Raw genomic sequence first — 72,089 nt, forward strand, 5'->3', positions numbered from 1 at the left:
CACATCATAACCATTTCAATAGCATGTTGGCACGCAAGGTACTTGACTGCATGGATGATACAAATGAAAAAGTATGAGCACCGACATCTAGCAATGAGTGTGTGAACATAAATGTAATGTCGGTGGGAAATACGTACTCCCCCAAGCTTAGGCTTTTGGCCTAAATTGGTCTATGGCCACGGCTGGCCTAGCGGATATCCATAATAGTAGCTGGGGTCGTACTGCGATGCAGCGGCTACCGCCTGCTGAGCTGCAACGTGGTGACGAGCGGCCTCCGCTCTCCTCTCGTACTCATCTGCCTCCTCTCTGGTGATAGTATATCTTCCTTTTGCCTGATGATCAAAGAAGGCAGGAGCAGGGAGACTAATATGGATAGCACGGCGTCTGTCAAAGATTAGTCGATACTGAAGAGGTGATTCATTCCTCTCGACAAACTGGTGGTGAACCATAGCATTAAAGTCTAGGTAAGTAGGAGGTAATTCAATATCATCTTCGCGTATGGCTATACCTAGAAAATTAGCTATGCGGGCTGCATAAATTCCTCCAAATAAATCTCCATTAAATCTATTCAGATGCAACCTACGTGCAACAATGACTCCCAAATTATAAGATATATCTCCTAACACAACACTCCTAAGAATACTGAGGTCAGGAACACACATATGACATGCTTCATCTTTACCATTTATGCATCTACCTATGAAGAGAGCAAAAAAATGTATAGCAAGAAAGTGAATGCTCCCTATGGAGGCTTGTGTTATATCTCTAGATTCCCCCACAGTTATACTAGCAAGAAAGTCTCTAAATTCAGATTTGCGAGGATCCCTGATACTACCCCATTGTGGAAGTTTGCAAGTAGTGGTAAAATCCTCTAAGTCCATAGTATAAGAATTTTCATAGAGATCAAACAGGACAGTTGGAGAATTACGTGAAGATGAAAATTCAAACCTCCTCACAAAGGTACTAGTGAGATTGTGATACTGGCTGCACTTCTCTTCCTCGAAGCTCACAAGATCGGTGTTACGCAAATATGCGTTGAATTCTTTCTTAATTCCTGCTCGATCCATAAAGTTTTCAGAAGGCCACTCGCAAGGACGCACTGGAGCGTCTCTTGGTGGCTCTTCATCAGCATCGTGCATTGCAAGCCTGGGTCCTTGCTTCCTTGAGGAACCACCTTGGAACATTTTCCTAAGCATTTTTCTTCCTCTAAAAAATTCTGAAGTTTTTAGTAACTTCAAAATAAAAGTAAACCAAACTCAATAATATTGGTAGCAACTACTCCTACAAGTGCCTAGGGCCTATATCATGCATCAAAACTACTTTTGACCATATAAATTTGACATGCAAGCTCAAGAACAGGGTCACCTAAGTAGCAAAAATTTGCAATGAATAAAGCACTAGAACAAAAACTAATTGGGCCAATGGAGGAGTCACATACCAAGGAACAATCTCCCCAAGCAGTTTTGTGAGAGGTGCTTTAAGCAAGGAGATCGAAAATGGCAGCAAAATGAGCTTGGACTCGGGTTTGAGCTGAATATTTGTGTTTGGGGGAGGAAGAAGGAGTGTGTGGGTGAAAGAATAAGTGGAGGAGGGCCACCGTGGGTCCACGAGGCAGGGGGCGCGCCCAGGGGGTAGGGTGCACCCTCCACCCTCGTGGGCAGGTGGTTGACCCCCTGCTATGTTCTCAGTGCCAAATATTCTCAAGTATTCTAGAAAAAATCATATTTAAATTTCAGGGCATTTGGAGAACTTTTATTTTCAAGGTATTTTTATATTGCATGGATAATCAGATAACAGATAGAAAAATATTTATTTTTATTTTATCTAATATAAATAACAGAAAGTAAAAGTGGGGTACAGAAAGTTGTGCCTTCTAGTTTCATCCATCTCATGGTCATCAAAAGGAATCAACTAACAAGGTTGATCAAGTCTTGTTAACGAACTCATTCCGAATAACTTGGAACTGGAGAAATTTCGAATAACACTATGTTACCTCAATGGGGATATGCACATCCCCAATAATAAGAATATCATATTTCTTCTTGACAGTAGGAAGAGGAAATTCAAAACCTCCAAATATAATCGATGGAATTTTTCCAATAGAATTGATACTGTGGACTTGAGGTTGTTTCCTCGGAAAGTGTACCATATGCTCATTACCATTAACATGAAAAGTGACATTGCCTTTAGTGCAATCAATAACAGCCCCTGCAGTATTCAAAAAGGGTCTTCCAAGAATAATAGACATACTATCGTCCTCGGGAATATCAAGAATAACAAAGTCCGTTAAAATAGTGACGTTTACAACTACAACAGGCACATCCTCACAAATACCGACAGGTATAGCAGTTGATTTATCGGCCATTTGCAAAGATATTCCAGTAGGCGTCAACTTATTCAAATCAAGTCTATGATATAAAGAGAGAGGCATAACACTAACACCGGCTCCAAGATCACATAAAGCAGTTTTAACATAGTTTCTTTTAATAGAGCATGGTATAGTGGGTACACCAGGATCTCCTAGTTTCTTTGGTATTCCACCCTTAAAAGTATAATTAGCAAGCATGGTGGAAATTTCAGCTTCCGGTATCTTTCTCTTATTTGTAACAATATCTTTCATATACTTAGCATAAGGATTCATTTTGAGCATATCAGTTAATTGCATACGCAAAAAGATAGGTCTAATCATTTCAGCAAAGCGCTCAATATCCTCATCATCAATTTTCTTGGATGGTTTGGGAGGAAAAGGCATGGGTTTCTGAACCCATGGTTCTCTTTCTTTACCATGTTTCCTAGCAACAAAATCTTTCTTATCATAACGTTGATTCTTTGATTGTGGGTTATCAAGATCAACAGCAGGTTCAATTTCTATATCATTCTCATTGCTAGGTTGAGCATCATCATGAACATTATTATTAACATTATCACTAATTTCAGGTTCATTACCAGATTGAGTTTCAGCATCAGAAATAGAAATATCATTTGGATTCTCAGGTGTTTCAGCAGTAGGTTCACTAGAAGCATGCAAAGTCCTATCATTTTTCTTTTTCTTCCTTTTAGAAGGACTAGGTGCATCTATATTATTTCTCTGAGAATCTTGCTCAATTCTCTTAGGATGGCCTTCATGATACAAATGTTCCTGAGTCATTCCACCACCTCTAGTCATAACTCTAACAGCATTATCATTATCTTTACTATTCAATTCATTGAGCAAATCATTTTGAGCTTTAAGTACTTGTTCTACTTGAGTGGTAACCATAGAAGCATGTTTACTAATAAGTTTAAGTTCACTTTTAACATTAGCCATATAATCACCCAAGTGTTCAAGCATATTTGAATTGTATTTCAATTGTCTACCAAAATAAGCATTAAAATCTTCTTGCTTAACCATAAATTTATCAAACTCATCTAAGCATGGGCTAGCAAATTTAGTAAATGGGATTTCAGCTTTATCATATCTATAGAGAGAATTTACCTTTACTACCTGTGTCGGGTTATCAAGACCATGAGTTTCTTCAATAGGTAAGGGATTAAGATCATATGTTTCTTCAATAGGCAGTAAATTAAGACCATGGATTTCTTCAATAGGAGGTAGATTCTTAACATCTTCAGCTTTAATACCTTTTTCTTTCATAGATTTCTTTGCCTCTTGCATATCTTCAGGACTGAGAAATAGAATACCCCTATTCTTCGGAGTTGGTTTAAGAATAGGCTCAGGAATTGGCTCCGGAGGTGTCCAATTATTTTCATTTGTCAACATATTATTCAATAGAATTTCAGCTTCATCTGGTGTTCTTTCCCTGAAAACAGAACCAGCACAACTACCCAGGTAATCTCTGGAAGAATCAGTTAGTCCGTTATAAAAGATATCAAGCATTTCATTTTTCTTAAGAGGATGATCAGGCAAAGCATTAAGTAATTGGAGAAGCCTCCCCCAAGCTTGTGGGAGACTCTCTTCTTAAATTTGCACAAAATTATATATATCCCTTAAAGCAGCTTGTTTCTTATGAGCAGGGAAATATTTAGCAGAGAAGTAATAAATCATATCCTGTGGACTACGCACACAACCAGGATCAAGAGAATTAAACCATATCTTAGCATCACCCTTTAATGAGAACGGAAATATTTTAAGGATATAAAAGTAACGAGTTCTCTCATCAGTAGTGAACAGGGTAGCTATATCATTTAATTTCGTAAGATGTGCCATAACAGTTTCAGATTCATAACCATGAAAAGGATCATATTCAACCAAAGTAATTATATCAGGATCAACAGAGAATTCATAATCCTTATCGGTAACACAGATAGGTGAAGTAGCAAAAGCAGGGTCAGGTTTCATCCTAGCATTTAGAGATTGCTTATTCCATTTAGCTAATAACCTCTTGAGTTCATATCTATCTTTGCAAGCTAAAATAGCTAAAGAAGCTTCTTTATCAAAAACATAACCCTCAGGAATAACAGGCAAGTCTTCATCATCAATTTCATTAGTATTATCAGATTCAATATTTTCAATCTCTGTAGCCCTAGCAAGTTGTTCATCAAGAAATTCACCAAGTGGCACAGTAGTATCAAGCATAGAAGTAGTTTCATCATAAGTATCATGTATAGCAGAAGTGGCATCATCAATAACATGCGACATATCAGAACGAATAGCAGAAGTAGGTTTAGGTGTCGCAAGCTTACTCAAAACAGAAGGTGAATCAAGTGCAGAGCTAGATGGCAGTTCCTTACCTCCCCTCGTAGTTGAGGGATAAATATTGGTTCTTGGATCTTTCAAGTTCTTCATAAAGATAAGCAGATATAAATCCCAAGTGACTCAAAGAATAGAGCTATGCTCCCCGGCAACGGCGCCAGAAAATAGTCTTGATAACCCGCAAGTATAGGGGATTGCAACAGTTTTCGAGGGTAAAGTACTCAACCCAAATTTATTGATTCGACACAAGGGGAGCCAAAGAATACTCTCAAGTATTAGCGGCTGAGTTGTCAATTCAACCACACCTGGAAACTTAATATCTGCAGCAAAGTATTTAGTAGCAAAGTAATATGATAGTAGTGGCGATGGTAGCAAAAGGTAACAGTAGTAAAAGTAATGTTTTTGGTATTTTGTAGTGATGATAGCAATAGCAATGGGAAAGTAAATAAGCGAAGAACAATATATGGAAAGCTCGTAGGCAATGGATCAGTGATGGAGAATTATGCTGGATGCGGTTCATCATGTAACAGTCATAACCTAGGGTGACACAGAACTAGCTCCAGTTCATTGATGTAATGTAGGCATGTATTCCGAATATAGTCATGCGTGCTTATGGAAAAGAACTTGCATGACATCTTTTGTCCTACCATCCCGTGGCAGCGGGGTCCTTACGGAAACTAAGGGATATTAAGGCATCCTTTTTAATAGAGTACCGGAACAAAGCATTAACACATAGTGAATACATAAACTCCTCACTACGGTCATCACCGGTAAGTATCCCGATTATTGTCACTTCAGGGTTAACGAATCATAACACATAATAGGTGACTATAGACTTGCAAGATAGGATCAAGAACTCTCATATATTGATGAAAACATAATAGGTTCAGATCTAAAATCATGGCACTCGGGTCCTAGTGACAAGCATTAAGCATAGCAAAGTCATAGCAACATCAATCTCAGAACATAGTGGATACTAGGGATCAAACCCTAACAAAACTAACTCGATTACATTATAGATCTCATCCAACCCATCACCGTCCAGCAAGCCTACGATGGAATTACTCACGCACGGCGGTGAGCATCATGAAATTGGTGATGGAGGATGGTTGATGATGATGATGGCGACGGATTCCCCTCTCCGGAGCCCCGAACGGACTCTAGATCAGCCCTCCCGAGAGGTTTTAGGGCTTGGTGGCGGCTCCGTATCGTAAAACGCGATGAATTCTTTTCTCTGATTTTTTTCTCCCCGAAACACAATATATAGAGTTGGAGTTGGAGTCGGAGGAGCTCCAGGGGGCCCATGAGGTAGGGGCGCGCCCTAGGGGGCAGGCGCGCGCCCCACCCTCATGGACAGATGGTGGGGCCCCTGACCTTCATCTTTTGCACGTATTTTTTATATTTTCCAAAAAGTGCTCCGTGAAGTTTCAGGTCATTCCGAGAACGTTTGTTTCTGCACATAAATAACACCATGGTAATTCTGCTGAAAACAGCGTCAGTCCAGGTTAGTTCCATTCAAATCATGCAAGTTAGAGTCCAAAACAAGGGCAAAAGTGTTTGGAAAAGTAGATACGACGAAGACGTATCAGTCGTAAAGGGTTACGTCGATGCTAGCTTCGACACAGATCTGGATGACTCCAAGTCACAAACCGGATACGTGTATATTTTGAATGGTGGGGCAGTCAGCTGGTGTAGTTGCAAGCAAAGCGCCATGGCGGGATCTACATGTGAAGCGGAGTACATGGCAGCCTCGGAGGCAGCACATGAAGCAATCTGGATGAAGGAGTTCATTACCGACCTAGGAGTTATTCCCAATGCGTCGGGCCCGATGACTCTTCTGTGACAACACTGGAGCCATTGCCCTTGCCAAGGAGCCCAGGTTTCACAAGAAGACCAGGCATATCAAGCCTTGCTTCAACTCCATTCGTGAAAATGTTCAAGATGGCGACATAGATATTTGTAAAGTGCATACGGACTTGAATGTCGCAGATCCGTTGACTAAACCTCTTCCATGAGCAAAACATGATCAACACCAGAACTCTATGGGTGTTCGATTCATCACAATGTAACTAGATTATTGACTCTAGTGCAAGTGGGAGACTGTTGGAAATATGACCTAGAGGCAATAATAAAATGGTTATTATTATATTTCCTTGTTCATGATAATTGTCTATTGTTCATGCTATAATTGTGTTATCCGAAAATCGTAATACATGTGTGAATACATAGACCACAACATGTCCCTAGTGAGCCTCTAGTTGACTAGCTCGTTGATCAATAGATGGTTACGGTTTCCTGACCATGGACATTGGATGTCATTGATAACAGGATCACATCATTAGGAGAATGATGTGATGGACAAGACCCAATCCTAAGCATAGCACAAGATCGTGTAGTTCGTCTGCTAAAGCTTTTCTAATGTCAAGTATCATTTCCTTAGACCATGAGATTGTGCAACTCCCGGATACCGCAGGAATGCTTTGGGTGTGCCAAACGTCACAACGTAACTGGGTGGCTATAAAGGTGCACTACGGGTATATCCGAAAGTGTCTGTTGAGTTGGCACGAATCGAGACTGGGATTTGTCACTCCGTGTGATGGAGGGGTATCTTTGGGCCCACTAGGTAGGGCATCATCATAATGAGCTCAATGTGACCAAGGAGTTGATCACAGGATGATGTGTTACGAATGAGTAAAGAGACTTTCCGGTAACGAGATTGAACAAGGTATAGGGATACCAACGATCGAATCTCGGGCAAGTATCATACCGGTAGACAAAGGGAATTGTGTATGGGATTGATTGAATCCCTGACATCGTGGTTCATCCGATGAGATCATCGTGGAGCATGTGGGATCCAACATGGGTATCCAGATCCCGCTGTTGGTTATTGGCCGGAGAGATGTCTCGGTCATGTCTGCATACCTCCCGAACCCGTAGGGTCTACACGCTTAAGGTTCAATGATGCTAGGGTTAGAAGGAATAGATGTACGTGGTTATCGAATGTTGTTAGGAGTCCCGGATGAGATCCCGGACATCACGAGGAGTTCCGGAATGGTCCGGAGGTAAAGATTTATATATGGGAAGTCCCGTTTTGGACACCGGAAGTGTTTTGGACGTTATCGGTAACGTACCGGGACCACCGGAAGGGTTCGGGGGTCCACCGGGAGGGGCCACCAGCCCCGGAGGCCTGCGTGGGCCAAGTGTGGGAAGGGACTAGCCCCTAGGTGGGCTGGTGCGCCTCCCACAAGAGGCCCAAGGCGCAAGGAAGGGGAAAAGGGGGAACCCCTAGGCTCAGATGGGCCTAAGACCCACCTAGGGTGCGCCCCCCCCCCCTTCTTCCCCTCTGGCCGCCCCCCAGATGCATCTAGGGCTGGCCGCCACCCCTAGGGGGGGAACCCTAGATGGGGGCGCAGCCCCTCCCCTCCCCCTATATGTAGTGGGGGTTTGGGGGCTGCCAGAGACACGAGTCTCCCTCTCTCTTGGCGCAGCCCTACCCCTCTCCCTCCTCATCTCTCGCAGTGCTTCGCAAAGCCCTGCTGGAGTGCCACGCTCCTCCACCACCACCATGCCATCGTGCTACTGCTGGATGGAGTCTTCCCCAACCTCTCCCTCTCTCCTTGCTGGATCAAGGCACGGGAGACGTCACCGGGCTGCACGTGTGTTGAACGCGGAGGCGCCGTTGTTCGGTGCTTAGATCGGATTCGGCCGCGATCTGAATCGCTTCGTGTATGACTCCACCAACCGCGTTCTTGCAACGCTTCCGCATCGCGATCTTCAAGGGTATGAAGATGCACTCCCCTCTCTCTCGTTGCTAGTTTCTCCATAGATTGATCTTGGTGATGCGTAGAATTTTTTTTAATTTCTGCAATGATCCCCAACAACTGGGTGGCTATAAAGATACACTACAGGTATCTCCGAAAGTGTCTGTTGGGTTGGCACGAATCGAGACTGGGATTTGTCACTCCGTATGACGGAGAGGTATCTCTGGGCCCACTCGTTAATGCATCATCATAATGAGCTCAATGTGACTAAGCAGTTAGTCATGGGATCATGCATTACGGAACAAGCAAAGTGACTTGCCGGTAACGAGATTGAACGAGGTATTGGGATACCGATGATCGAATCTCGGGCAAGTAACATACCGATGGACAAAGGGAACTGTATACGGGATTCATTGAATCCTCGACATCGTGGTTCATCCGATGAGATCATCGTGGAACATGTGGGAGACAACATGGGTATCCAGATCCCGTTGTTGGTTATTGGCCGGAGAGATGTCCCGGTCATGTCTACATGGTTCCTGAACCCGTAGGGTCTACACACTTAAGGTTCGATGACGCTAGAGTTGTTATGGGAATTAGTATGCGGTTACTGAATGTTGTTTGGAGTCCCGGATGAGATCCCGGACGTCACGAGGAGTTCTGGAATGGTCCGGAGATAAAGATTTATATATGGGAAGTCCTTATTCGGTCGCCGGAAGTGTTCGGGGGTTTATCGGTATTGTACCGGGACCACCGAAAGGGTTCCGGGGGTCCACCGGGAGGGTCCACCTGCCCCGGAGGGCCCTATGGGCTGAATATGGAGGGGAACCTGCCCCTAGGTGGGCTGGGCACCAAACCCCCTAGGGCCCATGCGCCTAGGGTTTGGGGGAAACCCTAAGGGGGGCGCCACCCTTGGCTTGGGGGGCAAGCCTCCTCCCCTTGGCCGCCGCCCCCCTCTAGATCCATCTGGAGGGGGCCGCCCCCCTCTCCCTTGCCCCTATAAATAGAGGGGAGGTGGGAGGTGGGAGGGCTGCCGCACCCTTCCCCTGGCGCAACCCTCTCCCTCCCCAACACCTCCTCCTTCTCCGTAGTGCTTGGCGAAGCCCTGGCGGAGAACTGCAAGCTCCACCATCACGCCGTCGTGCTGCCGAAGCTCTCCCTCAACTTCTCCTCTCCCCTTGCTGGATAAAAAAGGAGGAGACGTCCCCGGGTTGTACGTGTGTTGAATGCGGAGGCGCCGTTGTTCGGTGCTTAGATCGGAATCGACCGCGATCTGAATCGCTGCATGTACGACTCCACCAACCGCGTTCTTGTAACGCTTCCGCATCGTGATCTTCAAGGGTATGAAGATACACTCCCTTCTCTCTCGTTGCTAGTCTCTCCATAGATTGATCTTGGTGATGCGTAGAAAATTTTAATTTCTGCAACGATCCCCAACACCCACACGGGATGACACCCCAGTTGACGGATCCGGACTAGTCGGAGTCCGATCCGCTGCCCGCCATGACGGAGAAGGCCGAAAACCGCTAGAGGTGAGCTCGAGTGGCGGAGGGGAGTGGAGGGGATGGGAGTTAAGTGTCTAGGGTTTGCTCCAGCGAGCAGATGGGGACGAATATATGTGGGGTCGGGTGGGCCAGCATAGGTTGGGTTCGACATGGCGGGCGTGACCGGGCGCCCTCATATCTGCCCCATGTTTGGGCTAGATATGAGGGGTATCGGTCAGCCCAGGCATTTAAGACCCATTTGAGGCGTCCGTCTGGATCGAATAAACGTGACCGATCAGTGACCGAGCGGTCCATCCAGACGTATAAGGCGGGTTTGAGACGCCCGACTGTAAATATTCTTATGTTGGAGCTTCGGGTATCTCGATCTATAGCGGACATGACCGACCCGGAAGTGCTCGAAGCAATGGTCGGCCAGTGATGAAGCCCCCTCTCTCACTTAGCGGCAGATATTGCTTGTGAACGGGGATGGTGATATGAAACAGATGGGAACGGACTACATTTCAGTCGACTGTTTTCTGAATTTGGGCCAGTCAACTGTTTCTGGCCGTTGGATGCAGATCAAACGATGGGCATGCCTTCTTCTTCCTCCGGCTTCTTCTTCCCCTGGCCGTTGCACGGGCCGACAGTCGAACCGCCTGCGACCACTACCCATGCCTGGCGGCGCTCCCCCGCAGCCTCTCCGCCCCGACCCGCCCTTCCCGGGACCGTTCCCCACTGCCGCCCCCGACCATCCCTCTAGGCTCGCCCGTGTTTGGGCTTTTCTCCGGCGAATTGCACCACCGCCCCCACCCAAAACCCTAAGATAGATAATGGGGTAGCCTCTCCGATGAGCCCCCGCTGCAGCTCCTTCTTCCTTTCCTCCGACGCCTCCTTTCTTCTAGGGAAAATCGAGTGACCCAATTTGGATTTTCAGCTGACTGATGTATAGCTAAACTGGCAACAGATTGTGCAGCGACAATGAATGATTCGCAAGGTTCTTACATGAGTGTTTCTGGAGCTGTTATTCGGGAGATGAAGATGGGGGGCTTTATTGCGGTGGAGATTATAATTCATGAGAACGAGATGAGAATCTTGAAGGAAGCTCATAGCCTAACAAAAGCTGCAGCTACTACGCTATAGCATCTCTAATAGAACATGTATATGAGCAAATAACTATCTTTTGCATCTTCAAGGGCCAAAAACACCTCTCCAACAGATGGTGTAGATGCAAAAATAATTACATCTCCGTCTTCCGGAGATGTAAACTACAACACCTCGCGGTGTAAATTTGCATCTCCACCACATGGAGATGTAAAAACGCAATCGCCCGCCAACTGTCCAACTGTCATTCATTTCACTTCCGCATGACTAGCCGCCACCCGCCCTACTCCGTCGCCAGCCAAATTCGCACCAAATCAACACCGCCACCGCCCGCCCGACGACCGATGGGTCCGCTGCGACTTAGCCCCCACCCCCGGTCCCCCACCACCTGCCTCGCCGGCCTGTCACCCGCAGCCACCAATTCACTTTCGACCGCCGCCGAATGGAAGCATCTCCTGCGGCTGGCATAAATTCCTTCCTCGACGAGGGCTACGATGGGCTAGGCTTCTTCCTAGCCTAGACCCTCCTTCATAGTTAGGGGAGGCACGCCACGCTACCCACCCAACAGTCGCGAGCCTCGGCCGTGTGAAGCCGGCCGCCCGCTGCGCCGAGCTCCCGCCTTCTTCTCTGTCGACCCGTGGCCATCTCCTCTATTGAGCAGTCACTGCCGCCCGCACCCACCACCGCCGAATGACTGCCCAACCCGCAGCCGACCGATGTCATCCACCCCACAAGCAAGGTGTTTGACAAAATTCCCAAAGGTAAAAAGCTGATGAAACTTGACCTTTTTTTGTTGGTGTTGAAGTGTTAGTTTGACAGTGATTTTCCGCATTGTAGATGAGCTCGTGTGACTCCTCTTTCATGGACGATTCCTCGTTGGATGAGGAATTTGATTTGAACGAAGAAGAGGACATTGCTATACTAGTGGCGATGCATAAGGGGAAGAAGCCGAAGCACGACGGTTTCGTGTATGGCCATGCGTTCATTCAGAGAGAATGGGTTGATGCGGACAAGAGGTTGATGCGCAACTATGTTGGTTCACCACCTGTTTTTCCAGAGAGGTACCTCCAACGCCGGTTCAGAATATCCAAAGACTTGTTCATCCACATTTGCAATTCCGTGAAGCAGCATGATCGATCCTTTGAGCAGAGGAGGAATTATACAGGGTTGCTTGGACATAGCACCGAACAGAAGGTCACTGCCGCATTGCGTTGATGACAACTTGGCGATGGTAGAGAGCACTTCCATATATCTTCTATGTCAAACAATTTGCAAAGACTATAGTTGAAGTGTTTGGTGCAGAATACTTGAGAGCTCCCAATGCTCAAGACACTCAAAGGTTGTTGGAGATGAACAAAGCTTGTGGGTTTTCAGGTATGCTAGGGTCTGATGATTGCATGCATTGGAAGTGGAAAATTTGCCCAAGAGCATGGCATGGACAGTTCAAGGGTCGTGGGAAGGATGCCACTATCATTCTTGAGGCTGGTGGCGATCAAGAAACATGGTTTTGTCATTCATATTTTGGGATGTCTGGATCTTGCAATGACATTAACGTGAGTGCATTGTTGGGGGGGGGGGGTTGTGGCCCCCAGGATTAGCACATGCATGCATAAATAATTTAGGAAGAGAGCTTGGATTGTGAAATTTTGTATGTTTGGCCCCCCAACTAGCCTATATATTCTATTTGCCCCCCCCCCCCCCCCGATATTGGTCAAGCTCCGCCACTGGCCACCGGTGACCTTCGAACCAAATGGCCGCACATATAACTACGTGTACTATCTTGCGGATGGGATCTACCTGAGGTGGGGTATTTTTGTCAAGCCAATTGCAAAACCCCAAGGTAAGAAAGAACTCATCTTTCACAATGCACACACGGTGGCTAGGAAAGATGTTGAGAGGGCCTTCTGGATTTTGCAATCCCAATGTGCTATTGTGTGAGGACCATCTTGATTCTGGCATAAAATAACCCTTTGATATATCATGACTGCTTGCATGATCATGCATAACATGATCATTAACAATGAGCGTGGATAGGGTTTAGATTACACCTTCTATCACTTGATGTGCATACACGTTATGCCGATAATAAGAGATGAGTGAATCAAACGCTTCATGAAGGTGTACAATGAAATTAGAGACTCCGATGCCCACGATCAACTTCAGAAGGATTTGTTGGAGGAGTATTGGAAATATTATGGCGAAAGAGGTGCCTAGTTTCATTTGTTTGTTTGTTGTATTGTACAAACATATGTTGTATGTGTTGCATTTGATCTTGTGGATTTGATGAACTATGTAATAATTTAGTATCGTGAAGATGAGCAAATTTTAAGTTGATTACCGGGTGTCTTATTTCAATTTGTGCACAGCGGCCGGTTTTGCATCTCTAGTTTGCATCTCCTATTGGAATTGCTTTTTTACATCTCTGTTTTGCATCATCCGTTGAAGTTAACCATTTTTTAAGATGCAAATGGCACTTTTTTTTGAAGATGTAAGGTTTTACGTCTCGTGTTTTATATCTTCAAATTTGCATCTTTCATTGCAGATGCTCTTAGCTTTTGGTAGACACGTGTGGCCGTATGATAGACCAGATATTATCTGTATCCCTCCCAACATCTTTGGCTTGAACAAAGTGTTTTACCCCCCTCATCAAAAGAAAAAGACTAAAATCCAGATAATCAAGGCTGAAACGGAACCCTGGAGCTTCGACAGCACAACGCAACGGTACACACCCAGGACCACCGGCCGTATCCCTATCCACCGAAACGAGAGTCCTGGCCCTTCCTCGCTTCTTCTTATCTCGTGCAACAACCCTCCCTGCCCCTTCAAAAAAAAAAAAACCTCCCTGCCCACGTGCGCCTGCATGCGCGTGACCCGATCTCCATCCACCTCACTCCACACTCCACGCCACTCAAACCGCCCGCCCGCCTGCCTATATATGACGCACAGGCACAGCTGAGCTCGCACCCGGCCTCCTACCTCATCTCCGTCTCCATGGCCATGGCAGCCTCTCCTCGCATCCTCAGCACCGTCCTCGTCCTCTTCGTGTCGTCCCTTATCTGGTCCGGCCTCCTCCTCCATGCACAATGCGGCAGCTAACCATCTACTCCGCATCTATGTATCTCAAACACCTTTTTCTCATGCATGCATGCGTCTCGTGATTTCAGGGGCTCTTGCGAGGCAGCGGCGGCGGGAGACGGCCGCCGGCGGCTCGCCATGCTGCCGCCGAGAGGGTGGAACTCGTACGACTCCTTCTCCTGGACCATCGACGAGGCCGCCTTCCTCCACAACGCGCAGATCATGGCCGACAAGCTGCTCCCGCACGGATACCAGGTTCGTTGGCTTGGCCTTCCTCCGGTACCAAGTTCATAGTTCATGGTATATATATATGGATCACGCATTTCTCTCTCTCTCTCTCTCTCTCTCTCTCTCTCTCTCTCTCTGCGTGCGTGCAGTACGCGGTGATCGACTTCCTGTGGTACCGGAAGAACGTCAACGGCGCCGGGGAGGACTCGTACGGCTTCGACAGCGTCGACCAGTGGGGCCGCCCGTTCCCCGACCCCGAGAGGTTCCCGTCGTCCGCCGGCGGCGAGGGGTTTAAGCACGTCGCCGATAAGGTCCACGCCATGGGCCTCAAGTTCGGCATCCACCTCATGAACGGGATCAGCACCCAGGCCGTCAACGCCAGCACCCCCATCCTCGACGTCGACACGGTACTCCCTACTCTCCGTGGATCTTGGACTTCTTGTTTCATCTTCAAATTTTCACTTACTTCTACAATTAGACCATAAGAAAGTATATTCCTAGTGAGCGCATATTTGAGGAGAGTTACCGTGACAGTAGATAGCTGCCGTAGGGGAGTTACTTCGTTAGATTAGTAATTTTCTTCTGGTTTCGTTTATTCAGGGAAAAGCCTACGTAGAGGATGGCCGGCAATGGACGGCGAGCGACATAGGCCTCACACACAGGACCTGCGCGTGGATGTCGAACGGGTTCATGAGCGTAAACACCGACGCGGGAGCCGGACGAGCGTTCCTCAGGTCTCTTTACCAGCAGTACGCCGATTGGGGTGTCGATTTCGGTAAGCTGCCAACTCCGGGCCCAAACTTCATACTAGCATTTTTCAGCTGCTACATTATTTTTAATTTCAGAAGCAACTGTTGGTAACATAAAACTGTTGTGTTTGCAGTGAAGGTAGATTGCATCTTCGGCACGGATTATAGCCCGAAGGAGATCATGGCTGTTTCAGAGGTCCGCATGCAGATGTAGCCCTCCATTCTGGGATCACAAATTGGTGGTGACCTGTTGAAATCAGTTCATTTGAATACATACATTGTTGTGTGCAGACCCTGAAAGAGCTTGAGCGGCCGGTCATCCTGTCCATCTCGCCCGGAACCGAAGTCACTCCGGCGTTAGCCGAGAACATCACCCAGCATGTTGACATGTTCAGAATAACAGGGGACGACTGGGACAGCTGGAAAGATGTTCGCCCGCATTTCGATGTCGCCAGGTAACCAGATAGCATCAGATAAATTTTAGGGGTGTATAGTAGCTGCTACTTGTAATCTCTAGTAGAGATCAGTCAGTTTATTCTACCTTCTTTTTCACCTGCATGTATATGATGATATATACAGATCGTTTGCCGATGCGAATAAGATCGGCGCCACCGGATTGCAAGGAAGGTCTTGGCCTGACCTAGACATGCTTCCGTTCGGCAGGCTTACTGATGCAGGTGATCATTCATACCATATAAAACTTTGTGGCACCCCTTTTTTGGCAATGCACATCTGTTCTAATTCCATGCGCATTGGTGACTAATCATTGGAAAACGCTTGATATTTCTCTCATACAGGTGTTAACCAGGGCCCTCACAGAAGCACTAACCTTACATTTGACGAGCAATTAACACAGGTTTGCATTGCACTTGGAGAAACTTCATGTCTGTTTTCCAAGTTGCAACCCAAAGTCTTACCGCATTTTTGCAAACTGGCATGACCTTGCAGATGCTACTTTGGTCCATGGCCAAATCCCCCCTCATGTTTGGAGGTGACCTGAGGCACCTCAATGATGGTACATTCAATCTAATCACCCACCCTACTCTACTGAAGATTAATCACCACACTAAGAACAACATGGAGGTAAACAATATATTAATTGAAGTCTGGAGATTCCTGCTGCAACATATAGTGAACAGGGAGTTAACTTGTGGATTTTTTTTTCAGTTTGGTTATATTCAGAGTGAAAGGACTTCAGAATCCGATGAACAGTCTGGTCGCTCGGACCTGACAAACAATGGTGGACCTGTTCTTGGTCTCGCTACCTGCAACGATAAGAGCACCGGTGGATGGCACAGTTCCTCAAAAGATCACATTTGCAGAGGCTTTGGAATCCAGAATGACAATGCCTCGTTTTGCATGTCCAAAGCAAAACTTCTTCCAACATCGTAAGTGCCTTGCAAGAAAACAATTCGTGAAAGGAAGCAGTACTAGTTTTCTCATTTGTACGTATGATCCATACATATTATGTGCTTCAGGGATGGAGTTACCATCAGCAGTGAGGAAGACCAAGCGAAGTTCCACCTGGTGGGTATTGACAACAATGATGGTTGCTTGGATGCATCTGTCAGTCCCATGTTCTCGGCCTGCGAACAGCATTCAAAGCAGGTAACCTAGTAAGAGAGCGGGATCCATATAGTGAGGCTGAATTCCAATGTTTCTTGGAGCATTTTTTGTCATGAAGTTGCTTGAGTCTCTTAGCTTTGGAAGTGAATGTATGCCGCGATTGATCATATTTTGCCCATAACAACTGCAGGTCTGGGAGCTAACGGAGAATGGACAACTTAAAAGCAGCTACTCAGGATTGTGTGCTACATTGAAGTCAAGCAAGGAAGGAGGTATAAGTTACTCCATAACGAGTCACCACAAATTAATCGCTACTTTTATCTAAGTAGCACTCTTGTTTGATGCAACAGAGAGTGAAACTACTGGAGCACGAGCATGGACAGCAACTGGAGACAAAGGTACTTTTACCTAAGCAGCATGCCGAATAAGCGTCCCTTTTCTTTGCGCTGATTCTTTGTCTTCCATGGAGCAGGAGAGATCTACCTGGCCTTCTTCAACCTTGACATTGCAAGCAGGAAGATTGCTGTAAGGGTGCCGGATCTAGAGAAGGTTGCAGGGAGAAAGTTGGCAAGGAAACACTTGTGCACCTGCACTGAAGTCTGGAGTGGAAAGAGCCGGAGTCTCATGAAAGGGGACATCTCAGCGGTGGTGAGCTCACATGGCTCCATATTGTTTGAAATCCAGTGTTGAGGTCTCCCTAATGTTCGCCAGTTCATCTTGGAACTTGGAAGCATAGGACGATTGGGTGTAAATTCTCTAGTTGCTGTCAGTCCTTGTAGAACATACTTCTAATAAAGTAAGCATTTTTAATCGATACTAGCAATGTGTATGTGCAGTGCATGTGTTGACAAAAGTAGACCAATGAAAGCATTAAATTACCTAAAGCACCAGGAAATATAAATTCCAAAACCTCAGAATGCCAAATTCTGAGATGTGTAGGATGAGGGTTTCTTCCAAATACTGATCTAGACATCTAGTCATAACAAACTGTTAATAACATGTGACACTGTTCCTCTGAAGCACAGCCAAGACACTAGTAACAAAAGGTATAGCAAGGCCACTGTTGAAACAAAGATGCTACTTCCTCTGTTCACTTTTATAAGACCTTGAAGATATTTCAGACAATGTGCAAAACAGCCCATTTTGAGATGTCTGAAACGACTTACAAAAGTGAACGGAGTGAGTACAGTAATTTTATAACATAGCTATGAAATTTAGAAGAAAACCCTTGCCGAAGCACATACAGAAGAAGGGTATCTTGAAGTTGAATGGAATGAGATGGCTCCAGTACCCTGCGGTTCAGTTGTTTTTGGTGAATGTACATGAGAAAAATATTCCTAAAATTTTAACCTGACATCTAGGATGGTTCGAATTCAAGCAACCAATCACATGGATTGCCTTTTCCTAGGATATCACTTTTTTTTGAGGGAAGGCCATTCCTAGGATATCACTTGGTACAAGCAACTGGACACATTCTACTGTGAAGCAGTTCAGAACAGATCACCCTATCAAGAAGCTACTCGCAAAAAGCTTAGCTCTGGCTTGCTTGATGTAGCTATTTCTGAACTGCTTTCAGAACCTGCATCTGGCTTGCTTGCAGAGTTTGAATTGGGTAATATCCTGATTTTTTTCTCGGAAGCGCCAACTGCTTCCAAAGTACTTGACACTGGCTTGCTTGAACTAGCCATTTCCGAATTGTTTGCAGAATCACTACTTGACTCTCTTGCAGAGTTTGAGGTTTGTACCCTCCTGGGTTTATTGGCGGAGGTACCAAATGCTTCCAGAGCATCAAGGAAGAACTTTTTATTCGGAACAATACCCTGCTTATTCATTCGCTGGAGCAGCTTCTGGACAAGCATCTTATCGTTTGCCCTGGTGTAGGCCTTGTAAAGCAGCTTATATGTGGAAGCACTGGGCACTACACCTTTCTCAATCGCACTATCCAACAGCCGATCTGCTTCCATAGGCAAGCGGTTCATGCAGTAGGCATCAAGCATGGCATTCAATGAAGATAGGGGAACAGTACTTTGTGAGCTTACGAGCTCATCAAATATCTGCTGGGCCTTTGAGACGCAATCACAATACGCGTACATATTGATGAGACACTCTTGCGTCACATAATTCGGTTTGAATCCCAATTCTCCCATCTTCTCAAGTACAGACTCAGCTTTCTCTCTAAGCCTTGCTTTCCCATAGTTTGTTATCATGGAATTAAACGTCGGGTGGGTAGGTCTCTCCTTGGACCTCAATAAACTCTTGAACACCTGCTCCATCTTGTCGAATGTCTGCTTTCGCCCATACGAATCTATGAGTATGTTGAATGTGATCACATCTGGGCGGCACTGCTTGCTTTTCATCCGCACCAATACAGACTCCATCTCTGTAATCATGCCATTCTTCCCATATCCGTCGATCACTCCATTGTATGTGTAGATATCTGGAGAGACTATGCTTTCATCCAGATCCTTGAAAAGGATGTCCACCTGCTTCGTGTCACTAGCCCGAGCACACGCCCTCAAGAGGATGTTGTACGTCACGATATTCGGCTGGCATCTCTCCATGCCCTTCATCTTGTCAAAATAGCCGAGAGCTTTCACCAAAGCCTTACTCTTGTCCCGCGAATGCAGATGCGCACCGATAAGGGAATTGTACACCGAAGTGTCCGGCTTGCACCCGCTGTTGCGCATCTGAGAGAAGAGCCACATGGCCATCCGTATCTGCCCCTTCCTTCCCATCACAGATATCAGCTTGGAATAGATGCCGTTGTCTGCGACGTACCACCGCTGCTTCTGCATCCACCTGAAAATCTAGCAGAGCACGAAGCATTAGAGAGGATGGGCAGAATTTTCTACAACAAACATCAGTTTCATAAATCATGAAATGTTTAGCCCACAAGGACATCTGAAATCATATCTAGTAGAATTTTATACCTATCCCAATTCATCATATCTAGAATTTTTCAGACCAACATATTTTCAGGGTACGCTATCCAAGTGAGAGTCATGACAATGGCTCTAACTCGTGAAAAATGGATGGTCTAGTGATCCTGATTGAGTTGGGCACAGGGGTACGGTATGGTGGCTCACCTCGAGGCACTGGACCCAGCCGTCGCGGCGGCCGAGCTCCTCGAAGAGGAGGAAGCAGTGCTCGGTGCGGACCACCTTGACGTGGCGGTCCAGCACGGACACCAGCCGGTCCTTGCCGCCGTCGGTCTTGCGCAGGAAGAACCGCACCAGCTCCGCGGCCTCGGCGGCCGGGTCGGCCTCCGCCTCCCCGGCGCCCGCCCGCCGCCGCTTGCCCCTGGCCGGCGCACCCGCGGGTGCGGCCGCCACCGCGACGCGGCGCGGGGAAGCGGCGGCCGGGTGGCGCTGCGGCCACGGCGGGGCCGACGTGCTTGGGTAGGCGAGCATCTGGGCGGTGCGGGAGTTAATGGCGGATGGGTTTCTGGAGTAGCATTGGAGCGCGGGGAATGGCGAGGGCGAGCTCGGAGAATTCGCAGCGGCCGGGAGGGAGAGGTTCTGGGTTCTGGATAGGGAAGGAGGGGATTAGGGGATTTTGGACGGCTGGGATTGTTTGGTTTGGGGGATGGACGGTGGATTTTGTGTGGGATTAATGGAGGCGTGAATTAATAAAAAAGGAACCGGATTAGGAACGGGGGATATTGAACCCGACGTGAATCGAACACGCAACCTTCTGATCTGGAGTCAGACGCGCTACCATTGCGCCACGGATCCGGTGTGCTGTTATTCACTAATTAAGCTATATCATAGTACGGACCTGCGAATCAGTATTACCCTTGACTCACTGCTTATCTACTAAGTTCTTATTCAAAGAAAATAGAGGTGTTTCCCTCATTACATTTCACTGAAATGCATAAATTATTCACAAAGGCATGACCAAAGTAGCTGATCAGAAAGGATTCTTGCTTATTAGTTATTACCATCCGAATTGAAAAAGGCGACACAAGCACAAAACGCTACAAGCCTAGGTGAGAAGCTAGATCGATTTCCATGTTGGAACCAATTTGTGTGGACCAAGGGCAAATGGTGTCGTTATTCGTCAGTTGCATCTAGCGGGAAGATAAATCCCAAGTGATCATCTGGAGTTCCCTCCCGATGATTATTTAGGAGATGTAAACACCGCAAAATTAATGCTGGTTGAGCATCTTCGCGTTGAGATATTCCATATGGAGTTCCCTCATGACGATTATTTAGAAAGTCTATTTCGTAAGGTCTAAACATCAACAAAACTAAAAAGACTGCAGACATCCATTTTCTTCCTTTGCAACCAATCAGACAAGCATGTTGGCATATCCAAATAGTATAGATTAGAAAGGATTTATGGGACAATCTTGGCAACAAATTCAATTAAGAGGTATTGCACATTCTACATTTCCTTCCAAAATAAGCAAGTCATATCATCTACTGCTTGTCGTTTAGCAAGATTATAACGGGTTAGAATTTTTGTTGGAGGGAATCAATCTATCACTAACATGAGAGATCTGGCAGTCATAGCTTTAGTAAGAAAAGTATGTAAAGCATAATTGCTAAAGCTAATAGGCATGATTTTCTTCATCTCTTTCATATCATTTTTCTTTTGGAACAAGAGAAACAATTGCAAAGTTCAACATAAAGACATTCAAAGTGCCATTTTCAAGTCGTTGACAAGGGCCATAAATTCATTTTTATAAGGTTACAAGAATTTTGATAAAAAGGAAGGAATACCCATAAGTGTATGGGGCCCCATGGGTAAGATCTTACGGTGCCTCATTGATTTCCACTTGAGGGAAAGGTTTCTGGAGAGTGGCATTTTCAGCACCAGTGACCATATCATCAGGGTTCCCAAAGCCAACACCAAGTTGAACATTCAGGTTTGGTTCATAACCAAAAATGTTGTTATAAAAAGAGGTAGCTACCTCAAGCATCGCGACCGTGGAGTAGATATGACCATCACCCCTTATTTATGTTGGGGAACGTAACAGAAATTCAAAATTTTCCTACGTGTCATCAAGATCTATCTATGGAGAGACCAGCAATGAGGTGAAGGAGAGTGCATCTACATACCCTTGTAGATCGCTAAGCGGAAGCGTTCAAGAGAACGGGGTTGATGGAGTCGTACTCGTCGTGATCCAAATCACCGATGACCAAGTGCCGAACGGACGGCACCTCCGCGTTCAACACACGTACAGCCCGGTGACGTCTCCCACGCCTTGATCCAGCAAGGAGAGAGGGAGAGGTTGAGGAAGACTCCATCCAGCAGCAGCACAACGGCATGGTGGTGGTGGAGGAGCGTGGCAATCGTGCAGGGCTTCGCCAAGCACCACGGGAGAGGAGAAGGACTTGGGAGAAGGGGAGGGCTGCACCAGAACATTGGTATGGCTGCCCTCCCACCCCCTACATATATATAGGGGCAAGGGAGAGGGGGGGAGGCGCAGCCTTGGCCCTTCCTCCAAGGAAGGGTGCGGCTAGGAGGAATCCCTCCTCCCCAAGGCACCTCGGAGGTGCCTTCCCCCTTTAGGACTCTTCCTATCCCTCATCTCTTGGCGCATGGGCCTCTTGGGGCTAGTGCCCTTGGCCCATATAGGCCAAGGCGCACCCCCTACAGCCCATGTGGCCCCCCGGGGCAGGTGGCCCCATCTGGTGGACCCCCGGGACCCTTCCGGTGGTCCCGGTACAATATCGATGACCCCGAAACTTGTCCCGATGGCCGAAATAGCACTTCCTATATATAATTCTTTACCTCCGGACCATTCTGGAACTCCTCGTGACGTCCGGGATCTCATCCGGGACTCCGAACAACATTCGGTAACCACATACAAATTTCCTTTATAACCCTAGCGTCATCGAACCTTAAGTGTGTAGACCCTACGGGTTCGGGAGACATGCAGACATGACCGAGACGTTCTCCGGTCAATAACCAACAGCGGGATCTGGATACCCATGTTCGCTCCCACATGTTCCACGATGATCTCATCGGATGAACCACGATGTCAAGGACTTAATCAATCCCGTATACAATTCCCTTTGTCTAGCGGTATTGTACTTGCCCGAGATTCGATCGTCGGTATCCCTATACCTTGTTCAATCTCGTTACCGGCAAGTCTCTTTACTCGTTCCGTAACACATCATCCCGTGATCAACTCCTTGATCACATTGTGCACATTATGATGATATCCTACCGAGTGGGCCCAGAGATACCTCTCCATCACACGGAGTGACAAATCCCAGTCTCTATTCGTGCCAACCCAACAGACACTTTCGGAGATACCCGTAGTGCACCTTTATAGTCACCCAGTTACGTTGTGACGTTTGGTACACCCAAAGCACTCCTACGATATCCGGGAGTTGCACAATCTCATGGTCTAAGGAAATGATACTTGACATTAGAAAAGCTTTAGCATACGAACTACACGATCTATGAGCTATGCTTAGGATTGGGTCTTGTCCATCACATCATTCTCCTAATGATGTGATCCCGTTATCAACGACATCCAATGTCCATGGTCAGGAAACCGTAACCATCTATTGATCAACGAGCTAGTCAACTAGAGGCTTACTAGGGACATGGTGTTGTCTATGTATCCACACATGTATCTGAGTTTCCTATCAATACAATTATAGCATGGATAATAAACGATTATCATGAACAAGGAAATATAATAATAACTAATTTATTATTGCCTCTAGGGCATATTTCCAACAGTCTCCCACTTGCACTAGAGTCAATAATCTAGTTCACATCGATATGTGATTAACACTCAAGGTCACATCCCCATGTGACTAACACCCAAAGAGTTTACTAGAGTCAATAATCTAGTTCACATCACTATGTGATTAACACTCAATGAGTTCTGGGTTTGATCATGTTGCTTGTGAGAGAGGTTTTAGTCAACGGGTCTGCAACATTCAGATCCGTATGTATTTCGCAAATTTCTATGTCATCTTGTAGATGCAACTACTACGCTATATTTGGAGCTATTCCAAATAACCGTTCTACTATATGAATCCAGTTTACTACTCAAAATAATCTGGATTAGTGTCAAAGTTCGCATCGGCGTAACCTTTTACGACGAACTCTTTTACCACCTCCATAATCGAGAAAATTCCTTAGTCCACTAGTTACTAAGGATAACTTTGACCGCTGTCTTGTGATCCATTCTTGGATCACTCTTGTACCCCTTGACTGACTCATGGCAAGGCACATTTCAGGTGCGGTACACAGCATAGCATACTGTAGAGCCTATGTCTTAAGCATAGGGGACGACCTTCGTCCTTTCTCTCTATTCTGCCGTGGTCGAGCTTTAAGTCTTAACTTCATACCTTACAACTCAGGCAAGAACTCCTTCTTTGACTGATCCATCTTGAACACCTTCAAGATCATGTCAAGGAATGTGCTCATTTGAAAGTACCATTAAGCGTTTTGTTCTATCCTTATAGATCTTGATGCTCAATGTTCAAATAGCTTAATCCAGGCTTTCCATTGAAAAACACTTTCCAAATAACCCTATATGATTTCCAGAAATTCTACGTCATTTCTGATCAACAATATGTCAACAACATATATTCATCAGAAATTCTATAGTGCTCCCACTCACTTCTTTGGAAATACAAGTTTCTCATAAACTTTGTATAAACCCAAAATCTTTGGTCATCATCAAAGCATACATTCCAACTCCGAGATGCTTACTCCAGTCCTCAGAAGGATTGCTGGAGCTTTGCATACTTATCAGCATCTTTCAGGATTGACAAAACCTTCCGGTTGTATCACATACAACCTTTCCTCAAGAAAATCGTCGAGGAAACAATGTTTTGACATCCTATCTGCAAGATTTCATAAATAATGCAGTGACTGCTAATATAATTCCAACAGACTCTTAGCATCGCTATGAGTGAGAAAATCTCACCGTAGTCAACTCCTTGAACTTGTCAGAAAACATCTTAATGACAAGTCGAGCTTTCTTAATGGTGATATTTACCATCATTGTCCGTCTTCCCTTTTAAAATCCATCTATACTCAACAGCCTCACGACCATCGAGCTGTTCTGTCAAAGTCTACACTTTGTTTCCATACATGGATCCTCTCTCGGATTTTATGGCCTCGAGCCATTTATCGGAATCCAGGCCCACCATCGCTTCTCCATAGCTCGTAGGTTCATCGTTGTCTAGCAACATGACTTCCAAGACAGGATTACGTACCACTCTGAAGTAGTACGCATCCTTGTCATCCTACGAGGTTTGGGAGTGACTTGATCCGAAGTCTCATGATCAATATCATAAGCTTCCACTTCAATTGGTGTAGGTGCCACAGGAACAACTCTTTGTGCCCTGTTATACACTAGTTGAAGTGACGGTTCAATAACCTCATCAAGTCTCCACCATCCTCCCACTCAATTCCTTCGAGAGAAACTTTTCCTCGAGAAAGGACCCAATTCTAGAAACAATCCTTTATTGCTTTCAGATCTGAGACAGGAGGTATACCCAACTGTTTTGGGTGTCCTATGAAGATGCATTTATCCGCTTTGGGTTCGAGCTTATCAGCCTGAAACCTTTTCACATAAGCGTCGCAGCCCCAAACTTTTAAGAAATGACAGCTTAGGTTTCTCTAAACCATAGTTCATACGGTGTCATCTCATCGGAATTACGTGGTTCCCCTTTTAAAGTGAATGTGGTTGTCTCTAATGCCTAACCCATAAACTATTGTGGTAATTCGATAAGAGACATCATGGTATGCATCATATCCAATAGGGTGCAGTTATGATGTTCGGACACACCATCACACTATGGTGTTCCAGGCTGTATTAGTTGTGAAACAATTTCCACAATGTCTTAATTCTGTGCCAAACTCGTAATTCAGATATTCATCTCTATGATCATATCATAGATCTTTTATCCTCTTGTCACGACGATCTTTCAACTTCACCCTGAAATTACTTGAACCTTTCAATAATTCAGACTCGTGATTTATCAAGTAAATATATTCAACATCTACTCAAATCATCTGTGAAGTAAGAACATAACGATATCCACTACACGCCTCAGCACTCATTGGACTGCACACATCAAAATGTATTACTTCCAACAAGTTGCTTTCTAGTTCCATTTTACTGAAACCGAGGCTTTCAGTCATCTTGCCCATGTGGTATGATTTGCATGTCTCAAGTGATTCAAAATCAAGTGAGTCTAAACGGTCCATTTGCATGGAGTTTCTTCATGCAAATACACCAATAGACATGGTTCGCATGTCTCAAACCTTTCAAAAACGAGTGAGCCCAAAGATCCATCAACATGGAGCTTCTTCATGCGTTTTATACCGATATGACTTACGTGGCAGTGCCACAAGTAGGTGGTACTATCATTACTATCTTTTGGCATGAACATGTGTATCACTACGATCGAGATTCAATAAACCATTCATTTCAGGTGTAAGACCATTTGAAGGTATTATTCAAATAAACAGAGTAACCATTATTCTCCTTAAATGAATAATCGTATTGCGATAGACGTAATCCAATCATGTCTATACTCAACGCAAACACCAATCTCGATGGTAGAGGGAGCATGCGATGCTTGATCATATCAACATTGGAAACACTTCCAACACATATCGTCAGCTCACCTTTAGCTAGTCTCCGTTTTATTCCGTAGCTTTTATTTCGAGTTACTAACACTTAGCAACCGAATCGGTATCTAATACCCTGGTGCTACTAGGAGTACTAGTAAAGTACACATCAACACAATGTATATCCAATATACTTCTATCGACCTTGCCAGCCTTCTAATCTACCAAGTATCTAGGGTAATTCTGCTCCAGTGGCTGTTCCCCTTATTACAGAAGCACTTAGTCTCGGGTTTGGGTTCAACCTTGGGTTTCTTCATTAGAGCAGCAGCTGATTTGCCGTTTCATGAAGTATCCCTTCTTTCCCTTGCCCTTCTTGAAACTAGTGGTTTTACCAACCATCAACAATTGATGCTCCTTCTTGATTTCTACTTTTGCGGTGTCAAACATCGCGAATATCTCAAGGATCATCATATATGTCCCTAATATATCATAGTTCATCACAAAGCTCTAGTAGCTTGGTGGTAATGACTTCGAAGAACCATCACTATTTCATTTGGAAGATCAACTCCCACTCGATTCAAGCGATTGTTGTACTTAGATAATCTGAGCACAAGTTCAACAATTGAGCTTTTCTCCTTAGTTTGTAGGCTAAGAAAAAAAACGTCGGAGGTCTTATACCTCTTGACATGGGCACGAGCCTGAAATCCCAATTTCATCCCTCGAAACATCTCATATGTTTCGCGACGTTTCAAAACCGTCTTCGGTGCCTCAATTCTAAACCGTTTAACTGAACTATCACGTAGTTATCAAAATTTGTATGTCAGATGTTCGCAACATCCATAGACAACGTTCGAGGTTCAGCACACTGAGCGGTGCATTAAGGACATAAGACTTCTATGAAGCAATGAGGACAATGCTCAGTTTACGGACCTAGTCCGCATAATTGCTACTATCAACTTTCAACTAAATTTTCTCTAGGAACATATCTAAACAGTAGAACTGAAGCGCGAGCTACGACATAATTTGCGAAGATCTTTTGACTATGTTCAGGATAATTAAGTTCATTTTATGAACTCCCACTCAGATAGACATCCCTCTAGTCATCTAAGCGATTACATGATCCGAGTCAACTAGGCCGTGTCCGATCATCACGTGAGACGGACTAGTCAACGTCGGTGAACATCTTCATGTTGATCGTATCTACCATACGACTCATGCTCGACCTTTCGGTCTTCTGTGTTCCGAGGTCATGTCTATGCACATGCTAGGCTCGTCAAGTTAACCCTAAGTGTTTTGCATGTGTAAAACTGTCTTACACCCGTTGTATGTGAACGTAAGGATCTATCACACCCGATCATCATGTGGTGCTTCGAAACGACGAACTTTAGCAACGGTGCACAGTTAGGGGAGAACACATTCTTGAAATTGTAATGAGGGATCATCTTATTTACTACCGTCGTTCTAAGCAAACAAGATGCAAAAACATGATAAACATCACATGCAATCAAATAGTGACATGATATGGCCAATATCATATTGCTCCTTTTGATCTCCATCTTCGGGGCTCCATGATCATCATCGTCACCGGCATGACACCATGATCTCCATCATCATGATCTCCATCATCGTGTCTTCTTGAAGTTGTCTCGTCATCTATTACTTCTACTACTATGGCTAACACTTTAGCAATAAAGTAAAGTAATTACATGACGTTTAAGTTGACACGCAGGTCATAAATAAATTAAGACAACTCCTACGGCTCCTGCCGGTTGTCATACTCATCGACATGCAAGTCGTGATTCCTATTACAAGAACATGATCAATCTCATACATCACATATATCATTCATCACATCCTTTGGCCATATCACATCACATAGCATACCCTGCAAAAACTAGTTAGACGTCCTCTAATTGTTGTTTGCATGTTTTATGTGGCTGCTATGGGTTTCTAGCAAGAACGTTTCTTACCTACGCAAAGACCACAACGTGATATGCCAATTGCTATTTACCCTTCATAAGGACCCTGTTCATCGAATCCGATCCGACTAAAGTGGGAGAGACTGGCACCCGCTAGCCACCTCATGCAAATAGTGCATGTCAGTCGGTGGAACTTGTCTCACGTAAGAGTACGTGTAAGGTCGGTCCGGGCCGCTTCATCCCACGATGCCGCCGAATCAAGATAAGACTAGTAACGGAAAGCATATTGAACAAAATCAACGCCCACAACTACTTTGTGTTCTACTCATGCATAGAAACTACGCATAGACCTAGCTCATGATGCCACTGTTGGGGAACGTAGCAGAAATTCAAAATTTTCCTACGTGTCACCAAGATCTATCTATGGAGAGACCAGCAACGAGGTGAAGGAGAGTGCATCTACATACCCTTGTAGATCGCTAAGCGGAAGCGTTCAAGAGAACGGGGTTGATGGAGTCGTACTCGTCGTGATCCAAATCACCGATGACCAAGTGCCGAACGGACGGCACCTCCGCGTTCAACACACGTACAGCCCGGTGACGTCTCCCACGCCTTGATCCAGCAAGGAGAGAGGGAGAGGTTGAGGAAGACTCCATCCAGCAGCAGCACAACGGCATGGTGGTGGTGGAGGAGCGTGGCAATCGTGCAGGGCTTCGCCAAGCACCACGGGAGAGGAGAAGGACTTGGGAGAAGGGGAGGGCTGCACCAGAACATTGGTATGGCTGCCCTCCCACCCCCCACATATATATAGGGGCAAGGGAGAGGGGGGAGGCGCAGCCTTGGCCCTTCCTCCAAGGAAGGGTGCGGCTAGGAGGAGTCCCTCCTCCCCAAGGCACCTCGGAGGTGCCTTCCCCCTTTAGGACTCTTCCTATCCCTCATCTCTTGGCGCATGGGCCTCTTGGGGCTGGTGCCCTTGGCCCATATAGGCCAAGGCGCACCCCCTACAGCCCATGTGGCCCCCCGGGGCAGGTGGCCCCACCCGGTGGACCCCCGGGACCCTTCCGGTGGTCCCGGTACAATACCGATGACCCCGAAACTTGTCCCGATGGCCGAAATAGCACTTCCTATATATAATTCTTTACCTCCGGACCATTCCGGAACTCCTCGTGACGTCCGGGATCTCATCCGGGACTCCGAACAACATTCGGTATTCTCCTCACGCCCTCACACAATGCGAGATGCCGTGATTCCACTATTGGTGCCCTTGAAGGCGGCGACCGAACCTTTACAAACAAGGTTGGGGCAATCTCCACAACTTAATCGGAGGCTCCCAACAAAACCACGAAGCTTCACCACAATGGACTATGGCTCTGTGGTGACCTCAACCGTCTAGGGTGCTCAAACACCCAAGAGTAACAAGATCCGCTAGGGATGAGTGGGGGAATCGAAAATCCCTTGGTGGAAGTGTAGATCAGGGCCTTCTCAACCACTCCCGAGCAAATCAACAAGTTTGATTGGCTAGAGAGATAGATCGGGCGAAATGGAGCTTGGAGCATTTAATGGAGCTTGAGCATTAATGGACCCTGAGGGGGAAGAGGTAGGTCAAAAGGAAGAAGGGGACCCCCTTTTATAGTGGGGGCAACAATCCAACCGTTGCCCCCACCAACCAGCCCCGCACAGGGCGGTACTGCCGCTCCAGCCAGCGGTACTGCCGCGCAGAGAAGACTAGTAGGGAATAGGACCCAGCGCGGTACTACCGCTCCTGAAACGGTACTACCGCCTCTACAATCGCAACTAGTGCCGCAAAACCCGACACGAGAAAAAGAGGCCTCGAGTCGAGGCGGTAGGAGCCAGACAGCCCAGCGGTACTACGGCAGCGGGGTCACGGGCGGTACTACCGCTGCGGAGCGATACTGCCGCTTGTGACCCTTCGGTGATACTATCGCTGGTAGTGCGGTACTACCGCTGGGACACAGAAGAGAGAGAGGATCTCTCCAAAGAGGCTGAGGACGAGGCGGTGGTGCCAGGCACCCCAGCGGTACTACTGCTGTGGAGTCACGAGCGGTACTACCGCTGCGGAGCGGTACTGCCGCTTGTGGCTCCTCAGCGGTACTACTGCTGGGTTGCGCGGTACTACCGCTGGAACCCAGACAGGACATAGAAAAGAGGAGAGATCTCTTCTATGAAGTGGAAGAGCTCGGAGGGTGAGAAGCTGATGTGTACGTGTTGATTCCACCCATGCAATACCCCAGCGGACCCCCTCTTGATAGTACGGTACCCTCTACGCAACTAGTCCACCGAGAGAGAAACAAAAGAGCTACACCGTCTTGAATGACACTCCGAAGGGAATAAAACGTCTCGTGTCAGGGTTGAATCTGTGAACTACTCAAAGGACATGATTAGTCCGCAAACATGTTGTCATCAATCACCAAAACTACCTTGAGAGAGATATGCCTCAACAATCTCCCCCTTTTGGTGGATTGATGACAACAAGGGATTTGCACAAGGAAAAGATATAAACATAAGAAAAATAAGAACTACAAAATATAGACGGGCTCCCCCAGAATGTGTGCACCTAGAAAGAGGAGCAAAAGGAAAGCAAGACACACACATCCGGATCAACACTCCCCCTATATTTTATAGTCCAACAATTCTAAGCACAAGATATATGAGAGAAGAGTATATAATAGGACAAGCATGCAACTCATAATATACTACAGTACTGAATAGACATAAGAAAAAATGTAGCGACATAAGTAATAAGGTAGCGATAGGGAGCATATGTCTCACACCATATGTCTAGAACTTAGGTCTCACGGGCACCAAACCAAACGAAACAAAGACACCGAGAGAACACACAAGAAAACACAATACGACAAACTCAAAGCATGGCAACACAAATCCCTACACTCTCTCCCCCTTTGGCAGCGAGACACCAAAAAGGGAAAAGAGCAACGCTACGACTCCAGGTGATGGCAAGCTGAGGATCTCGAACATCATATCTCAGCGTGATCGTCTGCATCTCCGTCATTGGTCGAAAACTGCTCGGCGTCAGAGTCGGTCCAAGGGCAATGCTGATGAATCCACTCCTCCTCTTCAGTGATCTGACCCTCAGATCCACTGGCAACTGTCGCTCCCATCTGACGCATGAGCTCCTTGTGGCGCACCCTGGCATGCTTCTCCGCCACATGAGTCATGTACTGACCATGAGACTCCATGCAGAAAAGCTTCTTCAACTTGTGTTTAAGCTTCTTCGCCCACGAGGGTTCAGCACTAGAGGGCCCAATATCCTCCTCGTGATCATCAGTGGCTGCCCCACCCTCGGTCTCCATGGTAGCAGCAGCAGCAGCAGACGGACCCCCGGATTGAGGTGCTAGGGTGACCCAATTGTCCTTCTTCCTCAGACGCTTGATCTCATGGGAAACCAAGTCCCCAGTTTCCAGCATCACTCTGGGATAGATCTGTGCCCATGCCCTCTCAATGAGCCTCATGATGAATGGACCATATATCGGGCACTTGCGCTCAGACACGGCAGAGAGAAGTTCAGACCACATGACATGAGAAATATCCAGGCTCGCTCCAGTGTTTGCTTCCTTCTCATGCTGACAGAAAAGGAGCATGTCCACACGATAAGAGTGGACCATATCTAGATTCCCGATGCGAGGGAAGAGAGTCTCACAGAAGATACGATGGAGAATGTCCAGATACGGAGACAACTCATAGGTTTTCTTCTTAGTCACTGGGTTAACTTTCACAATGCAGTAGGGCCAGAGGGCTTGCTTGTGAGTGGACGTAGCATTGCGGTGAGGGCGGAAACCGACTGGAGTCTCAAGCCCGTGATCCACCACATCAAGTAACTCCATGAAAGCCTTCCACTTGACAAAAAGCAGCTTGCCATTGGTCATCCATGTCAGAGTTCTGTCGACATCTGTCCCAAGATGAACAGTGGCAAAGAATTGAGCCACCAAATCTGCATCAAAATCCTTGTTGAATTGCATGATCCTGAGAATGTTCAGCTGAGTGCACATCTGAAGGGCTTCACCAAAGTACTCCGGGTCATTCTCCATAGCATCAGTGTCAATGGAGCGAACATCAACAAAGAAATTCTTCTTGGCCTTGATCACATCAAAATAGATGGCAAACTGAAATCGGTTCCAGAACGGGCGATTGACCAAAGTGGGTTCTTGGTCCATCTCATAGGGATTGCGGCGATGCCTTTCCCAAAACTCCTTGTTGGTCATCTCAGTCACGATCTTCCCTTTTGGCTTGGTGGCGGATCTCTTCGACTGCTGAGGAGGTGGAGGAACACTTGCGGATGCACCTGCTGGTGGCGGTTGGGTGCTAGAGGAACCACCGGCTGGCTCAGAGGTGCGGCAGCGTTTTGATGTAGCACGCCCGGGGTTGATACGGCGAGCTTGATGCTTAGGATGATCATCACCTAGAGCCAAACATAAGAACACGCAAAACAACCAGAAAGAACGAGCATAAGCCAACAAACACACCAAAAAGGATCAAAGAAAAGGCAGGAATATGATGGAACTTGGCAGGCAGCGGTAGTACCGTGACATGCTCGCGGTAGTACCGCCCAAGCGGTAGTACCGCTCCAAAGAGAGCGGTAGTACCGCTCGAGGTCAAGCGGTAGTACCACTCCAAAGAGAGCGGTAGTACCACTCGAGGCGGGGAAACAACAGTTTCTTACTACCGTGGTCAGATCCGGCACTACCGGCCTGCCAAATTCAAAAATATTCCTACCAAACTCTAATCAAGATAGTCTAGTTGCCTTCTCCAACCTACTCATGCCTAAATTTAGCCAAAAATCTAGAGATGCAACTACCATTGCCCCTAAGAACAAGATCTGAAAAACGAGACAAAAGGAGAGAAGGAACGGGGGCAATACCGGCATCCATGGCAAGAGAACGAGGTGGGGATCGACTCCACCGAAGGAAATGGAGAGGGACGCCCCGGAGACGGAGATCCGCCGGAGCCCTCCTGCGGCGAGAGGAGGCTGGAGAGAGGAAGAGGAAAGAGGGGGCGAAGCGAATGGGTATGGGGGAGAAGAAACCTCCCCCTGCCCCGATATAACCCCCTGGTCCCGTCCCTCAGCGGTAGTACCGCGCTGGGGGGCGGTAGTACCGCTTATAAGCGGTAGTACCGCGCACCACCAGCGGTAGTACCGCCCAGTACGCCACGGCAACCGAACAACACGGCTTAGCTCAAGGACAAAACGGCAAGAAAAGAGAGCACACCAGCAAACGACCAAGACACACCTCTTCAACAAAGGGCGATGGCCGAAGCCACCTATGTTTGAGTCAAGAGGTATGGCGCCGCGAAGATTTTAACCTTGGGCCCATGACCAAAACTCGTCTTTGAAACACAAGTACCATCAACAATGGCTAAAGTGAAAGACTTGATTCAATTTATGCATAATGGGGGGAGGGAGAGTTCATTGAGAGAACAACACTCCCCCTATGTCCATGCCTACACCTAAAGTAGACAACAAATTGAGCGTGGTGGGGTGTGCAAGGGTTCAAGCCACATTGCTCGAATCAATGATATTTAGCTCATGCCTTAACTCGTGAAATCTTGCTTCATCCAAGGGCTTCGTGAAGATATCTGCAAGGTTTTCATGAGTGTTGACATAGTTGAGCTCGATCTCTCCTTGCCTAATGTGATCCCGGATGAAGTGATACCGAATCTCAATATGCTTCGTCTTGAAGTGTTGCACCGGGTTGAGAGAGATCTTGATGGCACTTTCATTGTCACACCAAAGAGGCACTTTGTCACAAGTGACACCGTAATCCTTTAAAGTTTGCCTCATCCATAGGAGTTGTGCACAACAACTACCGACTGCAACATACTCCGCCTCGGTGGACGAGAGAGACACACAACTTTGCTTTTTAGAAGACCAACTTACCAAAGAGCAACCAAGGAATTGGCACCCTCCGGAAGTGGACTTCCTATCCACTTTGTCTCCCGCCCAATCGGAATCCGAGTACCCTACAAGCTTGAAGTTTGATCCTCTTGGGTACCATAAGCCAAAGTTTGGGGTATGAGCCAAATATCGAAAGATTCGTTTGACCGCCACATAGTGACTTTCCTTAGGTGCGGCTTGAAACCGTGCACAAATTCCCACACTCAACATGATATCCGGTCTAGATGCACAAAGGTAAAGCAAGGATCCAATCATGGAGCGATATACCTTTTGATCCACCACTTTACCATTGGGATCTAAGTCAAGTTGGCACTTGGTGGGCATTGGAGTGGAAGCCGGCTTGACGTCACTTAGCTTGAATCTCTTGAGCATGTCTTGAGTGTATTTGGATTGATTGATGAAGGTTCCTTCTCTTCTTTGCTTCACTTCGAACCCTAGAAAGAACTTCAACTCTCCCATGTAAGACATCTCGAACTTTGAGGTCATGAGAGCGGCAAATTCTTCATTGAAAGCTTTGTTAGGTGAATCAAAGATAATATCATCAACATATAATTGGCACACAAACAACTCCCCTTTGACCTTCTTAGTAAAAAGAGTGGGGTCGATTAGCCCAACTTCAAAACCACGGTCTTGTAACAACTCGGTAAGGTGGTCATACCACGCACGTGGGGCTTGTTTAAGGCCATAGAGTGCCTTATCGAGTTGATACACATGATCGGGAAAGTAGGGATCCTCGAACCTGGGGGGTTGCTTGACGTAAACCAATTCATTAATAGGACCATTAAGAAAAACACTCTTCACATCCATTTGTTGTAACTTAAAGTTATGATGAGAAGCATATGCAATCAACATGCGAATGGATTCAAGACGAGCAACGGGAGCAAAGGTTTCACCGTAGTCGATACCCTCGACTTGGGAGTAGCCTTGTGATACCAAATGAGCCTTGTTGCGAATGATAATCCCATGGGCATCTTGCTTGTTCTTAAATATCCACTTGGTTCCAATGACATTGTGATTCCCGTTCGGTCTTGGCACCAATCTCCACACTTTGTTGCGCTCGAAGTTGTTGAGTTCTTCATGCATGGCATTGAGCCAATCCGGATCTTCTAGCGCCTCATAGACCTTGTGGGGTTCCACACAAGAGACAAACGCGTGATGCTCACAATAATTTGCTAATTGTCTACGAGTGCTTACCCCCTTTCTTAAGCTTCCAAGCACATTCGTCATGAGATGATCCTTGGTGGAGAGCTTGGAAGCAACCTTGGCGGCACGACGCTCTAATTCCTCCTCGGGGGAGAGACGAGGAGTGGTTACTTGATCATCTTGAGCGCCGTCTTGGGCTTGTTCTTGTTCTTGAACTTGCTTGGAGGAGAGAACTTGACCTTGGGAATCACTTGATGGGTCAACACCGTCTTGAGCGTGATCTTGCCCTTGGTCATGTTCTTGAGGATGAGGGCCTTCATGTTGTTCTTCGGAAGCGTGTGGGCCTTGGGTTGGTGATGGCTCCACTTGAGTGGAGCTTTGTCCTTCTCCTTCGGCCACAAGGGGTTCCTCAATGGGTAGGATAAAGCCAACACCCATTCTTCTTATGGCTTGGGGAGGAATTTCATCACCTACATCACAAGTGCCATTTTGCTCCACTTGGGAGTCGTTATTCTCATCAAACTCCACGTTACACGTCTCCTCAATAAGTCCCGTGGATTTATTGAGGACACGGTAAGCATGAGAGTTTGTAGCATAACCAACAAATATGCCCTCATAGGCTCTAGCCTCAAATTTATACAACCGAACACCTTTCTTGAGAATGAAACACTTACACCAGAATACCCGGAAGTACTTGAGGTTGGGCTTGTTACCGGTGAGTATCTCATATGGAGTCTTGTTCAAGCCCTTGCGGAGGTAGAGCCGATTGGATGCATGACATGCGGTGTTGATGGCTTCGGCCCAAAAGTTGTACGGAGACTTGAACTCCGCCATCATGGTCCTTGCCGCATCCATCAACGTCCGGTTCTTCCTCTCCGCAACACCGTTTTATTGAGGGGTGTAGGGTGCGGAATATTGATGCTTGATTCCCTCATCACTAAGAAACTCATCCAAGGTGTAGTTCTTGAACTCGGTGCCGTTGTCACTTCTTATTGTCAAGATCTTTGCATTGTGTTGATGTTGTGCTTCATTTGCAAAGTCAATGACGGTTTGTTGGGTCTCGCTCTTCCTCTTGAAGAAATACACCCACGTGTACCTTGAGTAGTCATCCACAATCACCAAGCAATACTTCCTACTTCCAAGACTATCGAAGGATGGAGGCCCAAAGAGATCCATGTGAAGGAGCTCCAAAGGCCTCTTTGAATAAATGATAGTCGTGGGAGGGTGAGCCTTCTCATGTAGCTTTCCTTCGATACAAGCACTGCAAGCACGATCTTTAGCAAAACTAACATTCTTTAGTCCACGGACATGGTCCCCCTTGAGGAGACTTTGCAAAGATCTCATATTGACATGGGCTAAACGGTGATGCCAAAGCCATCCCACATCAACTTTAGCCATTAGGCATGTCGCGGTCTTAGTGGATCGCTCCGAAAAGTTAAACACATATAGACCATTCTCGACATGCCCAACAAAGGCTACTTTAAGAGTCTTGCTCCACAAGAGGGCCACGGTATCGATATCAAAGAAAGTGGCAAAGCCCATGATTGCAAGTTGACGAACGGAAAGTAAATTGTATGCAAGGGACTCAACAAGCATGACCTTCTCGATCATGAGATCATGAGAGATGACCACCTTGCCAAGTCCCAATACCTTAGAAGATGAGGCGTCACCCCACTCGACATTGGTGGGCATAGATGGAACCTTGTGCACGTCCACCACCAAGTCCTTGCTTCCGGTCATATGATTTGTAGCTCCGCTATCGAGCAACCATGATCCCCCACCGGAAGCAAACACCTACAAGAGATCAATGCTTGGTTTTAGGTACCCATTTTGTAATGGGTCCTTTGATGTTAGTAACAAGGGTCTTTGGAACCCAAATAGACCATTCAATGTATTCATGAAGAGAACCAACAAATTTGGCATAAACATGCCCATCACTAGCACGGCATAACACATAAGAAGGATTAAAATCGCCGGCTTTGTTGGGAGGGGTGACATTGCCCTTCTTGACATTGCCACCCTTTGCATTGTTCTTCTTCTTCTCCTCGGAGGCACTCTCTCCCTCCTTCACAAAGGTTTGCATGAGAGGAGGAGGTCGTTTTGTCTTATCATTCTTCTTCTTGTTCTTGGAGTCGGGCACGTACCCAACCCCTTCCTTGGCCACAACTCCATTTTGGTTGATCAAGAGATCGTTGAGGTTCTTCTTGCCTTGTATGCAAGTCGCAAGACCTCTCTCAAGTTCCCCCTTTAGCTTAGCGTTCTCCTCAACGAGATGCACATGCTCACAACACGGGTTAGTAGCATTTGCATTATCAATTAACATCATACGAGGGAAAGTGGCTTTTTCCTTGGTTAGCTTTACTTGAAGTTGATCATGAGACTCTTTGAGGCTAGCATGAGCACCCTTCAAGACCTTGTGAGCCTTGTCAAGTAGATCAAACTCCTCTTTGAGTCTAGCAAGATCAACCTCAAGTTCGGCCTTCTCGGAGTTTAGCACATGAGAAACTATGAGGTGATCATAATCTTTCTTTAACTTAGCATGATCAACGTTGTGTGACTCCTCAAGAGCCAAACGAAGACCACACTCTTCCTCAAGAGCATTGGAAAGATCCGAAATCTCATCGGCATAGTCACGACTATGCCCTTCCATCTTAGTGATGGTGTCTTCGCGAGCCTCGATCATGTCATTGGCTTCACCAAGTTGTTCCAAGAGAGCAACAAAGTGCTTCTTGTATTTTCCCTTGAGTTTTCCCATAAAGGCCTCAAACTCATTAGCCTCCACATTAGCTCCGTCAAGTTCATTAATGCTATCCGTCAGAGAAGGATGATTAATGATGGTAGTTTTGATGTTGGGGGTTACCTTGTTGGTGGCTTTAGCCATGAGGCACTTGGCGGTGATGCTCTCATTGGGTGAGTCGAAGAGAGACACCCGTGAAGTCGTCGCAATGGCAATGAAGGCCATGGCAACCGACTCATCACCTTCATCATCGTCATCATCCTCATTGTACTCTTCTTGTACCACCAATGCCTTGGGAGGAGTCTTCTTGGTGAAGTTGCTCTTGTTGGGGAACGACTTGGTCTTGTCCTTTCGGATGAGCTTGCCACCATTGTCTTCCCTCTTCTCATACGGGCATTCTGCAACAAAATGACTCACGTTGCCGCAATTGTAGCAAGTCCTTACACGTTGCTTGCTCTTCGTGCCACTTGAGTTGTTTTTGCTAAAGTTTGGCCTCGAGTTTTTCTTCCTCCAAAATTGCCTTGAAGCAAGTGCCATGTGTTCATGATACGCATACTTCGTATCTTCGGGGTTGCTCTCCTCTTCTTCCTCTTCTTCTTCTTCAACGGTGAGCTTGGCCTTCAATGCAAGGTTAGGCTTCTTTGCCCGTTGAGAACGGAGCACCGCATTGTCGGCGGTCTTGTCCAAAATGTTCATGGCCACAAACTCATCCAACACTTCGCTTGAGGTCAAAGTGTGGAAGTCCGGTCTTTGATGAATGACGGAGGACATGGCCTTGTGGTAGGGCATCATTGCCTTGAGGAATTTGCGCTTGATCCAATTGTCATCCGTGTCCTTGCTCCCATGATCTTGTAGTGAGATCGCAAGTTTGGTTACTCTCCGATAATGCTCACGAGGTTCTTCATCTTCTTTCATAGCAAACTCATCGGCCTCATCTTGCACCACTTCATAGTTGGAGTGTTGAATGCTTGCGCTTCCCCGGTAGAGAGAGACAACACAATGCCATGCATCTTTGGCCAAGGCGAAGGGACGAAGATGAGGTAGGTCTTCGGGTGGAATTGCATCTTGAATGATGAAGAGAGCATTCTCATTGAATTGATTATCCGTGGCTTCTCGAGGAGTGAAGTTTCTTGGATCATGCGGATAGAAACCTTCTTCAATCATTCTACAAAGGTTAGTGTTCACATGATTTAAATGACGTTTAAAGCGGTAAACCCAGGAATCAAAGTCCTCATTTTTCACAATCTTAGGGGAGGGCCGGCATGATTCAAATGAGTAGAAGGAACCGGTCCACCATAAACAAGTGGTGGTTCCACATGAGCAAAGATGCCGGTGCCATTTTTACCACTAGAAGAAGGAGCCTTTTCACTACTAGCTTCCCCCTTGTCGGGGATAGCATCCGTCACCTTGTCGGTGGGGTCACCCACTTTCAACGGTGCGGTGGATAGTTTAAGCCCCTCAAGAAATTTAGTAAACATGCTTTCAACCTCAGTCGTCATGGAGGTCTTCAATGTCTCTAAGGCCACATTGAACTCCTCACGAGAGAGCGAGGTTCCCCCATCGCCCGTAGACGAGATCGGATTCACACCGGAGTGTTCCTCCACACCGTCTACGGTATCAACCATACTCTTTGGACGGTAAAGTCCTTAATAAAGAGATGAGGCTCTGATACCAATTGAAAGGATCGATAAGGTTGACTAGAGGGGGGGGGGTGAATAGGCAACTACCAATTTTTAACTTTTCTTTATCAAATTAAACTTTGCATCAAAGTAGGTTGTCTAGATGTGCAACTAGGTGAGCAACCTATATGATGCAATAACAACAAGCATACAAGCAAGCAAGAGAAGTAACACTAAAGAGCTTGCACAAGTAAAGGTAAGAGATAACCAAGAGTGGATCCGGTGAAGACGAGGATGTGTTACCGAAGTTCCTTCCTTTTGAGGGGAAGTACGTCTCCGTTAGAGCGGTGTGGAGGCACAATGCTCCCCAAGAAGCCACTAGGGCCACCGTATTCTCCTCACGCCCTCACACAATGCGAGATGTCGTGATTCCACTATTGGTGCCCTTGAAGGCGGCGACCGAACCTTTACAAACAAGGTTGGGGCAATCTCCACAACTTAATCGGAGGCTCCCAACAAAACCACGAAGCTTCACCACAATGGACTATGGCTCCGTGGTGACCTCAACCGTCTAGGATGCTCAAACACCCAAGAGTAACAAGATCCGCTAGGGATGAGTGGGGGAATCGAAAATCCCTTGGTGGAAGTGTAGATCGGGGCCTTCTCAACCACTCCCGAGCAAATCAACAAGTTTGATTGGCTAGAGAGATAGATCGGGTGAAAATGGAGCTTGGAGCATTTAATGGAGCTTGAGCATTAATGGAGCTTGAGGGGGAAGAGGTAGGTCAAAAGGAAGAAGGGGACCCCCTTTTATAGTGGGGGCAACAATCCAACCGTTGCCCCCACCAACCAGCCCCGCACAGGGCGGTACTACCGCTAAGAGGGGGCGATACTACCGCTAGGTCAGCGGTACTGCCGCTCCAGCCAGCGGTACTGCCGTGCAGAGAAGACTAGTAGGGAATAGGACCCAGCGCGGTACTACCGCGGTGGTAAGGGTGGTACTACCGCTCCTGAAACGGTACTACCGCCTCTACAACCGCAACTAGTGCCGCAAAACCCGACACGAGAAAAAGAGCCCTCGAGTCGAGGCGGTAGGAGACAGACAGCCCAGCGGTACTACGGCAACGGGGTCACGGGCAGTACTACCGCTGCGGAGCGGTACTGCCGCTTGTGACCCTTCGGCGGTACTACCGCTGGTAGTGCGGTACTACCGCTGGGACATAGAAGAGAGAGAGGATCTCTCCAAAGAGGCCGAGGACGAGGCGGTGGTGCTAGGCACCCCAGCGGTACTACTGCTGTGGAGTCACAGGCGGTACTACCGTTGCGGAGCGGTACTGCCGCTTGTGGCTCCTCAGCGGTACTACCGCTGGGTTGCGCGGTACTACCGCTGGAACCCAGACAGGACATAGAAAAGAGGAGAGATCTCTTCTATGAAGTGGAAGAGCTCGGAGGGTGAGAAGCTGATGTGTACGTGTTGATTCCACCCATGCAATACCCAGCGGACCCCCTCTTGATAGTACGGTGCCCTCTATGCAACTAGTCCACCGAGAGAGAAACGAAAGAGCTACACCGTCTTGAATGACACTCCGAAGGGAAGAAAACGTCTCGTGCCAGGGATGAATCTGTGAACTACTCAAAGGACATGATTAGTCCGCAAACATGTTGTCATCAATCACCAAAACTACCTTGAGAGAGATATGCCTCAACACTTTTTAGCATCAGAGATGCAATTTTGTTCAACAAATACATCCATGATGTCATATTATTTCAAGAGGTTTTGTAGTTTTCCGAAGAAAAGCCTCTAAATACCCCAACCTTTGATTCCCCCCTTTCTCAAGTGTCTAGATAGAATTACTAGGTGTCAATGGGACATGAGCATGTACAAGGGATGCCCCAAGTTTTATGAATACAAGGAAAAACGTCGGGGGGGGACCACCATTTATCAAATCTGAAAGGCTTTAGGGAGGTTACCCTCAGAGAGTCAATATCTTGGGAAGTTCTTTGAGAGAAGAAAGGGGGAAATGATAATCCCAATCAACCGAGGAAAATACCCTATCAGTGAAAGTAGGATTATTTTGGTTATTTCTCCAAGTATAACATCTATTAGAGATAGAAATATCAAGCAAGCACCAATTTCGATTCATTAGTTAAAGAGAATAGTGTTAGGGAACGTAGTAATTTCAAAAAAATCCTACGCACACACAGGATCATGGTGATGCATAGCAACGAGAGGGGAGAGTGTGTCCACGTACCCTCGTAGACCGAAAGCGGAAGCATTAGCACAACGCGGTTGATGTAGTCGTATGTCTTCACGATCCGACTGATCCAAGTACCGAACGTACGGCACCTCCGAGTTCAGCACACGTTCGGCTCGATGACCTCCCACAAACTCCAATCCAACATAGCTTCACGGGAGAGTTCCGTCAGCACGACGGCGTGATGACGGTGATGATGTTGCTACCGATGCAGGGCTTCGCCTAAGCACCTCTACGATATGATCGAGGTGGATTATGGTGGAGGGGGGGGGGGTACCGCACACGGCTGGGAGAGATCAACAGATCAACTTGTGTGTTCTAGGGTGCCCCCTGCCCCCGTATATAAAGGAGCAAGGGGGGAGGCCGGCCCTCCTAGGGCGCGCCAGGAGGAGGAGTCCTCCTCCTAGTAGGAGTAGGACTCTGCTTTCCTACTCCTACTAGGAGGAGGGAAGGAAGGGGAAGGGGAGAAGGAAGGAGAGGGAGGAAAAGGAGGAAAGGGGGCCGACCCCCTAGTCCAATTCGATTTGGGCTAGGGGGCGCGCGCCCTGCCTCCTCTCTTCCACCACTTGGCCCATTGAGGCCCAATACTTCTTCTAGTATGCCTGTAACTCCTTGGTACTCCGAAAAATACCCGAATCACTCGGAACCTTTCCCGATGTCCGAATATAATCGTCCAATATATCGATCTTTATGTCTTGACCATTTCAAGACTCCTCGTCATATCCTCGATCTCATCCGGGACTCTGAACTACCTTCGGTACATCAAATCACATAAACTCATAATACCGATCGTCACCGAACTTTAAGCATGCGGACCCTACGTGTTCAAGAACTATGTAGACATGACCGAGACACGTCTCCAGTCAATAACCGATAGCAGAATCTGGATGCTCATATTGGATCCCACATTTTCTACGAAGATTTTTATCGGTCAAACCGCATAACAACATACGTTGTTCCCTTTGTCATCGGTATGTTACTTGCCCGAGATTCGATCGTCGGTATCTCAATACCTAGTTCAATCTCATTACCGGCAAGTCTCTTTACTCGTTCCGTAATACATCATCCCGCAACTAACTCATTAGTTGCATGGCTTGCAAGGCTTATAGTGATGTGCATTACCGAGAGGGCCCAGAGATACCTCTGCGACAATCGGAGTGACAAATCCTAATCTTGATCTATGCCAACTCAACAAGTACCATCTGAGACACCTGTAGAGCACCTTTATAATCACCCAGTTACGTTGTGACGTTTGGTAGCACACAAAGTGTTCCTTCGGTAATCGGGAGTTGCATAATCTCATAGTCATAGGAACATGTATAAGTCATGAAGAAAGCAATAACAGTAAACTAAACGATCAAGTGCTAAGCTAATGGAATGGGTCAAGTCAATCACATCATTCTCCTAATGATGTGATCCCATTAATCAAATGACAACTCAGGTCTATGGTTAGGAAACTTAACCATCTTTGATTAATGAGCTAGTCAAGTAGAGGCATACTAGTGACACTCTGTTTGCCTATGTATTCACACATGTACTAAGTTTCCGGTTAATACAATTCTAGTATGAATAATAAACATTTATCATGATATGAGGAAATCAATAATAACTTTATTATTGCCTCAGGGCATATTTCCTTCAAATAGGCCCGATGGGGTTTCACTACACCATTATTTTATCTTATGCTTCTCTAACTAGATTAAAGTCGTCAGCCAAGGGGGATTACATTTCACTATTTCTTCATTGCGCGACATACATGATGAGCAGTCTCAAACCAAGAAACAATTTACAACCCTTGAAGCTTGTCCCTAACGACCATATAATAAGCATGGAATTCGAATTTACATGTGCTGGAGGATGTGGTCATTGTCTCGTGGTTAGTCTAGCAAAAATGCAACGCATAATGGATTTAGGAGGCTCGAAGGTGAAAGAGCAGAGTGACATGAGAGACCTCCTATGTGGGTCAACTCACTAGCATGACCCAAATGACATCACTCTTTTATTAATCTATTCAATTTCTCATTTATGTAATTATTTGTTTCAAAATCATTTTATTAAAATATTGTTAGAGTAACTTTGAATATAATAAAAAATCATTACATAAATTATAAAAGGCCACCTATGTGCATATAAATGTTCATAATGTAGTGAAAATGTTTGTGTATACACAATATTATATTCACATATTAAAAAGTTTACATATTTTTTGAAAAAATCATAGATTCAGAAAAATATTGTACGTATATAAATAAATATACATCACATGTTTCTCAAATATATACAAAAAATATATCCATGCATTAAAAAAAATTATGTGTGTCTAAGAAAAATCAAAGTTTTAAAAAGTTGTTCAAACATGTATGAATATGTTCATAGTGTGAAACAATGTTCAATTCCAAAATGAAGTAAAAACATAAATCAAAGAAAAGAAGGAAAAAAGGTGAAATTTGCATAAAAATGAGAAATAAAGGAAGAAAAGGAAAATAAAAGGACCAACTGAAAACGGGAAGGAAACGAAAAACAAAAGAAAGAATGAGTGACACGATAAACCTCCTATGTGGTCTAGCTCACTATCACGGCCCAGATGAGATTACTATTTTATTAATTTGTTATGTTTCTCATTTTTGTAAAAAGTATTTTTCAAAAACATATTATTAAAATATTGTTAGAGTAACTTTGAATATTAAAAAATATCACATAAATTATAAATGTCACCTATGTACATATAGAAGTTCGTAATTATTTGAAAATGTTTGTATATACAAAAACAATTATATTCACGTATTTAAAACTTTACATATTTTTCAAAAAACCATGGAGTTAGAAAAGGTTCATATGTACTCCCCACATTCCAAATTAAGTGATTCGATTTTGTACTAACTCTAGTACAAAGTTAGTATAAAGTTGAGTCACTTATTTTGGGATGGAGGGAGTATGTAACTAACTATACATCGCAAAAAATACAAAAAATATTCATGCATTAAAAATGATTTGACATTTTCTAGAAAATTCAGTGTTTTTGAAAAGTTATGCATACATGTTTCATATAGTGTGAAGTTAAAGTTCAAGTCCAAAATGCAGTGTGAAACATAAATCAAAGAAAGGAAGTAGAAAAGTGAAATTTGCATTAGAAAAATGAGAGGTAGAAAACAAAGAAAGAAAATGACCAACTGAAAACAGGAAGGAAACCAAAAACGGGAAGAAGAGGAAAAACACACACAAAAACCAGCTAAACTGGGAATGGGCCGGCCGAGGCACGCGTAAATGTTAGTGTTTGATCGACATCTTGACACACTAAGTGTCAAATAGAATTGCCGTGACACAACGCAGAACTGTGTATTAGTAGGAGCACCAAGTAGTATAACGTAGCATACAAAATGCAACACAATCTTAAGAGTGCCCCTCGATAGCAATGCCACATTCTATATCAACAGCCATGGTGCCTTATTGACACATATGGAAGCTTAATATCCCACCGAAGATCAAAAATTTCTTATGGTTAATGCTTAGAAATGGTATTTTGTCCAAGAGAAGAAAATGACAAAGAGGGGGTGAACTGGAAATGAGCAGCGCCACTTATATGCAGATAAGGAACCCGTGGATGATGACAGTTCCACAGCTAAACTTGCATGGTAGGCCAGGAAATTAATAAGAGGAAAAGGAGGGCCAAAATAAAAAAAAGGAACGGGATTAGGAACGGGGGATATTGAACCCGACGTGAATCGAACACGCAACCTTCTGATCTGGAGTCAGACGCGCTACCATTGCGCCACGGATCCGGTGTGCTAATGTGCTCTAATAAATATTAATCTACTATCTTAATTACACTTGCTAGGACGTCTTATGCAGCACGTGCGTGGCTGCCTCGCCCCTGATCAGGATTCAGGACCCAGCGTCTTTGTTACAGAACTGCTCCGGCTCAGTGCACCATTGCAATTTACAGCCCTTCAGAAGGGCGTGGCCATGGCTCAGCAGGTTAAGCTGCGCAGGACAACACAACGTAGACCCGGGATCAGGTTTCAGAGCCCCGAAGATCAGGCAGCATGGCGCGACAAAGACGCATAACGGCGCGATTTCCAGTGCAACGGAAGCGGCTGAACAAATTGAACAAGTCACAGACACGCCGAAATGATAATGATCTTGATTGCTTGCCTGCCGATAGCAACGTGAGCTCGGGTGAACAGTGAAAAATTCAAAACATTATCATTTTTTAGTCAACATTGTCACATGTTTTGAGTGCTTGCAAAGTTTCAACATCGCTATACATGTTAATTTCGCCGGCTGAACATGGTGGAGCAAACTTTGATGTGGTTGAGTATTTTAGAACACTCTTACCGAGTGTCTGCAAATCCCTGTGACAGGAATTACAACAAAAGAATTAAAAAACATCACATCACAGGTTAAATGGATAGTTCTCAAGCGAGTGAGAGTGACATCGGTGTTGATGTGGACTAAATTTATCTCACTTCTAAAGAAGTGCTCTAAAAAAAAGTTCCCAAGTCAAACTTTGATCAAGTTTATAAAAGAAAATATCAAAATCTATAACATAAAACCAAAACCAATAGATTCATCATGAATACATTTTCATGGTGTACTTATTTGGCATTATTGGTATTTATTTCTATGACCTTTGTCCAACTTGAGAACCGGAGACTTTGCTTCTCTTAGTTCTTTGAAGAAAAAAATTGAATTAATTTGCATGGATCGAGGGTATTGAACCCGACATGAATCAAACATGCAACCTTATGATCTGAAGTCAGACGCGCTACCATTGAGCCATGGATCCTTAGTGTTAATTTTCATCAGTTAAGCTCCATATCATGCTAATCCCACTCCACCTGGGCATGTTATGCATATCCTATGCAGGCATGGCATGTGCTCAAGGAACCAACATCTTGTTATATAGTGGGCTTAAACATCAATGAGAAGCCAAATGCCATACTTCTTGCAACATTACCTCTTGTAGACCCGTGGAATTCTCTGAGTGGAGAGCTATTCTCAAGATGCTACCCGAAAACATTGCCTCTTGCAACATTGGAGATGGTTCCTCGGCTATCTTCTGGCGTGACAAACGGAACAATGCTCCCCTGAAAGAAAAATTCCCTGAACTGTTCTCCTTTGCTGTGGATAATCTAGCATCTGTCCATCAGGTTGTTGTTACTGGACCAACTAAAGACCTCTTCCATATACCACTCTCAATCCAAGCTTTTGATCAATTCCTATAGGTTAACATGATCTTGACTCAAACCCAACTTTAACCAACCAATGATAAATGGATTTACAATTGTAACTGTACTACTTTCTCCTCCACAAGACTCTATAAAGTTTTGAAACAAGGAGTGGCTGCTCATCCCCTTTTTACAAAAGTCTAGAATTCAGCAGTAATTCTCAGATACAAAGTTTTCTCCTGGTTACTCCTTCATGACATAATTGTCACTAAATATTTGCTACAGAGGAAGTCCTCCCACCTACCCTCCTACCACTGTGTTCTTGCAATGATCAGGTACTAGAAACCAATTTGCATCTATTCTGAGACTGCTCCTTTGCATTGCAATGCCGGGACACTTTAATTCCCAATATGAAGAGGGATACATATGTTTTTCAACAGTTCAACTTGGCTCTCTTCGAATTTCCCAATGGAATTGCTTTCAACATTATTGTTATTGGTTGCTAGAACATCTGGATGCGAAGGAAGAATAAAATCTTCAAAAATGGCAACCCAACCATTCTCTTGGAAGCTTATGTTAAAGAAAAATTTGATCTTATGGGAACACAAAATTATTCACAAGTTTCTTCAAGTTTTCCAGGACTGGATAAAGGCATATCTATAACTTCCAGCTTTTAATATTTGCTACATTGTGTTACCTAGAACTGGCATTGGTTGATGGAGTTTCTCTTCCATTTATGTGTACTTTGTGCATATTTAATTAATGAAAATATACCAGAGAACAATAAAATAAAACATGTCGTGCTTCTAATGATGACATAAACCTGTCAACAGAAGTTACAAAACTATCTCAGTGCATGATTACAATTTATAGAACCCCTTTCAACTTTTGAAGGGGTGGCAATGGTTAAGAAATGGAGGAAAATACAATACAAATTTCAAAATGCAGTAGGGTAACAAAGTGCAGGAGTAGATCTGTGTAATTTTAGCAGAACAGAAGCAACAAAACAATTAAACAAATGATGGTTGTCATCTTTCCGAGTGCAAATCAACGGAATGGAAATACATAATGCAGCGTGATCTTAGTTGTTGGTTGAAGCAATGCAACATGGTATACACGTCTAAACACAACTTGATCGGCAGGGGGGCATAGCAATGCATGTCATCGCTTGAATATGGATGAGAAAACTCGCCATAGCTGAGTATTTTGGAGCATATTGTTAGAAGACCCTGATGTCTACTACGCAACTTTATTCTTGTAGACACGTGTTGGGCCTCCAAGCGCAGAGTTTTGTAGGACAGTAGCAATTTTCCCTCAAGTGGATGACCTAAGGTTTATCAATCCGTGGGAGGTGTAGGATGAAGATGGTCTCTCTCAAACAACGCTGCAACCAAATAATAAAAAGTCTCTTGTGTCCCCAACACACCAAATACAATGTTAATTTGTATAGGTGCACTAGTTGTTAGAAATATGCCCTAGAGGCAATAATAAAATGGTTATTATTGTATTTCCTTGTTCATGATAATTGTCTGTTGTTCATGCTATAATTGTATTAACTGGAAACCGTAATACATGTGTGAATACATAGACCACAACATGTCCCTAGTAAGCCTCTAGTTGACTAGCTCGTTGATCAATAGATGATTATGGTTTCCTGACCATGGACATTGGATGTCGTTGATAACGGGATCACATCATTAGGAGAATGATGTGATGGACAAGACCCAATCCTAAGCATAGCACAAGATCGTATAGTTCGTCTGCTAAAGCTTTTCTAATGTCAAGTATCATTTCCTTAGACCATGAGATTGTGGAACTCCCGGATACCGTAGGAATACTTTGGGTGTGCCAAACGTCACAACGTAACTGGGTGGCTATAAAGGCACACTACGGGTATCTCCGAAAGTGTCTTTTGAGTTGGCACGAATCGAGACTGGGATTTGTCACTCTGTGTGACGGAGAGGTATCTCTGGGCCCACTCGGTAATGCATCATCATAATGAGCTCAATGTGACTAATGAGTTAGCCACAGGATCATGCGTTACGGAACGAGTAAAGAGACTTGCCGGTAACGAGATTGAACGAGGTATGGGGATACCGACGATCGAATCTCGGGCAAGTAACATACCGATAGACAAAAGGGAATTGTATACGGGATTGATTGAATCCCCGACATTGTGGTTCATCCAATGAGATCATCGTGGAACATGTGGGAGCCAATATGGGTATCCAGATCCCGCTATTGGTTATTGGCCGGAGAGATGTCTCGGTCATGTCTGCATGGTTCCCGAACCCGTAGGGTCTACACACTTAAGGTTCGGTGACGCTAGAGTTGTTATGGGAAATAGTATGTGGTTACCGAAGGTTGTTCGGAGTCCGGATGAGATCCCGGACGTGACGAGGAGTTCCAGAATGGTCCGGAGGTGAAGATCGATATATTGCACGAAGGGTATTGGAGTCCGAAATTGTTCGGGGGGGTACCGGGTGACGACCAGCGTGTCCGAAAGTGGTTTCGGAGGCCCCGGCAAGCGTTTGGGGGCCTTATGGGCCAAGGGGAAGGGGCACACCAGCCCACTAAGGGGCTGTGCTCTCCTCCCACCCCATCTCACATAACTTGAAGAGGTGGGGGCGCCTCCCCTAGGGCATCCACCCCTCCCGGCTTGGGGGGCAAGTTTCCTAGGGGTGGGGTGTGGCCGCCGCCCCTCCTCCACCCCCCTTCCCCCTATATATAGTGAGGGAGAGAGAGGGCAGCTGCACCCCTTTCCCTGGCGCAGCCCCTCCCTCCTCCAACTCTTCCTTCTCCTCCGTAGAGCTTGGCGAAGCCCTGCGGGAATACCACAAACTCCACCACCACGCCGTCGTGCTGCCAGAGTTCTCCCTCAACTTCTCCTCTCCTCTTGCTGGATCAAGAAGGAGGAGACGTCCCCGGGTTGTACGTGTGTTGAACGCAGAGGCACCGTTGTTCGGTGCTTAGATCGGAATCAACCGCGATCTGAATCGCTACGAGTACGACTCCTTCATCCGCGTTCTTGTAACGCTTCCACATCGCGATCTTCAAGGGTATGAAGATGCACTCCCTCTCTCTCATTGCTAGTCTCTCCATAGATTGATCTTGGTGATGCGTAGAATTTTTTTAATTTCTGCAACGATCCCCAATAGTGGCATCATGAGCTAGGTCTATGCGTAGTTTCTATGCACGAGTAGAACACAAGTTGTTGTGGGCGACGATTTTTTCAATTTAATTGCCGTTACTAGTCTTATCTTGATTCGGCGGCATCGTGGGATGAAGCGGCCCGGACCGACCTTACACGTACGCTTATGTGAGACAGGTTCCACCGACTGACATGCACTAGTTGCATAAGGTGGCTAGCAGGTGTCTGTCTCTCCCACTTTAGTCGGATCGGATTCGATGAAAAGGGTCCTTATGAAGGGTAAATAGAAATTGGCATATCATGTTGTGGTTTTGGCGTAGGTAAGAAACGTTCTTGCTAGAAACCTATAGCAGCCACGTAAAAACTCGCAACAACAATTAGAGGACGTCTAACTTCTTCTTGCAGCATATGTCGTGTGATGTGATATGGCCAAAAGGATATGATGAATGATATATGTGATGTATGAGATTGATCATGTTCTTGTAATAGGAATCACGACTTGCATGTCGATGAGTATGACAACCGGCAGGAGCCATAGGAGTTGTCTTAATTTGTTATATGACCTGCGTGTCAATGAAAACGCCATGTAATTACTTTACTTTATTGCTAACCGTTAGCCATAGTAGTAGAAGTAATAGTTGGCGAGACAACTTCATGAAGACATGATGATGAAGATCATGGTGTCATGCCGGTGATGATGATGATCATGGTGCCCCGAAGATGGAGATCAAAAGGAGAAAAATGATATTGGCCATATCATGTCACTATTTGATTGCATGTGATGTTTATCATGTTTTTACATCTTATTTGCTTAGAACGACGGTAGCATAAATAAGATGATCCCTCATAAAATTTCAAGAAAGTGTTCCCCCTAACTGTGCACCATTGCGAAAGTTCGTTGTTTCGAAGCACCACGTGATGATCGGGTGTGATAGATTCTAACGTTCGCATACAACGGGTGTAAGCCAGATTTACACATGCAAAACACTTAGGTTGACTTGACGAGCCTAGCATGTACAGACATGGCCTCGGAACACAGGAGACCGAAAGGTCAAACATGAGTCGTATAGTGGATACAATCAACATGAAGATGTTCACCGATGATGACTAGTCCGTCTCACGTGATGATCAGACATGGCCTAGTTGACTCGGATCATGTATCACTTAGATGACTAGAGGGATGTCTATCTGAGTGGGAGTTCATTAAATAATTTGATTAGATGAACTTAATTATCATGAACATAGTCAAAAGGTCTTTGCAAATTATGTTGTAGCTCACGCTTTGGTTCTACTGTTTTAGTTTTGTTCCTAGAGAAATTTAGTTGAGAGTTGACAGTAGCAATTATGCGGACTGGGTCCGTAAACTGAGGATTGTCCTCATTGCTGCGCGGAAGGATTATGTCCTTAATGCACCACTCAGTGTGTTGAACCTCGAGCGTCGGTTGTGGATGTTGCAAACATCTAACATACACGTTTTGATGACTACATGATAGTTCAGTGCGTAATGCTAAATGGTTTAGAATTGAGGCACCAAAGACATTTTTGAAACATCGCAGAACATATGAGATGTTCCAAGGACTGAAATTGGGATTTCAGGCTAGTGCCCACGTCAAGAGGTATGAGACCTCTGACAAGTTTCTTAAGCCTGCAAACTAAGGAGAAAAGCTCAATCGTTGAGCATGTGCTCATATTGTATGAGTACTACAATCACTTGAATCGAGTGGGAGTTAATCTTCCAGATGAGATAGTGATGGTTCTCCAAAGTCACTACCACCAAGCTACTAGAGCTTCGTGATGAACTTTAACATATCAGGGATAGATATGATGATCCTTGAGCTATTCGCGACACCGCAAAAGTAGAAATCAAATAGGAGCATCAATTGTTGATGGTTAGTAAAACCACTAGTTTCAAGAAGGGCAAGGGAAAGAAAGGGATACTTTATGAAACGACAAATTAGTTGCTGCTCTAGTGAAGAAACCCAAGGTTGAACCCAAACCTGAGACTAAGTGCTTCTGAAATGAGGGGAATGGTCACTGAAGCAGAACTACCCTAGATACTTGGTAGATGAGAAGGATGGAAAGGCCGACAGAAGTATATTGGATATACATTATAATGTGTACTTTACTAGTACTCCTAGTAGCACTAGGGTATTAAATACCGGTTCGGTTGCTAAGTGGTAGTAACTCGAAATAAAAAGCTACGGAATAAACGGAGACTAGTTGAAGGTCGGATGACGATATGTGTTGGAAGTGTTTCCAAGGTTGATGTGATCAAGCATCGCATGCTCCCTCTACCATCGAGATTGGTGTTAAACCTAAATAATTGTTATTTGGTGTTTGAGTTGAGCATAGACATGATTGGATTATGTTTATTGCAATACGGTTATTCATTTAAGGAGAATAATGGTTACTCTGTTTATTTGAATAATACCTTCAATGGTCTTTCACCTAAAATGAATGGTTCATTGAATCTCGATCGTAGTGATACACATGTTCATGCCAAAAGATATAAGATAGTAATGATAGTACCACATACTTGTGGCACTGCCATTTGAGTCATGTTGGTATAAAACGCATGAAGAAGCTCCATGTTGATGGATCTTTAGACTCACTCGTTTTTGAAAAGTTTGAGACATGCAAACCATGTCTATTGGTTTATACGCATGAAGAAACTCCATGCAGATGGATCGTTTGGACTCACTTGATTTTGAATCACTTGAGACATGCAAATCATTCCACATGGGCAAGATGACTGACAGGCCTCGTTTTCAGTGAGATGAAACAAGAGAGCAACTTGTTGGAAGTAATACATTTGATGTGTGCAATCCAATGAGTGCTGAGGCACGCAGTGAATATCGTTATGCTCTTACTTCACAGATGATTTGAGTAGATTCTAAGTATATTTACTTGATGAAACACAAGTCTGAATTATTGAAAGGTTCAAGTAATTTCAGAGTGAAGTTGAAGATCGTCGTGACAAGAGGATAAAATTTCTATGATATGATCATAGAGATGAATATCTGAGTTACGTGTTTGGTACACAACTAAGACATTGTGGAAATTGTTTCACAACTAATGCCACCTGGAACACCATAGTGTGATGGTGTGTCCGAACATCATAGCTGCACCCTATTGGATGTGGTGCAAACCATGATGTCTCTTATCGAATTACCACTATCGTTTATGGGTTAGGCATTAGAGACAACCGCATTCACTTTAAATAGGGCACCATGTAATTCCGTTGAGATGACACCGTATGAACTATGGTTTAGAGAAACCTAAGCTGTCATTTCTTAAAAGTTTGGGGCTGCGACGCTTATGTGAAAAGGGTTTAGCCTGATAAGCTCGAACCCAAAGCGGATAAATGCATCTTCATAGGACACCCAAAACAGTTGGGCATACCTCCTATTTCGGATCCGGAAGCAAAAGTGATTGTTTCTAGAAACGAGTCCTTTCTCGAGGAAAAGTTTCTCTCGAAAGAATTGGGTGGGAGGATAATGGAGACTTGATGAGGTTATTGAACCGTCACTTCAACTAGTGTGTAGCAGGGCACAGGAAGTTGTTCCTATGGCACCTACACCAATTGAAGTGGAAGCTTATGATAGTGATCATGAAACTTCGGATCAAGTCACTACCAAACCTCATAGGTCGATAAGGATGCGTACTACTTCAGAGTGGTACATAATCCTGTCCTGGAAGTCATGTTGCTAGACAACAATGAACCTACGAGCTATGGAGAAGCGATGGTGGGACCGGATTCCGACGAATGGCTCGAGGCCATAAAATCTGAGAGAGGATCCATGTATAAAAACAAAATATAGACTTTGGAAGAACTACTTGATGGCCGTAAGGCTGTTGGGTGCAGATGGATTTTAAAAGGAAGATGGACAATGATGGTAAGTGTCATCATTAAGAAAGTTCGACTTGTCGTTAAGATGTTTTCCGACAAGTTCAAGGAGTTGACTACGATGAGACTTTCTCACTCGTAGCGATGCTAAGAGTTTGTTGGAATTATGTTAGTAGTTACTGCATTATTTATGAAATCTTGCAGATAGGATGTCAAAACATTGTTTCCTCGACGATTTTCTTGAGGAAAGGTTGTATGTGATACAACCAGAAGGTTTTGTCAATCCTGAAAGATGCTAACAAGTATGCAAAGCTCCAGCAATCCTTCTAAGGACTGGACTAAGCATCTCAGAGTTGGAATGTACGCTTTGATGAGATTATCAAAGATTTTGGGTTTATACAAAGTTTATGAGAAACTTGTATTTCCAAATAAGTGAGTGGGAGCACTATAGAATTTTTGATGAGTATATGTTGTTAACATATTATTGATCAAAAATGATGTAGAATTTCTGGAAAGCATACAGGGTTATTTGAAAAGTGTTTTTCCATGGAAAACCTGGATTAAGCTACTTGAACATTGAGCATCAAGATCTATAAGGATAGATCAAAAAACGCTTAATAGTACTTTCAAATGAATACATACCGTGACAAGATTTTGAAGGAGTTCAAAATAGTATTGAGTAAGACTCAAGACCTGACCACGGCAGAAGAGAGAGAAAGGACGAAGGTCGTCCCCTATGCTTTAGACGTAGGCTCTACAGTATGCTATGCTGTCTACCGCACCTGAAGTGTGCCTTGCCATGAGTCAGTCAAGGGGTACAAGAGTGATCCAGGAATGTATCACATGACAGCGGTTGAACTTATCCTTAATAACTAGTGGACTAAGGAATTTTCTCGATTATGGAGGTGGTAAAAGAGTTCGTCGTAAAGGGTTACGTTGATGCAAACTTTGACACTAATCCAGATGACTCTGAGTAGTAAACCGGATTCGTATAGTAGAATAGTTATTTGGAATAGCTCCAAGTAGCGCGTGGTAGCTGCATCTACAAGATGACATAGAGATTTGTAAAGCACACATGGATCTGAAAGGTTCAGACCCATTGACTAATAAACCTCTTTCGCAAGTGAGATATGAACAAACCCCATGGGTGTTGGATTCATTACAATCACATAGTGTTGTGAACTAGATTATTGACTCTATTGCAAGTGGGAGACTATTGGAAATATGCCCTAGAGGCAATAATAAAATGGTTATAATTGTATTTCCTTGTTCATGATAATTGTCTATTGTTCATGCTATAATTGTATTAACTGGAAACCGTAATACATGTGTGAATACATAGACCACAACATGTCCCTAGTAAGCCTCTAGTTGACTAGCTCGTTGATCAATAGATGGTTATGGTTTCCTGACCATGGATATTGGATGTCGTTGATAACGGGATCACATCATTAGGAGAATGATGTGATGGACAAGGCCCAATCCTAAGCATAGCACAAGATCGTATAGTTCGTCTGCTAAAGCTTTTCTAATGTCAAGTATCATTTCCTTAGACCATGAGATTGTGGAACTCCCGGATACCGTAGGAATACTTTGGGTGTGCCAAACGTCACAACGTAACTGGGTGGCTATAAAGGCACACTACGGGTATCTCCGAAAGTGTCTTTTGAGTTGGCACGAATCGAGACTGGGATTTGTCACTCTGTGTGACGGAGAGGTATCTCTGGGCCCACTCGGTAATGCATCATCATAATGAGCTCAATGTGACTAATGAGTTAGCCACAGGATCACGCGTTACGGAACGAGTAAAGAGACTTGCCGGTAACGAGATTGAACGAGGTATGGGGATACCGACGATCGAATCTCGGGCAAGTAACATACCGATAGACAAAAGGGAATTGTATACGGGATTGATTGAATCCCCGACATCATGGTTCATCCAATGAGATCATCGTGGAACATGTGGGAGCCAATATGGGTATCCAGATCCCGCTATTGGTTATTGGTTGGAGAGATGTCTCGGTCATGTCTGCATGGTTCCCGAACCCGTAGGGTCTACACACTTAAGGTTCGGTGACGCTAGAGTTGTTATGGGAAATAGTATGTGGTTACCGAAGGTTGTTCGGAGTCCGGATGAGATCCCGGACGTGACGAGGAGTTTCAGAATGGTCCGGAGGTGAAGATCGATATATTGCACGAAGGGTATTGGAGTCCGAAATTGTTCTGGGGGTACCGGGTGACGACCAGCGTGTCCGAAAGTGGTTTCGGAGGCCCCGGCAAGCGTTTGGGGGCCTTATGGGCCAAGGGGAAGGGGCACACCAGCCCACTAAGGGGCTGTGCGCTCCTCCCACCCCATCTCACATAACTTGAAGAGGTGGGGGCGCCTCCCCTAGGGCATCCACCCCTCCCGGCTTGGGGGGCAAGTTTCCTAGGGGTGGGGGCGCCCAAACCCATCTAGGGTTTTCCCTGTGGCCGCCGCCCCTCCCCTAGGGAACCCTAGGGCGCCTCCTCCACCCCCTTCCCCCTATATATAGTGAGTGAGAGAGAGGGCAGCCGCACCCCTTTCCCTGGCGCAGCCCCTCCCTCCTCAAATTCTTCCTTCTCCTTCGTAGAGCTTGGCGAAGCCCTGCATGAATACCACAAACTCCACCACCACGCCGTCGTGCTGCAGGAGTTCTCCCTCAACTTCTCCTCTCCTCTTGCTGGATCAAGAAGGAGGAGACGTCCCCGGGCTGTACGTGTGTTGAACGCGGAGGCGCCGTTGTTCGGTGCTTGGATCGGAATCAACCGCGATCTGAATCGCTACGAGTACGACTCCTTCATCCGCGTTCTTGTAACGCTTCCGCATCACGATCTTCAAGGGTATGAAGATGCACTCGCTTTCTCTCGTTGCTAGTCTCTCCATAGATTGATCTTGGTGATGCGTAGAAATTTTTTAATTTCTGCAACGATCCCCAACACTAGTTCGGCGAAGAGATGGTGATACAAGTGTAATATGGGAAGAAGATATTGATTTTTGTAATAAGATCAATAAAAAATAACAAGGTAGAAATTGATAAAACGGAGCACAAACAGTATTGCAATGCTTGAAAATGTGGCCTAGGGTCCGTACTTTTGCTAGTGCAATCTCTCAACAGTGCTAATATAATTGGATCATATAATCATCCCTCAACGTGCGATGAAGAATCACTCCAAAGTTCTTATCTAGCAGAGAATATAAGAAGAAATTGTTTGTAGCTATTCTTTGCGATCGATCTATGCAAGAGTTCGTACTAAAATAACACCAAGTTATTCTTTCCGATCGATCTATAAAGAGTTTGTACTAAAATAACACCAATTTATTCTTTCCGATCGATCTATCAAGAGTTCGTACTAAAATAACATCAAAGCAAATTCAGATTCATAATACTCAATCCAACACAAAGAACCTCAAAGAGTGCCCCAAGATTTCTACTGGAGAAACAAAAGACGAGAATGTGCATCAACCCCTATGCATAGATTACCCCAGTGTCACCTCGGGAATCCGCGAGTTGAGTGCCAAAACATATCGCAAGTGAATCAATATAATACCCCATTGTCACCACGGGTATTCATATGCAATACATATATCAAGTGCTCTCAAATTCATAAAAGTATTCAATCCGATAAAAACGAAATCTCAAAGGGAAAACTCAATTCATCACAACAAGATAGAGAGGGGAAAATACCATATGATCCGACTATACTAACAAACCCCGCGATACATCAAGATCATGACATCTCAAGAACACGATATAGAGAGAGATATTAAACACATAGCTACTTGAGGGAGTCCTGGATTAGGGGGTCTCCGGACAGCCGGATTATATCCTTTGGCCGGACTGTTCGACTATGAGGATACAAGATTGAAGACTTCGTCTCGTGTCCGGATGGGACTCTACTTGGCGTGGAAGGCAAGCTAGGCAATACGGATATGGATATCTCCTCCTTTGTAACTGACCTTGTGTAACCCTAACCCTCTCCGGTGTCTATATAAACCGGAGGGTTTTAGTCCATAGGACAACAACAACTACAACATACAATCATACCATAGGCTAGCTTCTAGGCTTTAGCCTCTCTGATCTCGTGGTAGATCTACTCTTGTACTACCCATATCATCAATATTAATCAAGAAGGACGTAGGGTTTTACCTCCATCAAGAGGGCCCGGACCTGGGTAAAACATTGTGTCCCCTGCCTCCTGTTACCATCCGCCTTAGACGCACAGTTCGGGACCCCCTACCCGAGATCCGCTGATTTTGACACCGACATTGGTGCTTTCATTGAGAGTTCCTCTGTGTCGTCGCCGTTAGGCTTGATGGCTCCTACTATCATCGATGGCGATGCAGTCCAGGGTGAGACTTTTCTCCCCGGACAGATCTTCGTGTTCGGCGGCTTTGCACTGCGGGCCAATTCGCTTGGCCATCTGGAGCAGATTGAAAGTTACGCCCCTGGCCACCAGGTCAGGTTTGGAAGCTTAAACTACACGGCCGATATCCGTGGAGACTTGATCTTCGACGGATTCAAGCCTCTGCCTTGTGCGTCACGCGGTCAGGATGAGTACGATTTAGCTCTACCATCGGACAGTGTCCAGGAGATCGCACAGGCAGCCGCTCCGACCCTCAATTCGGATCCAGTTGCGCCATCCATGGACGGGTGGATAGACCACGCCACGGAGGCCTTACCCTCAGCGGCGATCGATCCAAACATCAACCTTACCTTGCACGACAGCCGTGCTATTAAACTGCCGGATCCTTCTCCGGCCATGGACTCCGAACCGCCTGCGCCCGTTCCTGTCGAATCCGATTGGGCGCCGATCATGGAGTTTACCTCTGCGGATATTTTTCAGCACTCACCCTTTGGCGACATACTGAACTCATTAAGGTCCCTCTCCTTGTCAGGAGGATCCTGGCCGAACTATGACTGGCAGGACTGGGATGCGGACGACGAAGAAATTCGAGGCCCACCCACCACCCACTTAGTAGCCACTATCGATGACTTAACCAACATGCTCGACTTCGACTCCGAAGACATCGACGGTATGGACGACGATGTGGGAGGCGAAGAGGAACCACCGCCCACAGGGCACTGGACGGCCACCTCATCATACGATATATACATGGTGGATACACCCAAAGAAGGCAATGGCAATGAGATAGCGGAGGATGACCCCTCCAAGAAGCAACCCAAGCGCCGATGTCAGCGGCGCCGCTCTAAGTCACGCCAAAGCAAAAGTGGTGATACCGGCACAGGAGATAATAATACTCCGGATAGTGTCGAAGACAACAACAATCCCCTCTAGCAAGATTTAGAGCAGGAGGATGGAGGAGCCAGCCCTCCTGAGAGAGCGGCAGATGGAGAAGAGGAGGATGATAATTACATGCCCCCCTCCAAAGACGAGGCAAGCCTCGGCGATGACGAATTCACTGTGCCAGAGGATCCCGTCGAACAAGAGCGCCTCAAACACCGGCTTATAGCCACGGCAAATAGCCTTAAGAAAAAGCAGCAGCAGCTTCAAGCTGATCAGGATCTGCTAGCTGACAGATGGACTGAAGTCCTCGCGGCCGAGGAATATAAACTCGAGCGCCCCTCCAAGAGTTACCCAAAGTGCAGGTTGCTACCCCGACTGGAGGAAGAAGCGTATGATACGGCTGATCGGCCACCTCGTGGCCGCGATAGAGAGGCATTCCAGCCAAAAACTCAGCCCCCACCCCGACGCCATTCAAATAAAAAGGTATGGGGAGATACGCCAGACCCGCGAGACATATTGGAGGACAAAGCAAACCATGCAAGATCGATCTACGGATCACGAGGGCGTGCCACTCTACGAGATGATAAACGTCACGCCGGATACAGTAAAAGCAAATCCAGCCGGGCCGAACATAGCGGGCAAGACCCATCCGAGCTGCGTCGCGATATATCCCAATACAGAGGCGCCGCACACCCCTTATGCTTCGCAGACGAAGTAATGGATCATCAAATCCAAGAAGGTTTCAAACCTGTAAATATTGAATCATACGACGGCACAACAGACCCCGCAGTATGGATCGAGGATTTCCTCCTCCACGTCCACATGGCCCGCGGTGATGACTTACATGCCATCAAATACCTCCCACTAAAGCTCAAGGGACCAGCGCGACATTGGCTTAACAGCTTTCCAGCCGAGTCCATCAGCTGTTGGGAAGATCTAGAAGCCGCATTCCTCGACAACTTTGTAGGATCTAGAAGTAGATGTGTCTAGAGGGGGGTGATTAGACACTTAATGCTAAAGTTGCAATTTTTTTAAGCTTTTTAGGTTTAAGTGGAGTTTAGGCACAATTTCAACATACAAAATACATATCAAGCAAGCATGCAAAGAGTATATGAGCAGCGGAATGTAAAGCATGCAACTTGCAAGAATGTAAAGGGGAAGGGTTTGGAGAATTCAAATGCAATTGGAGACACGGATGTTTTTCCCGTGGTTCGGATAGGTGGTGCTATCCTACATCCACGTTGATGGAGACTTCAACCCACGAAGGGTAACGGTTGCGCGAGTCCACGGAGGGCTCCACCCACGAAGGGTAACGGTTGCGCGAGTCCACGGAGGGCTCCACCCACAAAGGGTCCACGAAGAAGCAACCACCCACAAAGGGTCCACGAAGAAGCAACCTTGTCTGTCCCACCATGGCCATCGCCCACGAAGGACTTGCCTCACTAGCGGTAGATCTTCACGAAGTAGGCGATCTCCTTGCCCTTACAAACTCCTTGGTTCAACTCCACAATCTTGTCGGAGGCTCCCAAGTGACACCTAGCCAATCTAGGAGACACCACTCTCCAAGAAGTAACAAATGGTGTGTAGGTAATGAACTCCTTGCTCTTGTGCTTCAAATGATAGTCTCCCCAACACTCAACTCTCTCTCATAGGATTTGGATCTGGTGGAAAGAAGATTTGAGTGGAAAGCAACTTGGGAAGGCTAGAGATCAAGATTCATATGGTAGGAATGGAATATCTTGGCCTCAACACATGAGTAGGTAGTTCTCTCTCAGAAATAAGATGCTGGAAGTGTTGGCTTAGTCTGATAGCTCTCTCTACGAATGAAGAGGAGGTGGAGGGGTATATATAGCCTCCACACAAAATCCAACCGTTACACACAGTTTTCCAATCTCGGTGGGACCGAATCAACAAACTCGGTCGGACCGAAAAGGTAAACCTAGTGACCGTTAGAGATTTTCGGTGGGACTGACATGCAACTCGGTAGGACCGATATGGTTAGGGTTTGGGCATAACGTAATCTCGGTGAGACCGATTACACAAACTCGGTGAGACCGATTTTGGTAATTAGCTAACCAGAGAGTTGGTCAGGCAAACTCGGTGGGACCGATTTGCTCTTTCGGTGAGACCGAAAAGTTACAAAAAGGAAACACTGAATTTACATTGCAATCTCGGTGGGACCGATTGCATATTTCGGTGGGACCGAAAATATTGCAATAGGTAACAGAGAGTTTGCAATCCCATCTCGGTGAGACCGAGATCCCTATCGGTAGAACCGAATTGCTAGGGTTTGGCAGTGGCTTATGACAAGTGAAACTCGGTGGCGCCGGATAGAAAGAATCGGTATGACGAGTTTGGCTTAGGGTTTAGGTCATTTGTGGAAGTGGGAAAGTAGCTGAGGATTTTGGAGCATATCATTAAGCACATGAAGCAAGAGGCTCATTAAGCAACACCTCATCCCTCCTTGATAGTATTAGCTTTTCCTAAAGACTCAATATGATCTTGGATCACTAAAATATAAAATGAAGAGTCTTGAGCTTTTGAGCTTGAGCCAATCCTTTGTCATTAGCATCTTGAAGGAGTTCCCACAACCTTTAGTCCATGCCACTCCATTGCTGAACTTATCTGAAATATGCTAGATAGAAATGTTAGTCCAACAAGAGATATGTTGTCATCAATTATCAAAACCACCTAGGGAGCACTTGTGCTTTCAATCTCCCCCTTTTTGGTAATTGATGGCAACATACATCAAAGCTTTAGATAAAGATATAAAGAACAGCAAGTAAAGCTTTGGAAGGACATGTAACAAGCATAGGCTCCCCCTACATGTATGCACTCATGTAAATATGAAATATAGAGGCATGCGAGAGCATACCCATGACAGAGTAGGCAATGTGTTACATGTATCTTGGCCATATGCATCAGAGCAAAAGATTATCAAGGAAAATACCTTCATGCTCATGAGTCCTTCTTGCAAACAGTATGTACATAAGCAAGAACTCCTCATACTCATGATTTTGATGCATATACTTACCTTGTGGTCTTGAGTTGGCTTAGGATGGAATGAACCTGCACAAACAAAGTTAGATAACACAGGTACATCCACTAGCCAGAGCAAACAAAAGAAACCACAAGAATACCAAGACTGGGATGACATGTAGAGAGTGAGTACAAGGTACCACATTGGATTCAACATGTCCCCAAGAATAAATATATGCAATGAATTTGACTGATTTCTTTCCCTTAGGTGTCTTGCTCCCCCTGAATCTGACATGGGATATTGGGAGAAGATAGGGAACAGAAAGTCAGAGCTGAAAGATATGAATAGAACTTAATTCAAATGAGTACATATGAACATGTCTTTCCCCCAAAAAGACATGTGGCATCTCTCCTTTGAACATCAAGCATCTGGGATCCTTGAGTATTCTCTCCCCCTTAGTACTTTCTCCTTTGTAGGTGATAAGCTTTTGATGTGATCTCTCTCTCCCTGATGATAAGCTTTGATGTGATCTCTCTCTCCCCCTTTGACATCAATTTCCAAGAAGGTTTTTCCTGGAATCCGTCGAATAGGTTTGGTCCTTGAGATTCAGCACAAAGCAGTGAATAAAACTGTGATGCTTGTAGAGGACAAGATTCATTGAGTGGAGCTGTATCAGAAGAAATATAGAATATGTGGCAAACTGTTTTTCCTGTTGCGAAATCGGTGGCACCGAGTGGCATGTTTCGGTAGTACCGAAGGGATTCGGTTGGACCGAAAATGACAATTCGGTGAAACCGAGTTCATCACAGAGAAAAACACTTGTCACCTCAGCTCACTAGTCAAGTAAGATCTCACAAAGATTTGCAATGAATTAGCTGAAAGATTTGGAAGGAATTTGATGCAGAAATATGCAGAACAAAAATCAAAAAGAAAAGAGTGAAATTTTCTAGATGAAGTTTTTTTTGTTTGAAAAAGAAAGAAACAAATATGCAAGGGACAAATGCAATAACTCAGAAAAGAACACAAGAGAACTTCATCTAGAATTGGGCGGTGACATAGTCACCTATGTTAGAGTATATTGACTTAGGAGTCAAGTGAGGACACTTGATCGTAGGTCATACCCATCATTTAAGCTCAAAATGGGGTTACCATTTTTCGTTTAAGCATCTTGATGTATTCTCATCTTGTTAAGTTGCTTTGACTCATGTCTTGGAGTAAAGCTTCTCTAAGATGGAATAGCATACCTTGGGTGGTGGTGTGGTTCTTGCTCATGTAGTTGAACTTGTGTGGGTGCTCAAGGTTGATGTAGCTCATCAATAGTTGGGAGCACCACTTGGAGTTTGAGTTCATCTACCTACATGGGTTAGTTCTTGCAAGGAAGAGCACTTGTGTATCCAAAAATGACAATCATGAAGCTCAACATAGAATTTGTCAAAGGATATGTTTGAATGGTTTTGTGCTTCCTTGTCTTCAACCACCATTGTGTAGAGTCTTGGTGATGTAGAGATTGCTCAAGATGTGAGTGAGTCGCAATCTCATGGAATTAGATTCAACCAAGCACCTACATGGGTTAGACAACATGCAAGGTGCAAATATATCCAAGACATAAGATAGTTATCATAAGAGATATATCATGGATTAGTCATAAGCTCATGTCTTGCATGTATCCAATGGAGTTTCTACTCCAAGTTCAAAGCATCAATGATGTTCAATTCTCCTCTCAACCTGCAAAACACTTTCTCATCAAGTGGTTTAGTAAATATATCTGCTAATTGCTTATCAGTGCGAACGTGCTTAAGATTAATGTCACCCTTAGCAACATGATCTCGAATGAAATGATGACGAACTTCAATATGCTTAGTTCGAGAATGTTGTACAGGATTATGACCAATTTTGATAGCACTTTCATTGTCACAAAGCAGTGGAACATGTTTCACATAAATCCCATAATCTTTAAGAGTTTGGGTCATCCAAAGTAATTGAGCACAACATGAACCAGCGGCAATGTATTCCGCTTCGGCGGTGGATAAGGATACCGAGTTTTGTTTCTTGGAAGACCAAGACACAAGAGATCTACCAAGAAATTGACAAGTACCCGAAGTGGACTTTCTATCAATCTTGTCTCCGGCATAATCCGAGTCGGAATAGCCAACAAGATCAAAAGAAGACCTCTTAGGATACCAAATGCCAAAATTTGGTGTATGGATTAAATATCTCACCATCCTTTTCACAACCTTAAGATGACATTCTTTAGGAGCAGCTTGATATCGTGCACACATGCACACACTTAGCATAATATCGGGACGTGAAGCACATAGGTATAAAAATGAACCAAGCATAGAGAGATAAACCTTTTGATCAACCGGTTCACCATCTTTGGTTAAATCATTATGTCCACTAGTAGGCATGGGTGTAGACGTACCTTTGCATTCTTGCATATTGAACTTCTTGAATAAGTCCTTGGTGTACTTTGTTTGAGAGACAAATGTACCTTCCTTAGTTTGCTTGATTTGCAAACCGAGAAAGAATTTGAGTTCACTCATCATAGACATCTCAAACTTCTCTGACATTAGCTTTCCAAACTTTTCACTAAAGAGAGGGTTAGTTGAACCAAATATGATATCATCGACATAAATTTGGCATACAAATAGTTCTCCATTAACCCTTTTAGTAAAAAGAGTAGAATCAATTTTGCCAATCTCAAAACCACTTGTAGTAAGGAACTTGGTCAAGCATTTATACCATGCTCTAGGAGCTTGTTTAAGACCATAAAGAGCTTTGTGAAGTTTGTAAACATGATTTGGTTTCTTAGGATTGATAAAGCCGGGAGGTTGTTTGACATAAACTTCCTCCTCTATTTCACCATTTAGAAAAGCACTTTTAATGTCCATTTGGTACAAGGTGATATTATGGTGATTAGCATAGGCAAGTAAGATGCGAATGGACTCAAGTCTAGCAACGGGAGAATACGTCTCACCATAGTCCATACCTTCGACTTGTGTGTACCCTTGGGCGACGAGACGTGCTTTGTTGCGAACCACTTGTCCATCTTCATCTTGCTTGTTGAGAAACACCCATTTGGTACCAATGATGTTGTGGTTGTTGTCGGGCTTCTCAACCAATGTCCAAACTTGGTTTGTCTCAAAATTGTGTAGCTCTTCATGCATAGAGTTTATCCAATCCGGATCTTCCAATGCTTCTTCAACCTTCATAGGTTCAATGCTAGAGATGAATGAATAGTTTTCACAAAATTTAGCTAAACGAGTTTTTGAGCGAGTGATTCTCCCGGTTTGTATATCATTGAGGATTTGCTCGACGGGATGATCTTTGGCAATTCTTGCTCGAACTCGTGAGAGCTTTTGCTTGGGTCTTCGTTGAACATCTTCTTCATCTTGTTCTTCTTCTTGGCCTTCTTCATTGTTGACGTCGTCGTTCTCTTGTCGCGGTGGAGAAGGAGGTTGTTGATGTTCGTCTTGATGCATTTCCTTGTCTTCTTCATCTTGGTGTGTCCCACTCGTGAATGCTTCCGTGTCGATTCTTGGTTCACCTTGTCGTGAAGTAGAAGCTTCCACTTGGACGGATGAAGTACTCTCCTTCACCTCCGTTGGACGAACTTTGCCAATGGACAAGTCTTGGATTGCTTCTGAAGGGTCTTTGTCTCCTACATCAATTGGCAATTGCTCTACTTGCGAGCCATTAGATTCATCAAACTTCACATCTACCGTCTCTTCAACCTTTCGGGTGAAATTGTTGTAGATACGGTAAGTGTGAGAGTTTGAGCCATAACCAAGAAGAAAACCTTCATGAGATTTAGGAGCAAACTTTGAACGACGATGCTTATCAAGAATGTAGCACTTTGAGCCGAATACTCGAAAGTATCCAACTTGGGGTTTGTTACCGGTGAGAAGCTCATATGCCGTCTTGCCGAGTAGCTTGTGCAGATATAAGCGATTTGTTGCGTGACAAGCTGTCTCAACCGCTTCTGCCCAAAAGTGCTTCGGCGTCTTGTATTCATCAAGCATCGTTCTTGCCATTTTGATGAGCGTCCGGTTCTTCCTTTCAACAACTCCATTTTGTTGAGGTGTGTACGTAGCCGAGAACTCGTGTGAAATCCCTTCTTCGTCAAGAAAGGTGTCCACATTTGCGTTCTTGAACTCCGTTCCGTTGTCACTTCGAACCTTCTTGATCTTCACGTCAAACTGATTTTGGGCCTTCCTAGCGAAGTTTCTGAAGATCTTCTGGACCTGCGACTTGTCATTAAGAAAGAATACCCACGTAAATCTTGAAAAATCATCAACTATAACCAGACCAAAAGAATTTCCATCGAGACTCTTGTAGGTGATGGGACCAAAAAGATCCATGTGAAGTAGATCGAGTGGCCTCCTTGTGGTCATGATGTTCTTCACGGGATGTCTTCCTCCAACCTGTTTACCTGCTTGACAAGCACTGCAAAGTCTATCCTTATCAAATATGACATCGTTAACTCCAAGGATATGATTTCCTTTAATAAGCTTGTCAAGGTTTCTCATGCCAACGTGACCTAGTCGTCTATGCCACAACCAACCTTTTGAGGATTTAGCAACAAAGCAAGTTTTAGGTTGTGCCTTTTTAGAGAAATCGACAATGTAAAGATCACCTCTACGCATACCGGTAAAGACCATTTTATGATTGTCTCGACGAAATACTTGGCAATCTACCTCAGTAAATAGGACATTCAAACCGAAATCAGCAAGTCTAGATACTGAAAGTAAGTTGTAGCCAAGAGATTCAACGAGCATGACATTTTGAATGGAACTATCATGTGAGATGGCCACCTTACCAAGGCCAACCACTTTACCCTTTGAATTATCACCAAAGGTGACATATTTTCGAGGGCCGTCATTTTCAGCAAGCTCACGAAACATCTCTTCATCTCCGGTCATATGATCAGTACATCCACTATCAAGAACCCATTCCTTTCCTCCTGATTCATATCCCCGAAGATTTGCCACAAGACCAAAATGTCTCATTGCATCATCAAGATCGAAGTCACTATCATCATCATCATCATCATCATCATAGTATCCATGTTCATCATGATCTTGTGACTCATCATTTCCTAGAGAGGGTAATTCATTAGATAAATGATCATCAAAGTGGTCACTTTTATGAATTCTTATAGCTTCGAATATGATATCACTAATGATTCCAACATCTCCTTTAGCATGCTTAAGATTGGTAAGTTCAAATAGACAATTACCAAAACTAGGATCACTAGAGTTCATCTTACTCAAGGCAATAGATTTATGGAGAATTTCATCTAAAGTTTTCAAGGAATGATCGGGAAATCGTTCCTCAAGAAATTTCCATATAGTATAGGCACAATTAAGATTAGGCAGACTAGCAATCAAATTTTTGGGCAATCCTTTAATGATGAGCTCAATAGTTCTAAGATTGCGAATCATGTCAATATCTTCATCTAGGGTAGGATGCAAAGGATCAATGTGAGGTGCACAAGGACTAGCAATATACTTGTTCAAATGATATTGATTGAAGATTACAAGCATCTCATTTTTCCACTCATGAAAATACTCTCCATCAAGAATAGGCACTCTATGTCTAAGACTCCCTAATGTAGACACATCCATCTTCCTCCAATGGTGATTAAACCAAGGCAATGGAGACCAAAGCTCTGATACCACTTGTAGGATCTAGAAGTAGATGTGTCTAGAGGGGGGTGATTAGACACTTAATGCTAAAGTTACAATTTTTTAAGCTTTTTAGGTTTAAGTGGAGTTTAGGCACAATTTCAACATACACAATACATATCAAGCAAGCATGCAAAGAGTATATGAGCAGCGGAATGTAAAGCATGCAACTTGCAAGAATGTAAAGGGAAGGGTTTGGAGAATTCAAACGCAATTGGAGACACGGATGTTTTTCCCGTGGTTCGGATAGGTGGTGCTATCCTACATCCACGTTGATGGAGACTTCAACCCACGAAGGGTAACGGTTGCGCGAGTCCACGGAGGGCTCCACCCACGAAGGGTAACGGTTGCGCGAGTCCACGGAGGGCTCCACCCACCGAAGGGTCCACGAAGAAGCAACCACCCACAAAGGGTCCACGAAGAAGCAACCTTGTCTATCCCACCATGGCCATCGCCCACGAAGGACTTGCCTCACTAGCGGTAGATCTTCACGAAGTAGGCGATCTCCTTGCCCTTACAAACTCCTTGGTTCAACTCCACAATCTTGTCGGAGGCTCCCAAGTGACACCTAGCCAATCTAGGAGACACCACTCTCCAAGAAGTAACAAATGGTGTGTAGGTAATGAACTCCTTGCTCTTGTGCTTCAAATGATAGTCTCCCCAACACTCAACTCTCTCTCATAGGATTTGGATTTTGTGGAAAGAAGATTTGAGTGGAAAGCAACTTGGGGAAGGCTAGAGATCAAGATTCATATGGTAGGAATGGAATATCTTGGTCTCAACACATGAGTAGGTGGTTCTCTCTCAGGAACATATGAGTGGAATTGTGTATGTGTTCTGATGGCTCTCTCCACGAATGAAGAGGAGGTGGAGGGGTATATATAGCCTCCACACAAAATCCAACCGTTACACACAGTTTTCCAATCTCGGTGGGACCGAATCAACAACTCGGTCGACCGAAAGTAACCTAGTGACCGTTAAATTTTCGGTGGTGGGACTGACATGCCACTCGGTAGGACCGATATGGTTAGGTTTGGGCATAACGTAATCTCGGTGAGACCGATTACACAAACTCGGTGAGACCGAATTTGGTAATTAGCTAACCACAGAGTTGGTCAGGCAAACTCGGTGGGACCGATTTGCTCTTTCGGTGAGACCGAGTGGAACTCGGTGAGACCGAAAAGTTACAAAGGGGAAACACTGAATTTACATTGCAATCACGGTGGGACCGATTCGCTCTTTCGGTGAGACCGAAAAGTTACAAAGGGAAACAGAGAGTTTGCAATCCCATCTCGGTGAGACCGAGATCCCTATCGGTAGAACCGAATTGCTAGGGTTTGGCAGTGGCTTATGACAAGTGAAACTCGGTGGCGCCGGATAGGAAGAATCGGTAGGACCGAGTTTGGCTTAGGGTTTAGGTCATTTGTGGAAGTGGGAAAGTAGCTGAGGATTTTGGAGCATATCATTAAGCACATGAAGCAAGAGGCTCATTAAGCAACACCTCATCCCTCCTTGATAGTATTGGCTTTTCCTAAAGACTCAATATGATCTTGGATCACTAAAATATAAAATGAAGAGTCTTGAGCTTTTGAGCTTGAGCCAATCCTTTGTCATTAGCATCTTGAAGGAGTTCCCACAACCTTTAGTCCATGCCACTCCATTGTTGAACTTATTTGAAATATGCTAGATAGAAATGTTAGTCCAACAAGAGATATGTTGTCATCAATTATCAAAACCACCTAGGGAGCACTTGTGCTTTCAAACTTTCAGGGCACTTATGTGCGGCCACCAGATAACGATGACTTGAGCCACATAATTCAGCAGCTAGAAGAATCGGCCAGGCAATTCTGGATTCGGTTCCTAACAAAGAAAAATCAAATTGTTGACTGTCCGGATGCAGAGGCCCTAGCGGCTTTCAAACACAACATCCGCGACGAATGGCTAGCCCGACACCTTGGTCAGGAAAAGCCGAAATCTATGGCAGCCCTCACGACACTCATGACCCGCTTTTGTGCGGGAGAAGACAGCTGGCTGGCTCAAAGTAATAACATATCAAAGAACCATGGTACTTCGGATACCAAGGACGGCAATAGCAGGTCACGTCGCAACAAACATAAGCGCCGCATTAACAACGATAATACCGAGGATATGGCAGTCAATGCCGGATTCAAAGGCTCTAAACCCGGTCAGCGGAAAAAGCCATTCAAACAAAGTACGCCGGGTCCGTCCAGCTTGGACCGTATACTCGATCGCTCGTGTCAAATACATGGCACCGCAGAAAAGCCAGCCAATCACACCAATAGGGATTGTTGGGTGTTCAAGCAGGCCGGCAAGTTTATTGCCGAAAACAAGGACAAGGGGCCACATAGCGATGACGAGGAGGAGCCCCGGCAGCCACACACCGGAGGATAGAAGAGGTTTCCCCCACAAGTGCGGACGGTGAACATGATATACGCAACCCACATCCCCAAGAGGGAGCGGAAGTGTGCGCTCATGGACGTATATGCGTTGGAGCCAGTCGCCCCAAAGTTCAACCCATGGTCCTCCTATCCGATCACTTTCGATCGCAGGGACCATCCCACTAGTATCCGTCATGGCGGATTCGCCGCACTAGTTCTGGACCCAATCATTGACGGATTTCACCTCACTCTAGTCCTTATGGATGGCGGCAGTAGTCTGAACCTTCTTTATCAGGACACAGTGCGCAAAATGGGTATAGACCCCTCAAGGATCAAACCCACAAAAATGACCTTTAAGGGCGTCATTCCAGGCGTAGAGGCCCATTGCACAGGCTCAATTACACTGGAAGTGATCTTCGGATCCCCGGATAACTTCCGAAGTGAATAGTTAATCTTCGATATAGTCCCGTTCCACAGTGGTTATCATGCACTGCTCGGGCGAACCGCATTTGCGAGATTCAATGCGGTACCGCATTATGCATACCTCAAGCTCAATATGCCAGGACCTCGCGGGGTTATTACAGTCAATGGAAACACAGAGCGCTCTCTCCGAACAGAGGAGCACACTGCAGCCCTCGCAGCAGAAGCGCAAAACAGCCTCTCAAGGCAATCCACCAGTTCAGCGTTCCAAGACCCGGACACCTTCAAGCGCGCTCGGAGCAATCGGCAACTCGACCGCCTGGCGCGATCTGAGCTCGCGTAGCAATGCGGCCCCCACCCCAGTCTCAGCCAAACGGCGAAACTCATGCCACACGTACATAATTACGCATTAAAAATAGCATGGGCACAGGTGGGGAGGGGGCACACTGCGGCACGCCCCAAGACGCGGCTTAAACCGCACTAGGGGCTTCCTGTTTGGTTATTTTTCTCTTTTTCAGGACCTTGCTCTCTGGAAACCCTGTCCGGCAGCACTATTGCCGAACACTTGATGCAGCAACCAAGGAGGCAGAAAGCTACGTCACACCACGGAATTCCCAGGTGGATTACAATAACGAGCGAAATATTTGATTTAATACTATTCCTCAGCTTGCCCTTGGAAGGGACATAGTCCTACTCTTTGCTAATCGCATCATCTGTATCATTTTGCTTTAACGCACCTTTTTGAATAAACAATGCATAACATTACGACTATTATTGCATTCTTGTTATATATATATGTGTGTGTGTGTGTGTGTGTGTTCGTAAACGACGCCTTGCAACCGTACACTTTGGTACGGCCAATACACCAGGGGCTTACGTACCCCACAATATGGTGTGAAAAGTCCGAACACTTTCACAAGTGCGGCCCCCCGAACTTATAGCATTATATGCATCAGCTCCGAATCATGTCTTTGGTCAAATGTTGGGTTTGCCCGGCTCCTATGTTTTGGTACCTTACGTTCCGCTCTATCGGCTAAGGTAGCGCTAGGAGAACTACTAGGATTGTGCCCCGGTTCTGCCGGGCTTAGCACCTCAGTAGAGAAAGCTAAAACTGACTGTCATGATGAGGCGAGAGACTGGTCGCTATTCGGCGAGGTTTTCGAGTCCCTAAAGACTTATTCTGCTTAGGGCGAGGGGCCAGCCCTGTCCGGCTTAAAGGCGTGTATCGCGCCTTGAATTCGGCCTTCCGAATACCAGGGACTTCATCGAAATTTAAAATTATAGAATTCTATGGTTAAGTGAGAGTGATAAAGCATTATTAGTCCGGTTGCCTTGTTCGTTGTGCTGAG

The 72,089-nt window shown here is 45.3% G+C and overlaps 2 protein-coding genes and 2 non-coding genes across 4 annotated transcripts; 1 reads left to right on the forward strand and 3 right to left on the reverse strand.

Annotated features, from left to right (window-relative positions):
* Positions 1–13,963: 13,963 nt before the first annotated feature.
* Positions 13,964–17,473, forward strand: LOC125514585. Its single transcript, XM_048679922.1, has 14 exons — positions 13,964–14,098; positions 14,204–14,369; positions 14,492–14,749; positions 14,943–15,117; positions 15,226–15,287; positions 15,383–15,546; positions 15,671–15,768; positions 15,889–15,947; positions 16,040–16,174; positions 16,259–16,479; positions 16,570–16,699; positions 16,848–16,929; positions 17,008–17,055; positions 17,130–17,473. Exons 1-14 carry the CDS (start codon positions 14,031–14,033, stop codon positions 17,345–17,347), a joined length of 1,884 nt encoding a protein of 627 aa, XP_048535879.1. The 5' UTR covers positions 13,964–14,030; the 3' UTR covers positions 17,348–17,473.
* A 397-nt stretch (positions 17,474–17,870) lies between these two features.
* LOC125514587 (pentatricopeptide repeat-containing protein PPR5 homolog, chloroplastic-like) lies at positions 17,871–20,188 on the reverse strand. The gene is made up of 2 exons (XM_048679923.1): positions 19,744–20,188; positions 17,871–19,464 (listed from the first exon to the last, which is right to left on the reverse strand). Exons 1-2 carry the CDS (start codon positions 20,065–20,067, stop codon positions 18,166–18,168), a joined length of 1,623 nt encoding a protein of 540 aa, XP_048535880.1. The 5' UTR covers positions 20,068–20,188; the 3' UTR covers positions 17,871–18,165.
* Positions 20,189–20,319: 131 nt separating this feature from the next.
* Positions 20,320–20,391, reverse strand: TRNAW-CCA. The gene has a single exon. It is a non-coding gene; the product is annotated as a tRNA-Trp (tRNA).
* A 25,136-nt stretch (positions 20,392–45,527) lies between these two features.
* TRNAW-CCA lies at positions 45,528–45,599 on the reverse strand. Its single transcript has one exon. It is a non-coding gene; the product is annotated as a tRNA-Trp (tRNA).
* Between the last annotated feature and the right edge of the window lie 26,490 nt (positions 45,600–72,089).

Source organism: Triticum urartu, chromosome 6 (assembly GCF_003073215.2).
Source record: "Triticum urartu cultivar G1812 chromosome 6, Tu2.1, whole genome shotgun sequence".
Classification (NCBI taxonomy): domain Eukaryota; kingdom Viridiplantae; phylum Streptophyta; class Magnoliopsida; order Poales; family Poaceae; genus Triticum; species Triticum urartu.

Coding starts and splice junctions, on each gene's coding strand:
- LOC125514585 (XM_048679922.1), top strand. CDS start 14,031: ATGGCCATGGCAGCCTCTCCTCGCATCCTCAGCACCGTCCTCGTCCTC. Junction 14,370..14,491: donor TGCTCCCGCACGGATACCAG/GTTCGTTGGCTT, acceptor GCGTGCGTGCAG/TACGCGGTGATCGACTTCCT. Junction 16,930..17,007: donor GAAGTCAAGCAAGGAAGGAG/GTATAAGTTACT, acceptor TTGATGCAACAG/AGAGTGAAACTACTGGAGCA.
- LOC125514587 (XM_048679923.1), bottom strand. CDS start 20,067: ATGCTCGCCTACCCAAGCACGTCGGCCCCGCCGTGGCCGCAGCGCCAC. Junction 19,465..19,743: donor GCTGGGTCCAGTGCCTCGAG/GTGAGCCACCAT, acceptor GTGCTCTGCTAG/ATTTTCAGGTGGATGCAGAA.